Genomic DNA, 72,089 nt, shown 5'->3' with positions numbered 1-72,089 from the left:
GTCCATCGGGGACACTCGCTACTATTTGGCCTCAAAGCCCAACCCCCAGGTTTCTCTCAGAGTCAGTTCTAGGGAAACACTCAGGGATTACAAGCTAAGGGATTCTATTAGAACCCAGCCGCTTCTGTCACCTGAAATTGCCAGCCCACACTCAGGATAGCAGAAAACTTCTTCATGTGTGTTCTGGTGGTGGGGATACAGAGTCCACGCTTTTTTCAAGGAGCACAGGTATTCCCATGTTGTGGGCTTTTGGTTAATAACCTCCAAATCCCATGGAGAAGCACTCGCTAATACTTGGATTTAGAGCCCAACCCACCCTTTCCCCAGCACTCCGTATCAGGCAACCAAACAGGGTAGACAAGTTAAGCGATTTTATAAGAACCAAGGCCCTGCTCTCAGTTGGAGGAGGCTGCCCACTCTCAGGATAACTGTGCAAGTGTTCGTGTGTGTGCTGGAGGTGTGGAAACAGACTCCACGGATCTTTATGGGGGCACAGGTGTTCCCAGGTTAGGGATGTAGTTTAAACACCTCCACAAACCATAGAGAGGTCATCACAAATACTTTTTTTTGGAGCCCAAACCACACTTTCCCCCGCACTCCCGCCTAGGCTTTCCATCAGGGAAGACAAGCAAAGGGATTCAATTAGAACCCAGGCGCTGCTGTCAGTTGGAGGAACTTCCCTGCACTCAGAATTCCAGAACACATTCTTAGGTGTGGGAGAGATGTGCAGCCCCACTGCACCCAGATGAATGCAGGAAAAGGTGTTCCGTTTAGGCAGAAGTCCTCTAAGTACTTCCTCAATGGATCAGGGGGCACTCACTGCTACGTGGCCTCCAAGCCCAACCCCCAGCTTTCCCTCATGGCCTGGTCTAAGAGAACCCTCAGGGAACAGAAGCTAAGGGATACTAATAGAATCCAGGTGCTGCTGTCAGTTTGAGGAACTTCCCCACACTCAGAATACCAGAACACATCTTCGTGTGTGTGCTAGATGTAGGGAAACAGTCAAAGCATCTTTCAGGGGGCACATTTATTCCATGGTTGTGGGTTGTAGGTTAAAAACCCACATCCCATGGATAGGCTCTCGCTTATACTTGGTTTAGAGCCCAACCCCCACTTTCCCCCACTCTCCAGCCTAGGCATGCCATCAGGGAAGACAAGCTAAGGGATTCTTTTAGAACCCAGGCGCTGCTGTCATTTGGAGGAGCCTCCCCACAATCAGGATACCTGAGCACGTCTCCGTGTGTGTGCTGGAGGTGGGGAAACAGATTCCACGCATCTTTATGGGGCACAGGTTTTCCAAGGTTTGGGAAGTAGTTTAAAACCCTCCACTACCCACAGAGATGCACTCGCTAATACTTGGCTTTAGAGCCCATCCCCCACCATCGCTTACTGCTAGGCCTAGGAAAACACTTAGGGAAGTCAAGCTAAGGGATTCTATTACAACCCAGGTGCTGCTGTCTGTTGGAGGAACCTCCCCACACTCAGAACCCCAGAACACTTCTTCCTGTGTGTGCTGGACGTGGGGAAACATAGCACACGCATTTTTCAGGGGTCGCAGTAATTCCCAAGTTGTGGGTTGTAGTTTAAACATCTCCACTACCCATGGAGAGGCACACGCTAATACTTAGTTTTAGATCCCAAATCCCACTTTCAACCACACACTGGCCTAGGCAAACCATCAGGGAAGACAAGCAAAGGGATTCTATTCAAACCAAGACGCTGATGTCAGTTGGAGGAACTACCCCACCCTCAGGATACTGGAACCCAACCTTGTGTGGTGGGGAGATTTGAAGCCCCACTCCACGCAGATGAATGGGTGCTCAGGTGTTTCCCTTTATGGAGAATTCATCTAAATACTTCCTCAGTCCATCGGGGACACTCGCTACTATTTGGCCTCAAAGCCCAACCCCCAGGTTTCTCTCAGAGTCAGTCCTAGGGAAACACTCAGGGATTACAAGCTAAGGGATTCTATTAGAACCCAGCCGCTTCTGTCACCTGAAATTGCCAGCCCACACTCAGGATAGCAGAAAACTTCTTCATGTGTGTTCTGGTGGTGGGGATACAGAGTCCACGCTTTTTTCAAGGAGCACAGGTATTCCCATGTTGTGGGCTTTTGGTTAATAACCTCCAAATCCCATGGAGAAGCACTCGCTAATACTTGGATTTAGAGCCCAACCCACCCTTTCCCCAGCACTCCGTATCAGGCAACCAAACAGGGTAGACAAGTTAAGCGATTTTATAAGAACCAAGGCCCTGCTCTCAGTTGGAGGAGGCTGCCCACTCTCAGGATAACTGTGCAAGTGTTCGTGTGTGTGCTGGAGGTGTGGAAACAGGCTCCACGGATCTTTATGGGGGCACAGGTGTTCCCAGGTTAGGGATGTAGTTTAAACACCTCCACAAACCATAGAGAGGTCATCGCAAATACTTGGTTTTGGAGCCCAAACCACACTTTCCCCCGCACTCCCGCCTAGGCTTTCCATCAGGGAAGACAAGCAAAGGGATTCAATTAGAACTCAGGCGCTGCTGTCAGTTGGAGGAACTTCCCTGCACTCAGAATTCCAGAACACATTCTTAGGTGTGGGAGAGTTGTGCAGCCCCACTGCACCCAGATGAATGCAGGAAAAGGTGTTCCCTTTAGGGAGAAGTCCTCTAAGTACTTCCTCAATGAATCAGGGGGCACTCACTGCTACGTGGCCTCCAAGCCCAACCCCCAGCTTTCCCTCATGGCCTGGCCTAAAAGAACACTCAGGGAACAGAAGCTAAGGGATACTAATAGAATCCAGGTGCTGCTGTCAGTTTGAGGAACTTCCCCACACTCAGAATACAAGAACACATCTTCGTGTGTGTGCTGGATGTAGGGAAACAGTCAAAGCATCTTTCAGGGGGCACATTTATTCCATGGTTGTGGGTTGTAGGTTAAAAACCCACATCCCATGGATAGGCTCTCGCTTATACTTGGTTTAGAGCCCAACCCCCACTTTCCCCCACTCTCCAGCCTAGGCATGCCATCAGGGAAGACAAGCTAAGGGATTCTTTTAGAACCCAGGCGCTGCTGTCATTTGGAGGAGCCTCCCCACAATCAGGATACCTGAGCACGTCTCCGTGTGTGTGCTGGAGGTGGGGAAACAGATTCCACGCATCTTTATGGGGCACAGGTTTTCCAAGGTTTGGGAAGTAGTTTAAAACCCTCCACTACCCACAGAGATGCACTCGCTAATACTTGGCTTTAGAGCCCATCCCCCACCATCGCTTACTGCTAGGCCTAGGAAAACACTTAGGGAAGTCAAGATAAGGGATTCTATTACAACCCAGGTGCTGCTGTCTGTTGGAGGAACCTCCCCACACTCAGAACCCCAGAACAATTCTTCCTGTGTGTGCTGGACGTGGGGAAACATAGCACACGCATTTTTCAGGGGTCACAGTAATTCCCAAGTTGTGGGTTGTAGTTTAAACATCTCCACTACCCATGGAGAGGCACACGCTAATACTTAGTTTTAGATCCCAAATCCCACTTTCAACCACACACTGGCCTAGGCAAACCATCAGGGAAGACAAGCAAAGGGATTCTATTCAAACCAAGACGCTGATGTCAGTTGGAGGAACTACCCCACCCTCAGGATACTGGAACCCAACCTTGTGTGGTGGGGAGATTTGAAGCCCCACTCCACGCAGATGAATGGGTGCTCAGGTGTTTCCCTTTATGGAGAATTCATCTAAATACTTCCTCAGTCCATCGGGGACACTCGCTACTATTTGGCCTCAAAGCCCAACCCCCAGGTTTCTCTCAGATTCAGTCCTAGGGAAACACTCAGGGATTACAAGCTAAGGGATTCTATTAGAACCCAGCCGCTTCTGTCACCTGAAATTGCCAGCCCACACTCAGGATAGCAGAAAACTTCTTCATGTGTGTTCTGGTGGTGGGGATACAGAGTCCACGCTTTTTTCAAGGAGCACAGGTATTCCCATGTTGTGGGCTTTTGGTTAATAACCTCCAAATCCCATGGAGAAGCACTCGCTAATACTTGGATTTAGAGCCCAACCCACCCTTTCCCCAGCACTCCGTATCAGGCAACCAAACAGGGTAGACAAGTTAAGCGATTTTATAAGAACCAAGGCCCTGCTCTCAGTTGGAGGAGGCTGCCCACTCTCAGGATAACTGTGCAAGTGTTCGTGTGTGTGCTGGAGGTGTGGAAACAGACTCCACGGATCTTTATGGGGGCACAGGTGTTCCCAGGTTAGGGATGTAGTTTAAACACCTCCACAAACCATAGAGAGGTCATCGCAAATACTTGGTTTTGGAGCCCAAACCACACTTTCCCCCGCACTCCCACCTAGGCTTTCCATCAGGGAAGACAAGCAAAGGGATTCAATTAGAACCCAGGCGCTGCTGTCAGTTGGAGGAACTTCCCTACACTCAGAATTCCAGAACACATTCTTAGGTGTGGGAGAGATGTGCAGCCCCACTGCACCCAGATGAATGCAGGAAAAGGTGTTCCCTTTAGGGAGAAGTCCTCTAAGTACTTCCTCAATGGATGAGGGGGCACTCACTGCTACGTGGCCTCCAAGCCCAACCCCCAGCTTTCCCTCATGGCCTGGCCTAAAAGAACACTCAGGGAACAGAAGCTAAGGGATACTAATAGAATCCAGGTGCTGCTGTCAGTTTGAGGAACTTCCCCACACTCAGAATACCAGAACACATCTTCGTGTGTGTGCTGGATGTAGGGAAACAGTCAAAGCATCTTTCAGGGGGCACATTTATTCCATGGTTGTGGGTTGTAGGTTAAAAACCCACATCCCATGGATAGGCTCTCGCTTATACTTGGTTTAGAGCCCAACCCCCACTTTCCCCCACTCTCCAGCCTAGGCATGCCATCAGGGAAGACAAGCTAAGGGATTCTTTTAGAACCCAGGCGCTGCTGTCATTTGGAGGAGCCTCCCCACAATCAGGATACCTGAGCACGTCTCCGTGTGTGTGCTGGAGGTGGGGAAACAGATTCCACGCATCTTTATGGGGCACAGGTGTTCCAAGGTTGGGGAAGTAGTTTAAAACCCTCCACTACCCACAGAGATGCACTCGCTAATACTTGGCTTTAGAGCCCATCCCCCACCATCGCTTACTGCTAGGCCTAGGAAAACACTTAGGGAAGTCAAGCTAAGGGATTCTATTACAACCCAGGTGCTGCTGTCTGTTGGAGGAACCTCCCCACACTCAGAACCCCAGAACACTTCTTCCTGTGTGTGCTGGACGTGGGGAAACAAAGCACACGCATTTTTCAGGGGTCACAGTAATTCCCAAGTTGTGGGTTGTAGTTTAAACATCTCCACTACCCATGGAGAGGCACACGCTAATACTTAGTTTTAGATCCCAAATCCCACTTTCAACCACACACTGGCCTAGGCAAACCATCAGGGAAGACAAGCAAAGGGATTCTATTCAAACCAAGACGCTGATGTCAGTTGGAGGAACTACCCCACCCTCAGGATACTGGAACCCAACCTTGTGTGGTGGGGAGATTTGAAGCCCCACTCCATGCAGATGAATGGGTGCTCAGGTGTTTCCCTTTATGGAGAATTCATCTAAATACTTCCTCAGTCCATCGGGGACACTCGCTACTATTTGGCCTCAAAGCCCAACCCCCAGGTTTCTCTCAGAGTCAGTCCTAGGGAAACACTCAGGGATTACAAGCTAAGGGATTCTATTAGAACCCAGCCGCTTCTGTCACCTGAAATTGCCAGCCCACACTCAGGATAGCAGAAAACTTCTTCATGTGTGTTCTGGTGGTGGGGATACAGAGTCCACGCTTTTTTCAAGGAGCACAGGTATTCCCATGTTGTGGGCTTTTGGTTAATAACCTCCAAATCCCATGGAGAAGCACTCGCTAATACTTGGATTTAGAGCCCAACCCACCCTTTCCCCAGCACTCCGTATCAGGCAACCAAACAGGGTAGACAAGTTAAGCGATTTTATAAGAACCAAGGCCCTGCTCTCAGTTGGAGGAGGCTGCCCACTCTCAGGATAACTGTGCAAGTGTTCGTGTGTGTGCTGGAGGTGTGGAAACAGACTCCACGGATCTTTATGGGGGCACAGGTGTTCCCAGGTTAGGGATGTAGTTTAAACACTTCCACAAACCATAGAGAGGTCATCGCAAATACTTGGTTTTGGAGCCCAAACCACACTTTCCCCCGCACTCCCGCCTAGGCTTTCCATCAGGGAAGACAAGCAAAGGAATTCAATTAGAACCCAGGCGCTGCTGTCAGTTGGAGGAACTTCTCTGCACTCAGAATTCCAGAACACATTCTTAGGTGTGGGAGAGATGTGCAGCCCCACTGCACCCAGATGAATGCAGGAAAAGGTGTTCCGTTTAGGCAGAAGTCCTCTAAGTACTTCCTCAATGGATCAGGGGGCACTCACTGCTACGTGGCCTCCAAGCCCAACCCCCAGCTTTCCCTCATGGCCTGGTCTAAGAGAACCCTCAGGGAACAGAAGCTAAGGGATACTAATAGAATCCAGGTGCTGCTGTCAGTTTGAGGAACTTCCCCACACTGAGAATACCAGAAAACTTCTTCGTGTGTGTGCTGGATGTAGGGAAACAGTCAAAGCATCTTTCAGGGGGCACATTTATTCCATGGTTGTGGGTTGTAGGTTAAAAACCCACATCCCATGGATAGGCTCTCGCTTATACTTGGTTTAGAGCCCAACCCCCACTTTCCCCCACTCTCCAGCCTAGGCATGCCATCAGGGAAGACAAGCTAAGGGATTCTTTTAGAACCCAGGCGCTGCTGTCATTTGGAGGAGCCTCCCCACAATCAGGATACCTGAGCACGTCTCCGTGTGTGTGCTGGAGGTGGGGAAACAGATTCCACGCATCTTTATGGGGCACAGGTGTTCCAAGGTTGGGGAAGTAGTTTAAAACCCTCCACTGCCCACAGAAATGCACTCGCTAATACTTGGCTTTAGAGCCCATCCCCCACCATCGCTTACTGCTAGGCCTAGGAAAACACTTAGGGAAGTCATGCTAAGGGATTCTATTACAACCCAGGTGCTGCTGTCTGTTGGTGGAACCTCCCCACACTCAGAACCCCAGAATACTTCTTCCTGTGTGTGCTGGACGTGGGGAAACATAGCACACGCATTTTTCAGGGGTCACAGTAATTCCCAAGTTGTGGGTTGTAGTTTAAACATCTCCACTACCCATGGAGAGGCACACGCTAATACTTAGTTTTAGATCCCAAATCCCACTTTCAACCACACACTGGCCTAGGCAAACCATCAGGGAAGACAAGCAAAGGGATTCTATTCAAACCAAGACGCTGATGTCAGTTGGAGGAACTACCCCACCCTCAGGATACTGGAACCCAACCTTGTGTGGTGGGGAGATTTGAAGCCCCACTCCACGCAGATGAATGGGTGCTCAGGTGTTTCCCTTTATGGAGAATTCATCTAAATACTTCCTCAGTCCATCGGGGACACTCGCTACTATTTGGCCTCAAAGCCCAACCCCCAGGTTTCTCTCAGATTCAGTCCTAGGGAAACACTCAGGGATTACAAGCTAAGGGATTCTATTAGAACCCAGCCGCTTCTGTCACCTGAAATTGCCAGCCCACACTCAGGATAGCAGAAAACTTCTTCATGTGTGTTCTGGTGGTGGGGATACAGAGTCCACGCTTTTTTCAAGGAGCACAGGTATTCCCATGTTGTGGGCTTTTGGTTAATAACCTCCAAATCCCATGGAGAAGCACTCGCTAATACTTGGATTTAGAGCCCAACCCACCCTTTCCCCAGCACTCCGTATCAGGCAACCAAACAGGGTAGACAAGTTAAGCGATTTTATAAGAACCAAGGCCCTGCTCTCAGTTGGAGGAGGCTGCCCACTCTCAGGATAACTGTGCAAGTGTTCGTGTGTGTGCTGGAGGTGTGGAAACAGACTCCACGGATCTTTATGGGGGCACAGGTGTTCCCAGGTTAGGGATGTAGTTTAAACACCTCCACAAACCATAGAGAGGTCATCGCAAATACTTGGTTTTGGAGCCCAAACCACACTTTCCCCCGCACTCCCACCTAGGCTTTCCATCAGGGAAGACAAGCAAAGGGATTCAATTAGAACCCAGGCGCTGCTGTCAGTTGGAGGAACTTCCATACACTCAGAATTCCAGAACACATTCTTAGGTGTGGGAGAGATGTGCAGCCCCACTGCACCCAGATGAATGCAGGAAAAGGTGTTCCCTTTAGGGAGAAGTCCTCTAAGTACTTCCTCAATGGATGAGGGGGCACTCACTGCTACGTGGCCTCCAAGCCCAACCCCCAGCTTTCCCTCATGGCCTGGCCTAAAAGAACACTCAGGGAACAGAAGCTAAGGGATACTAATAGAATCCAGGTGCTGCTGTCAGTTTGAGGAACTTCCCCACACTCAGAATACCAGAACACATCTTCGTGTGTGTGCTGGATGTAGGGAAACAGTCAAAGCATCTTTCAGGGGGCACATTTATTCCATGGTTGTGGGTTGTAGGTTAAAAACCCACATCCCATGGATAGGCTCTCGCTTATACTTGGTTTAGAGCCCAACCCCCACTTTCCCCCACTCTCCAGCCTAGGCATGCCATCAGGGAAGACAAGCTAAGGGATTCTTTTAGAACCCAGGCGCTGCTGTCATTTGGAGGAGCCTCCCCACAATCAGGATACCTGAGCACGTCTCCGTGTGTGTGCTGGAGGTGGGGAAACAGATTCCACGCATCTTTATGGGGCACAGGTGTTCCAAGGTTGGGGAAGTAGTTTAAAACCCTCCACTACCCACAGAGATGCACTCGCTAATACTTGGCTTTAGAGCCCATCCCCCACCATCGCTTACTGCTAGGCCTAGGAAAACACTTAGGGAAGTCAAGCTAAGGGATTCTATTACAACCCAGGTGCTGCTGTCTGTTGGAGGAACCTCCCCACACTCAGAACCCCAGAACACTTCTTCCTGTGTGTGCTGGATGTGGGGAAACAAAGCACACGCATTTTTCAGGGGTCACAGTAATTCCCAAGTTGTGGGTTGTAGTTTAAACATCTCCACTACCCATGGAGAGGCACACGCTAATACTTAGTTTTAGATCCCAAATCCCACTTTCAACCACACACTGGCCTAGGCAAACCATCAGGGAAGACAAGCAAAGGGATTCTATTCAAACCAAGACGCTGATGTCAGTTGGAGGAACTACCCCACCCTCAGGATACTGGAACCCAACCTTGTGTGGTGGGGAGATTTGAAGCCCCACTCCACGCAGATGAATGGGTGCTCAGGTGTTTCCCTTTATGGAGAATTCATCTAAATACTTCCTCAGTCCATCGGGGACACTCGCTACTATTTGGCCTCAAAGCCCAACCCCCAGGTTTCTCTCAGATTCAGTCCTAGGGAAACACTCAGGGATTACAAGCTAAGGGATTCTATTAGAACCCAGCCGCTTCTGTCACCTGAAATTGCCAGCCCACACTCAGGATAGCAGAAAACTTCTTCATGTGTGTTCTGGTGGTGGGGATACAGAGTCCACGCTTTTTTCAAGGAGCACAGGTATTCCCATGTTGTGGGCTTTTGGTTAATAACCTCCAAATCCCATGGAGAAGCACTCGCTAATACTTGGATTTAGAGCCCAACCCACCCTTTCCCCAGCACTCCGTATCAGGCAACCAAACAGGGTAGACAAGTTAAGCGATTTTATAAGAACCAAGGCCCTGCTCTCAGTTGGAGGAGGCTGCCCACTCTCAGGATAACTGTGCAAGTGTTCGTGTGTGTGCTGGAGGTGTGGAAACAGACTCCACGGATCTTTATGGGGGCACAGGTGTTCCCAGGTTAGGGATGTAGTTTAAACACCTCCACAAACCATAGAGAGGTCATCGCAAATACTTGGTTTTGGAGCCCAAACCACACTTTCCCCCGCACTCCCACCTAGGCTTTCCATCAGGGAAGACAAGCAAAGGGATTCAATTAGAACCCAGGCGCTGCTGTCAGTTGGAGGAACTTCCCTGCACTCAGAATTCCAGAACACATTCTTAGGTGTGGGAGAGATGTGCAGCCCCACTGCACCCAGATGAATGCAGGAAAAGGTGTTCCCTTTAGGGAGAAGTCCTCTAAGTACTTCCTCAAAGGATGAGGGGGCACTCACTGCTACGTGGCCTCCAAGCCCATCCCCCAGCTTTCCCTCATGGTCTGGCCTAAAAGAACACTCAGGGAACAGAAGCTAAGGGATACTAATAGAATCCAGGTGCTGCTGTCAGTTTGAGGAACTTCCCCACACTCAGAATACCAGAACACATCTTCGTGTGTGTGCTGGATGTAGGGAAACAGTCAAAGCATCTTTCAGGGGGCACATTTATTCCATGGTTGTGGGTTGTAGGTTAAAAACCCACATCCCATGGATAGGCTCTCGCTTATACTTGGTTTAGAGCCCAACCCCCACTTTCCCCCACTCTCCAGCCTAGGCATGCCATCAGGGAAGACAAGCTAAGGGATTCTTTTAGAACCCAGGCGCTGCTGTCATTTGGAGGAGCCTCCCCACAATCAGGATACCTGAGCACGTCTCCGTGTGTGTGCTGGAGGTGGGGAAACAGATTCCACGCATCTTTATGGGGCACAGGTTTTCCAAGGTTTGGGAAGTAGTTTAAAACCCTCCACTACCCACAGAGATGCACTCGCTAATACTTGGCTTTAGAGCCCATCCCCCACCATCGCTTACTGCTAGGCCTAGGAAAACACTTAGGGAAGTCAAGCTAAGGGATTCTATTACAACCCAGGTGCTGCTGTCTGTTGGAGGAACCTCCCCACACTCAGAACCCCAGAACACTTCTTCCTGTGTGTGCTGGACGTGGGGAAACATAGCACACTCATTTTTCAGGGGTCACAGTAATTCCCAAGTTGTGGGTTGTAGTTTAAACATCTCCACTACCCATGGAGAGGCACACGCTAATACTTAGTTTTAGATCCCAAATCCCACTTTCAACCACACACTGGCCTAGGCAAACCATCAGGGAAGACAAGCAAAGGGATTCTATTCAAACCAAGACGCTGATGTCAGTTGGAGGAACTACCCCACCCTCAGGATACTGGAACCCAACCTTGTGTGGTGGGGAGATTTGAAGCCCCACTCCACGCAGATGAATGGGTGCTCAGGTGTTTCCCTTTATGGAGAATTCATCTAAATACTTCCTCAGTCCATCGGGGACACTCGCTACTATTTGGCCTCAAAGCCCAACCCCCAGGTTTCTCTCAGAGTCAGACCTAGGGAAACAGTCAGGGATTACAAGCTAAGGGATTCTATAGAACCCAGCCGCTTCTGTCACCTGAAATTGCCAGCCCACACTCAGGATAGCAGAAAACTTCTTCATGTGTGTTCTGGTGGTGGAGATACAGAGTCCACGCTTTTTCCAAGGAGCACAGGTATTCCCATGTTGTGGGCTTTTGGTTAATAACCTCCAAATCCCATGGAGAAGCACTCGCTAATACTTGGATTTAGAGCCCAACCCACCCTTTCCCCAGCACTCCGTATTAGGCAAGCAAACAGGGTAGACAAGTTAAGCAATTTTATAAGAACCAAGGCCCTGCTCTCAGTTGGAGGAGGCTGCCCACTCTCAGGATAACTGTGCAAGTGTTCGTGTGTGTGCTGGAGGTGTGGAAACAGACTCCACGGATCTTTATGGGGGCACAGGTGTTCCCAGGTTAGGGATGTAGTTTAAACACCTCCACAAACCATAGAGAGGTCATCGCAAATACTTGGTTTTGGAGCCCAAACCACACTTTCCCCCGCACTCCCACCTAGGCTTTCCATCAGGGAAGACAAGCAAAGGGATTCAATTAGAACCCAGGCGCTGCTGTCAGTTGGAGGAACTTCCCTGCACTCAGAATTCCAGAACACATTCTTAGGTGTGGGAGAGATGTGCAGCCCCACTGCACCCAGAGGAATGCAGGAAAAGGTGTTCCCTTTAGGGAGAAGTCCTCTAAGTAATTCCTCAATGGATCAGGGGGCACTCACTGCTACGTGGCCTCCAAGCCCAACCCCCAGCTTTCCCTCATGGCCTGGTCTAAGAGAACACTCAGGGAACAGAAGCTAAGGGATACTAATAGAATCCAGGTGCTGCTGTCAGTTTGAGGAACTTCCCCACACTCACAATACAAGAACACATCTTCGTGTGTGTGCTGGATGTAGGGAAACAGTCAAAGCATCTTTCAGGGGGCACATTTATTCCATGGTTGTGGGTTGTAGGTTAAAAACCCACATCTCATGGATAGGCTCTCGCTTATACTTGGTTTAGAGCCCAACCCCCACTTTCCCCCACTCCCCAGCCTAGGCATGCCATCAGGGAAGACAACTTAAGGGATTCTTTTAGAACCCAGGCGCTGCTGTCATTTGGAGGAGCCTCCCCACAATCAGGAAACCTGAGCACGTCTCCGTGTGTGTGCTGGAGGTGGGGAAACAGATTCCACGCATCTTTATGGGGCACAGGTGTTCCAAGTTTGGGGAAGTTGTTTAAAACCCTCCACTACCCACAGAGATGCACTCGCTAATACTTGGCTTTAGAGCCCATCCCCCACCATCGCTTACTGCTAGGCCTAGGAAAACACTTAGGGAAGTCAAGCTAAGGGATTCTATTACAACCCAGGTGCTGCTGTCTGTTGGAGGATCCTCCCCACACTCAGAACCCCAGAAAACTTCTTCCTGTGTGTGCTGGACATGGGGAAACATAGCACACGCATTTTTCAGGGGTCACAGTAATTCCCAAGTTGTGGGTTGTAGTTTAAACATCTCCACTACCCATGGAGAGGCACACGCTAATACTTAGTTTTAGATCCCAAATCCCACTTTCAACCACACACTGGCCTAGGCAAACCATCAGGGAAGACAAGCAAAGGGATTCTATTCAAACCAAGAAGCTGATGTCAGTTGGAGGAACTACCCCACCCTGAGGATACTGGAACCCAACCTTGTGTGGTGGGGAGATTTGAAGCCCCACTCCACGCAGATGAATGGGTTCTCAGGTGTTTCTCTTTATGGAGAATTCATCTAAATACTTCCTCAGTCCATCGGGGACACTCGCTACTATTTGGCCTCAAAGCCCAACCCCCAGGTTTCTCTCAGAGTCAGTCCTAGGGAAACACTCAGGGATTACAAGCTAAGGGATTCTATTAGAACCCAGCCGCTTCTGTCACCTGAAATTGCCAGCCCACACTCAGGACAGCAGAAAACTTCTTCATGTGTGTTCTGGTGGTGGGGATACAGAGTCCACGCTTTTTTCAAGGAGCACAGGTATTCCCATGTTGTGGGCTTTTGGTTAATAACCTCCAAATCCCATGGAGAAGCACTCGCTAATACTTGGATTTAGAGCCCAACCCACCCTTTCCCCAGCACTCCATATCAGGCAACCAAACAGGGTAGACAAGTTAAGCGATTTTATAAGAACCAAGGCCCTGCTCTCAGTTGGAGGAGGCTGCCCACTCTCAGGATAACTGTGCAAGTGTTCGTGTGTGTGCTGGAGGTGTGGAAACAGACTCCACGGATCTTTATGGGGGCACAGGTGTTCCCAGGTTAGGGATGTAGTTTAAACACCTCCACAAACCATAGAGAGGTCATCGCCAATACTTGGTTTTGGAGCCCAAACCACACTTTCCCCCGCACTCCCGCCTAGGCTTTCCATCAGGGAAGACAAGCAAAGGGATTCAATTAGAACCCAGGCGCTGCTGTCAGTTGGAGGAACTTCCCTGCACTCAGAATTCCAGAACACATTCTTAGGTGTGGGAGAGTTGTGCAGCCCCACTGCACCCAGAGGAATGCAGGAAAAGGTGTTCCTTTAGGGAGAAGTCCTCTAAGTACTTCCTCAATGGATCAGGTGGCACTCACTGCTATGTGGCCTCCAAGCCCAACCCCCAGCTTTCCCTCATGTCCTGGCCTAAAAGAACACTCAGGGAACAGAAGCTAAGGGATACTAATAGAATCCAGGTGCTGCTGTCAGTTTGAGGAACTTCCCCACACTCAGAATACCAGAACAAACCTTCGTGTGTGTGCTGGATGTAGGGAAACAGTCAAAGCATCTTTCAGGGGGCACATTTATTCCATGGTTGTGGGTTGTAGGTTAAAAACCCACATCCCATGGATAGGCTCTCGCTTATACTTGGTTTAGAGCCCAACCCCCACTTTCCCCCACTCTCCAGCCTAGGCATGCCATCAGGGAAGACAAGCTAAGGGATTCTTTTAGAACCCAGGCGCTGCTGTCATTTGGAGGAGCCTCCCCACAATCAGGATACCTGAGCACGTCTCCGTGTGTGTGCTGGAGGTGGGGAAACAGATTCCACGCATCTTTATGGGGCACAGGTGTTCCAAGGTCGGGGAAATAGTTTAAAACCCTCCACTACCCACAGAGATGCACTCTGTAATACTTGGCTTCAGAGCCTATCCCCCACCATCGCTTACTGTTAGGCCTAGGAAAACACTTAGGGAAGTCAAGCTAAGGGATTCTATTACAACCCAGGTGCTGCTGTCTGTTGGAGGATCCTCCCCACACTAAGAACCCCAGAAAACTTCTTTCTGTGTGTGCTGGACGTGGGGAAACATAGCACACGCATTTTTCAGGGGTCACAGTAATTCCCAAGTTGTGGGTTGTAGTTTAAACATCTCCACTACCCATGGAGAGGCACACGCTAATACTTAGTTTTAGATCCCAAATCCCACTTTCAACCACACACTGGCCTAGGCAAACCATCAGGGAAGACAAGCAAAGGGATTCTATTCAAACCAAGACGCTGATGTCAGTTGGAGGAACTACCCCACGCTCAGGATACTGGAACACAACATTGTGTGGTGGGGAGATTTGAAGCCCCACTCCACGCAGATGAATGGGTGCTCAGGTGTTTCCCTTTATGGAGAATTCATCTAAACACTTCCTCACACCATCGGGGACACTCGCTACTATTTGGCCTCAAAGCCCAACCCCCAGGTTTCTCTCAGAGTCAGACCTAGGGAAACAGTCAGGGATTACAAGCTAAGGGATTCTATTAGAACCCAGCCGCTTCTGTCACCTGAAATTGCCAGCCCACACTCAGGACAGCAGAAAACTTCTTCATGTGTGTTCTGGTGGTGGGGATACAGAGTCCACGCTTTTTTCAAGGAGCACAGGTATTCCCATGTTGTGGGCTTTTGGTTAATAACCTCCAAATCCCATGGAGAAGCACTCGCTAATACTTGGATTTAGAGCCCAACCCACCCTTTCCCCAGCACTCCGTATCAGGCAACCAAACAGGGTAGACAAGTTAAGCGATTTTATAAGAACCAAGGCCCTGCTCTCAGTTGGAGGAGGCTGCCCACTCTCAGGATAACTGTGCAAGTGTTCGTGTGTGTGCTGGAGGTGTGGAAACAGACTCCACGGTTCTTTATGGGGGCACAGGTGTTCCCAGGTTAGGGATGTAGTTTAAACACCTCCGCAAACCATAGAGATGTCATCGCAAATATTTGGTTTCGGAGCCCAAACCACACTGTCCCCCGCACTCCCGCCTAGGCTTTCCATCAGGGAAGACAAGCAAAGGGATTAAATTAGAACCCAGGCGCTGCTGTCAGTTGGAGGAACTTCCCTGCACTCAGAATTCCAGAACACATTCTTAGGTGTGGGAGAGATGTGCAGCCCCACTGCACACAGATGAATGCAGGAAAAGGTGTTCCCTTTAAGGAGAAGTCTTCTAAGTACTTCCTCAATGGATCAGGGGGCACTCACTGCTACGTGGCCTCCAAGCCCAACCCCCAGCTTTCCCTCATGGCCTGGCCTAAAAGAACACTCAGGGAACAGAAGCTAAGGGATACTAATAGAATCCAGGTGCTGCTGTCAGTTTGAGGAACTTCCCCACACTCAGAATACCAGAACACATCTTCGTGTGTGTGCTGGATGTAGGGAAACAGTCAAAGCATCTTTCAGGGGGCACATTTATTCCATGGTTGTGGGTTGTAGGTTAAAAACCCACATCCCATGGATAGGCTTTCGCTTATACTTGGTTTAGAGCCCAACCCCCACTTTACCCCACTCTCCAGCCTAGGCATGCCATCAGGGAAGACAAGCTAAGGGATTCTTTTAGAACCCAGGCGCTGCTGTCATTTGGAGGAGCCTCCCCACAATCAGGATACCTGAGCACGTCTCCGTGTGTGTGCTGGAGGTGGGGAAACAGATTCCACGCATCTTTATGGGGCCCAGGTGTTCCAAGGTTGGGGAAGTAGTTTAAAACCCTCCACTACCCACAGAGATGCACTCGCTAATACTTGGCTTTAGAGCCCATCCCCCACCATCGCTTACTGCTAGGCCTAGGAAAACACTTAGGGAAGTCATGTTAAGGGATTCTATTAAAACCCAGGTGCTGCTGTCTGTTGGAGGAACTTCCCCACACTGAGAACCCCAGAACAATTCTTCCTGTGTGTGCTGGACGTGGGGGAAACATAGCACACTCATTTTTCAGGGGTCACACTAATACCCAAGTTGTGGGTTGTAGTTTAAACATCTCCAATACCCATGGAGAGGCACACGCTAATACTTAGTTTTAGATCCCAAATCCCACCTTCAACCACACACTGGCCTAGGCAAACCATCAGGGAAGACAAGCAAAGGGATTCTATTAAAACCAGGACGCTGATGTCAGTTGGAGGAACTAGCCCACCCTCAGGATACTGGAACCCAACCTTGTGTGGTGGGGATATTTGAAGCCCCACTCCAGGCAGATGAATGGGTGCTCAGGTGTTTCCCTTTATGGAGAATTCATCTAAATACTTCCTCAGTCCATCGGGGACACTCGCTACTATTTGGCCTCAAAGCCCAACCCCCAGGTTTCTCTCAGAGTCAGTCCTAGGGAAACACTCAGGGATTACAAGCTAAGGGATTCTATTAGAACCCAGCCAATTCTGTCACCTGAAATTGCCAGCCCACACTCAGGATAGCAGAAAACTTCTTCATGTGTGTTCTGGTGGTGGGGATACAGAGTCCACGCTTTTTTCAAGGAGCACAGGTATTCCCATGTTGTGGGTTTTTGGTTAATAACCTCCAAATCACATGGAGAAGCACTCGCTAATACTTGGATTTAGAGCCCAACCCACCCTTTCCCCAGCACTCCGTATCAGGCAACCAAACAGTGTAGACAAGTTAAGCGATTTTATAAGAACCAAGGCCCTGCTCTCAGTTGGAGGAGGCTGCCGACTCTCAGGATAACTGTGCAAGTGTTCGTGTGTGTGCTGGAGGTGTGGAAACAGACTCCACGGATCTTTATGGGGGCACAGGTGTTCCCAGGTTAGGGATGTAGTTTAAACACCTCCACAAACCGTAGAGAGGTCATCGCAAATACTTGGTTTCGGAGCCCAAACCACACTTTCCCCCGCACTCCCGCCTAGGCTTTCCATCAGGGAAGACAAGCAAAGGGATTCAATTAGAACCCAGGCGCTGCTGTCAGTTGGAGGAACTTCCGTGCACTCAGAATTCCAGAACACATTCTTAGGTGTGGGAGAGATGTGCAGCCCCACTGCACCCAGATGAATGGAGGAAAAGGTGTTCCGTTTAGGGAGAAGTCCTCTAAGTACTTCCTCAATGGTTCAGGGGGCACTCACTGCTACGTGGCCTCCGAGCCCAACCCCCAGCTTTCCCTCATGGCCTGGCCTAAAAGAACACTCAGGGAACAGAAGCTAAGGGATACTAATAGAATCCAGGTGCTGCTGTCAGTTTGAGGAACTTCCCCACACTCAGAATACCAGAACACATCTTCGTGTGTGTGCTGGATGTAGGGAAACAGTCAAAGCTTCTTTCAGGGGGCACATTTATTCCATGGTTGTGGGTTGTAGGTTAAAAACCCACATCCCATGGATAGGCTCTCGCTAATACTTGGTTTAGAGCCCAACCCCCACTTTCCCCCACTCTCCAGCCTAGGCATGCCATCAGGGAAGACAAGCAAAGGGATTCAATTAGAACCCAGGCGCTGCTCTCATTTGGAGGATCCTCCCCACAATCAGGATACCTGAGCACGTCTCCGTGTGTGTGCTGAATGTGGGGAATCAGGGTCCACGCATCTTTATGGGGGCACAGGTGTTCCAAGTTTGGGGAAGATGTTTCAAATCCTCCGCTGCCCAAAGTGATGCACTCGCTTATTCTTGGCTTTGGAGCCCATTCCCCACCATCGCTCACTGCTAGGTCTAGGAAAAAACTTAGGGAAGTCAAGCTGAGTTATTCTATTAGAACGCAGGCTCTGCTGTCATTTAGAAAATGTTCCACACACTCAGGATTCCGGATCCCAGCCTTGTGTGTGGGGGAGGTGTGGATACCAAATCCACAAAGTTGAATGGGGCACAGGTGTTCCACATTAGCGTGAAATCCTCTAAGTACTTCTTCAATAAATCGGGGGGCACTCGTTGCTACTTGGACTTCAAACCCAGCCCCCACTTTCCCCCACTCTCCAGCCTAGGCATGCCATCATGTAAGACAAGCTAAGGGATTCTATTAGAACCCAGGCGCTGCTGTCAGTTGGAGAGGACTCCCCATACTCCGGATACCTGAACAAGCATTTGTGTGTGTGCTGTTGTTGGAGATACATAGTCCACGCAAATGTATGGGAGCACAGGTGTTCCCAGGGAGGGAACGTACTTTAAACACCTCCACTGCCCATAGAGAGGCACTCGCTATTACTAGACTTTAGTGCCCAACACCCAACTTCGCTCACAGCCTGGCCAATGGAAACACTCAGGGAAAGCAAGCCAAATGATATTATAAGTTCCCAGTTGCTGCTGTCATTTGGAGGTGCCTACCCACACTCAGTATACCAGAGCTATTCTTCGTGGGTGTGCTGGTGGTGGGGAAAGAGAGACCACGCATTTATATGGGGGGCAGGTGTTTAAAGGTTAGGGATGTAGTTTTAAAAACCTCCATGCCCATAGAGAGGCACTCGCTAAAACCTAGCTATAGAGACCGAACCCCACATTAGATCAAAGCCTGGCCTATGTAAACACTCAGGGAACACAAGCTAAGGGACTCTAATAGAACCCAGGTGCTGCTGTCATTTGGAGTAGCCTCCCCATGCTCAGGATTCCAGAAAACTTCTTCGTGTGTGTGCTGTTGGTGGAGAAACAATGTCCACGCATATTCCAGGGGGCAAAGGTATTCCCTTGTTGGGGGTTTTGGATAAACACCTCAACTTCCCATGGAGAGGCAATCACTAATACTTGGATTTAGAGCCCAAATCCCACTTTGAACCGCACTCCAGCTTATGCAATCCATCAGGGAAAAGAAGCTTAAGGATTCTACTAGAACACTGGCACTGCTCTCAGTTGGAGGAACTTTCCCACTCTCAGAATTCCGGAAGACAACCTTTTTTGGTGGGGAGATGGGAAGCCACAATTCAAAGGAATGAATGGGGTCATACTTGTTTCCCATTAGGGAGAAGTCCTCTAAATAATTCCATATTCCATCGGGGGGCAGTTGCTGCTACTTGGCCTCCAAGCCAAACTCCCAGATTTCCCTCTCAGCCCGGCATAGGGACACACTCAAGGAATACAAGCTAAGGGATCCTATTAGAACCCAGGCGCTGCTGTCATTTGGAGGAGCCTCCCCACAATCAGGATACGTGAGCACGTCTCCGTGTGTGTGCTGGAGGTGGGGAATCAGAGTCCAGGCATCTTTATGGGGCACAGGTGTTCCAAGGTAAGTTTCAAATCCTCCACTGCCCTCAGAGATGCACTCGCTAATACTTGGATTTAGAGCCCATCCCCCACCATCGCTTACTGCTAGGCCTAGGAAAACACTTAGGGAAGTCAAGCTAAGGGATTCTATTAAAAGCCAGGTGCTGCTGTCTGTTGGAGGAACCTCCCCACTCTCAGAACCACAGAACACTCCTTCCTGTGTGTGCTGGAGGTGGGGAAACATAGCACACGCATTTTTCAGGGGGCACAGTTATTCCACGGTTGTGGGTTGTAGGTCAAACACCCACATCCCATGGATAGGCTCTCGCTAATACTTGGTTTAGAGCCTAATCCCAACTTTCCCCCGCACACCGGCCTTTTCATACATCATGGAAGACTAGTTAAGGTATTGTATTAGAACCCAGGCGCTGCTGTTAGTGGGAAGAACCACCCCACACTCAAGACATCTGAACCCAATGCCGTGTGTGTGCTGGAGGAGGGAAACAGAGTCCACGCATCTTTCTGGGGGCACAGGTGTTCCCAGGTTGGGGATGTAGTTAAACACTTCCACTGCTCATAGAGAGGCACTCGCTATTACTTTGGTTTAGTGTCCAACCCCACCTTCGCTCACAGCCCGGCCTATGGAAACACTCAGGGAAGTCAAGCCAAGTGATTCTATTAGATCCCAGGTGCTGCCGTCAGTTTGAGGAGCCTCCCCACACTTAGGATAGCCGAAGAGTTCTTCGTGTGTGTGCTGGAGGTGGGGAAACAGATCTACACATCTTGCAAGGGGCACAGGTATTCACAGGTTGTGGATTGCAGTTTAAAGACCTCCACATCCCGTGGAGAGGCACTCGATTGTACTTGTTTGTCGAGGCTGAACCCCACATTCCCCCGCACTCTGGCATAGACAAGTCATCAGGGAAGGCAAACTTAGGGATTGTATTAGAACCCAGTCGCTGTTGTCAGTTGGAGAATCTTCCCCACACTCAGGATCCGGAATCCAGCCTTTAGTGTGGGGGATGTGTGGAGACACACCCCACGCAGAAGAATGGGGGCACAGGTGTTCCACGTTAGGGAGAATTCCTCAAAATATTTCCTCAGTCCATTGGAGGCCCTCGATGCTACTTGGCCTCCAATCCCAACCCCCAGCTTTCCCTCGCAGTCCGGCGTAGGGAAACACACAGGAAATACAAGCTAAGGGGTTTTATTGGAACCCAGGCACTGCTGTCATTTGGAAGATCTTCCCCACTCTCAGGATACCTGAACACATTTTCGTGTGTGTGCTGGAGGTGGTGAAAGAGTGTCCACGCATCTTCATGAGGGCACAGGTGTTCCCAGGTTTGGATGTAGTTTAAACACCTCCACTGAACATATAGAGGCACACGCTAATACTTGGCTTAAGAGCCCAACCCCCACCTAGGCTCAGAGCCTGGCCTAGGAAAACACTGAATGATGTCAAACATAGGGATTATATTAGATCCCAGGTGCTGCTGTCAGTTGGAGGAGTCTCCCCACACTCAGGATACCAGAACACCACATCGTGTGTGTGCTGAAGGTGGGGAAACAATGTCCTTGCAACTTTCAGAGGGCACAGGTATTCCCAAATATTTGGTTGTAGGTTAAACCACTTCAAATCCCGTGGAGAGGCACTCAATAATACTTGGTTTTAGAGCCCAACCCTCACATTCCCCCGCACTCCCGCCTAGGCTAGCCATCAGTGAAAACAAGTTAATGGATTGTATTAGAACCCAGGCCCTGCTGTCAGTTGTAGGTGCCTCCCCACACTCAGGAAACCTCAACCCGTCTTCGTGTGTGTGCTGGAGGTGGGGAAACTGGGTCGACGCATTTTTTGGGGGGCACAGTTGTTCCAAGTTTGGGGATGTATTTTAAACACCTCCACTGCCCATAGAGAGGCACTCGCTATTACTAGACTTTAGTGCCCAACACCCAACTTCGCTCACAGCCTGGCCAATGGAAACACTCAGGGAAAGCAAGCCAAATGATATTATAAGTTCCCAGTTGCTGCTGTCATTTGGAGGTGCCTACCCACACTCAGTATACCAGAACTATTCTTCGTGGGTGTGCTGGAGGTGGGGAAAGAGAGACCACGCATTTATATGGGGGGCAGGTGTTTAAAGGTTAGGGATGTATTTTTTAAAAACCTCCATGCCCATAGAGAGGCACTCGCTAAAACCTAGCTATAGAGACCGAACCCCACATTAGATCAAAGCCTGGCCTATGTAAACACTCAGGGAACACAAGCTAAGGGATCCTAATAGAACCCAGGTGCTGCTGTCATTTGGAGTAGCCTCCCCATGCTCAGGATTCCAGAAAACTTCTTCATGTGTGTGCTGTTGGTGGAGAAACAGTGTCCACGCATATTCCAGGGGCAAAGGTATTCCCTTGTTGGGGGTTGTTGTTTAAACACCTCAACTTCCCATGGAGAGGCACTCACTAATACTTGGATTTAGAGCCCAAATCCCACTTTGAACCACACTCCAGCTTATGCAATCCATCAGGGAAGAGAAGCTTAAGGATTCTAATAGAACACTGGCACTGCTTTCAGTTGGAGGAACTTTCCCACTCTCAGAATACCGGAAGACAACCTTGTGTGGCAGGGAGATGTGGAGTCACAATCCAAGTAGGTGAATGGGGTCACACTTGTTTCCCATTAGGGTGAAGTCCTCTAAATAATTCCATATTCCATCGGGGGGCAGTTGCTGCTACTTGGCCTCCAAGCCAAACTCCCAGATTTCCCTCTCAGCCCGGCATAGGGACACACTCAAGGAATACAAGCTAAGGGATCCTATTAGAACCCAGGCGCTGCTGTCATTTGGAGGAGCCTCCCCACAATCAGGATACGTGAGCACGTCTCCGTGTGTGTGCTGGGAGTGGGGAACCAGTGTCCACGCATCTTTATGGGGCACAGGTGTTCCAGGTTGGGGAAGAAGTTTCAAATCCTCCACTGCCCTCAGAGATGCACTCGCTAATACTTGGATTTAGAGCCCATCCCCCACCATCGCTTACTGCTAGGCCTAGGAAAACACTTAGGGAAGTCAAGCTAAGGGATTCTATTAAAAGCCAGGTGCTGCTGTCTGTTGGAGGAACCTCCCCACACTCAGAACCCCAGAACAATTCTTCTTGTGTGTGCTGGAGGTGGGGAAGCAGATCCCACGCATTTTTCAGGGGGCACAGGTATTCCCAAGTTGTGGGATTTTCGTGAATAATTTCCCCTTCCCATGGCGAAGCCCTCGCTAATACTTGGATTTGCAGCCCAACCCCCAATTTCCCCCACACTCCGCCCTTGACAAGCCATTATTGAACACAAGTAAATGTATTAGAACCCAGGCGCTGCTGTTAGTTGGAGGATCCTCCCCACACTCAAAACATCTGAGCCAGATATCGTGTGTGTGCTGGATTAGGGAAACTGAGTCCACACATCTTTATTGGGGCACAGGTGTTCCCAGCTTGGGGATATACTTTAACCACCTCCACTGCCAAAAGAAAGAAACTCGCTAATACTTGGTTTTAGAGCACAACCCATAACATCGCTCAAAACCCGGCCAAGGAAAATACTCAGGGAAGTCAATCTAATGGATCCAATTAGATCCCAGGTGCTATTGTCAGTTGCAGGAGCCTCCCCACACTCAGGATACCAGAACACCACATCGTGTGTGTGCTGAAGGTGGGGAAACAATGTCCTTGCAACTTTCAGAGGGCACAGGTATTCCCAAATATTTGGTTGTAGGTTAAACCACTTCAAATCCCGAGGAGAGGCACTGAATAATACTTGGTTTTAGAGCCCAACCCTCACATTCCCCCGCACTCCCGCCTAGGCTAGCCATCAGTGAATACAAGTTAATGGATTGTATTAGAACCCAGGCCCTGCTGTCTGTTGTAGGTGCCTCCCCACACTCAGGAAATCTCAACCCATTCTCGTGTGTGTGCTGGAGTTGGGGAAACAGAGTCCACGCATATTCCAGGGGGCAAAGGTATTCCCTTGTTGGGGGTTGTTGGTTAAACACCTCAACTTCCCATGGAGAGGCACTCACTAATACTTGGATTTAGAGCCCAAATCCCACTTTGAACCGCACTCCAGCTTATGCAATCCATCAGGGAAGAGAAGCTTAAGGATTCTACTAGAACACTGGCACTGCTCTCAGTTGGAGGAACTTTCCCACTCTCAGAATTCCGGAAGCCAACCTTGTGTGGCGGGGAGATGTGGAGCCACAATCCAAGTAGATGAATGGGGTCACACTTGTTTCCCATTAGGGAGAAGTCCTCTAAATAATTCCATATTCCATCGGGGGGGCAGTTGCTGCTACTTGGCCTCCAAGCCAAACTCCCAGATTTCTCTCTCAGTCCGGCATAGGGACACACTCAAGGAATACAAGCTAAGGGATTCTATTAGAACCCAGGCTCTGCTGTCATTTGGAGGAGCCTCCCCACAATCAGGATACCTGAGCACGTCTCCGTGTGTGTGCTGGAGGTGGGGAATCAGAGTCCAGGCATCTTTATGGGGGCACAGGTGTTCCAAGGTTGGGGAAGAAGTTTCAAATCCTCCACTGCCCACAGAGATGCACTCGCTTATTCTTGGCTTTAGAGCCCATTCCCCACCATCGCTCACTGCTAGGTCTAGGAAAAAACTTAGGGAAGTCAAGCTGAGTTATTCTATTAGAACGCAGGGGCTGCTGTCAGTTGGAGGAACTTCCACACACTCAGGATTCCGGATCCCAGCCTTGTGTGTGGGGGAGGTGTGGATACCCAGTCCACACAGATGAATGGGGGCACAGGTGTTCCACATTAGCGTGAAATCCTCTAAGTACTTCCTCAGTAAATCGGGGGCACTCGTTGCTACTTGGACTTCAAACCCAACCCCCACTTTCCCCCACTCTCCAGCCTAGGCATGCCATCAGGTAAGACAATCTAAGGGATTCTATTAGAACCCAGGTGCTGCTGTCATTTGGAAGAGACTCCCCACACTCAGGATACCTGAACAAGTCTTTGTGTGCTGGAATTGGGGAAACAGTGTCAACGCATATTTCAAGGAGCACAGGTATTCCCAGGTTGTGGGATTTTGGTTAATAATTTCCTCTTCCCATGGAGAAGCACTTGCTAATACTTGGATTTACAGCCCAATCCCCAAATTCCCCCGCACTCCACCCTTGGCAAGCCATCATTGAAGACAAGTAAATGCATTGTATTAGAACCTAGGCACTGCTCTCAGTTGGAAAAACTTCCCCACCCTCAGGATATCGGAACCCCGTCTTGTGAGGGGGAATTTGTGAAGCCCCACTCAACGGATATGAATGGGGGCACAGGTGTTCCCAGTTTGGGTGAGGTCCTCTAAGTACTTCCTCATTGCATCGGGGAGCACTCGATGCTACTTGGCCACCTAGCCAAAACCCCAGCTTTCCCTCAAAGCCCGGCCTCGGAATCACTCAGGGAATACAAGCTAAGGGATTCTATTAGAACCCAGGCGCTGCTGTCTGTTGGAGGAGCCTCCCTACTCTCTGGATAACTGAACATGACATATTTTCTGTGCTGGAGGTGTGGAAAATTGTCCAAGCGTCTTTATGAGGGCACAGGTGTTCCCAGTTTGGGTATGTTGTTTAAATAGCTCCACTGCCCATAGAGAGGCACTCGCTAACACTTGGATTTAGAGCACAACCCCAACATTCGCTAACCCTGCGGCCTAGGAAAACACACAGGGAAATCAACCTAAGAGATACAGTTAGATCCCTGGTCTTGGTGTCATTTGGAGGAGCCTCAACAAAATCAGGACACCAGAACACTTCTTCGTGTGTTTACAGAAGACAGGGAAACAAATCTCACAAATCTTTAGCGGGATACAGGTATTCTCAGGATGAGGGTTGTAGGTTAAACACCTCCACATCGCATGGAAAGGCTCTCGCTAGTACTTGGATTTAGAGCCCACAGTCCACTTTTCCTCGCACTCCGGTCTAGGCAAACCATCAGGGAAGAAAAGCTAAGGGATTCTATTAAAACACAGGCGCTGCTGTCAGTTGGAGGAATTTCCCCACACTCAGGATTCTGGAACCCCCCCTTGTGTGGGGGTGTGTGGAGACACAGTCCTCGCCCATGAATGGAGGCACAGGTTTTCTCCGATAGGGAGAAGTCTTCTAAGTACTTAATCAGTCCTTCCGGTGGCACTAGCTGCTACTTGGCCTCCAAGCCCAACCCCCAGCTTTCCCTCATGGCCCGGCCTAAGGAAACACTCAGGGAACACAAGCTCAGGGATTCTAATAGAACCCAGGTGCTGCTGTCATTGGAGTAGCCTCCCCATGCTCAGGATTCCAGAAAACTTCTTCGTGTGTGTGCTGTTGGTGGAGAAACAGAGTCCACGCATATTTCAGGGGGCACAGGTAGTCCCTTGTTGGGGGTTGTTGGTTAAACGCCTCCAATTCCCATGGAGAGGCACTCACTAATACTTGGATTTAGAGCCCAAATCCCACTTTGAACCGCACTCCAGCTTATGCAATCCATCAGGGAAGAGAAGCTTAAGGATTCTACTAGAACACTGGCACTGTTGTCAGTTGGAGGAACTTTCCCACACTCAGGATTCCGGAAGCCAGGCTTGTGGGAGGAGGGGTTTTGTGTATACCCACCCCACGTAGTTTGACGTGGGCACAGGTGTTCCCCTTTAGGGAGAATTCATCTAAATACTTCCACAGTCCATCGGGGGGCACTCGCTACTATTTGGCCTCAAAGCCCAATCCCCAGCTTTCCCTCAGAGCCAGGCCTCGGGAAACACTCAGGGACTACAAGCTAAGGGATTCTATTAGAACCCAGGCGCTGTTGTCACATGAAAGTTCCGGCCCACACTCAGGATACCTGAGCACGTCTTCGTGTGTGTGTTGGAAGTGGGGAAACAGAGTCCATGCATCTTTATGGGGGCACAGTTTTTCCCAGGTAGATGATGTAGTTTAAACACCTTCACTGCCCATAGAGAGGCACTGGCTATTACTTGGATTTAGAGACCAACCCCCACCTTCGCTCAAAGCCCGGCCTAGGAGAACACTCAAGGAAGTCAAGCTAAGGAATTCTATTAAATCCCTGGTGCTGCTGTTAGTTGGAGGAGCCTCCCCACACTCAGGAAAGCAGAACACTTCTTCGCACGTGTGCTGGAGGTGTGGAAACAGAGTCCACGCATTTTCCTTGGGGCACAGATATTCCTAGGTTAGAGGATGTAGGTTAAACACCTCCACATCCCATGGATAGGCACTCGCTAATTCTTCGCTTTAGAGCCCAACCTCCAATTTCCCCCGCACTCCTGGCAGGGCAAGCCATCAGGGAAGACAAGCTAAGGGATTGTATTGAACCCAGGTGCTGCTGTCACTTGGAGGAACTTCCCAACACTCAGGACTCCGGAGACAGTCTTGTGTGTGGGGGAGGTGTGCAGCTCCAATCCACGCAGATGAATGGTGACACAGGTGTTCCCCGGTAGGGGTGTCCCCTAAATACTATCTCAGTCAAACTGTTGGCACAAGCTGCTACTTGGCCTCCAAGCCCAAACCCCAGATTTCACTCGCAGCCCGGCCTAGGGAAACACTCAGGGAATACAAGCTGAGTTATTCTATTAGAACGAAGGCGCTGCTGTCAGTTGGAGGAACATCCACACACTCAGGATTGCGGAGTCCAGCCTTGTGTGTGGGGGAGTTGTGGAGACCCAGTCCACGCAGATGAATGGGGGCACAAGTGTTCCACTTTAGGAGTAAATCCTCTAAGATCTTCCTCAGTAAATCGGGGGCACTCGTTGCTACTTGGACTTCAAGCCCAACCCCCACTTTCCCCCACTCTCCAGCCTAGGCATGCCATCACGGAAGACAAGCTAAGGGATTCTATTAGAACCCAGGCGCTGCTGTCAGTTGGAGAAGTCTCCCCACACTCAGGATACCTGAACAATTCTTTGTGTGTGTGATGGTGTTGGGGATACATAGTCCATGCAAGTTTATGGGGGCACAGGTGTTCCCAAGGAGGGAATGTACTTTACAAACCTCCACTGCCCACAGAGAGTCACTGGTTAATACTTGGCTTTAGAGCCCAACCCCCACATTCGCTCCCAGCCTGTCCTTGGAAAACACTCAGGGAAGTCAACCTAAGGGATCCTATTAGATCCCAGATGCTGCTGTCAGTGGGAGGTGCCTCCCCACACTCAGGATACCAGAACACTTCTTCATGTGTGTGCTGGAAGTGGGGAAACAGAGTCCACGCATCTTTAAAGGAGCACAGGTATTCCCAGTTTGTGGGTTTTTGGTTAATAACCTCCACTTCCCATGGAGAAGCACTCGCTAATACTTGGTTTTAGAGCCCAACCCCAACCTCCTCCCGCACACCGTATCAGGCAACCAAACAGGGAAGACAAGGTAAGCGATTTTATTAGAACCCAGGCCCTGCTGTCAGTTGGAGGAGGCTGCCCACTGTCAGGATATCTGTGCAATTGTTCGTGTGTGTGCTGGAGGTCTGGAAACAGACTCCACAGATCTTTATGGGGACACAGGTGTTCCCAGGTTAGGGATGTAGTTTAAACACCTCCACTAAACATAGGGAGGTACTAGCAAATACTTGGTTTTGGAGCCCAAATCACACTTTCCCCCGCACTCCCGCCTAGGCATACCATCAGGGAGGACAAGCAAAGGGATTCAGTTAGAACCCAGGCGCTGCTGTCAGTTGGAGGAACTTCCCTGCACTCAGGATTCCGGAACCCATTCTTGTGTGGGGGGGGGAGTTGTGCAGCGCCACTCCACCCAGATGAATGGGTACAAAGTTGTTCCCTTTAGGGAGAAGTCCTCTAAGTACTTCCTCAATCAATCATGGGGGATTCACTGCTACTTGACCTCGAAGCCCAACCTCCAGCTTTCCCTCACATCCCGGAACAGGGAAACACTCATATTACAAGCTAAATGATTCTATTATAACCCAGGCGCTGCTGTCAGTTGGAGGAGGCTGCCAAGTCTCAGGATAACTGTGCAAGTGTTAATGTGTGTGCTGGAGGTATTGAAACAGACTCCACGGATCTTTATGGGGGCACAGGTGTTCCCAGGTTATGGATGTATTTAAAACACCTCCACTAACCACAGAGAGGTACTCGCAAATACTTGGTTTTGAAGCCCAAACCACATGTTCCCCTGCACTCCCGCCTAGGAATACCATCAGGGAAGACAAGCAAAGGGATTCAATTAGATCCCAGGCTCTAATATCAGTTGCAGGATCTTTCCTGCACTCAGGATTCCAGAACACATTCTTCTGTGTGTGGGAGTTGTACAGCCCCACTCCACCCAGATGAATGGCGGCTAATGTGTTCCCTTATGGGAGAAGTCCTCTAAGTACTTCCTCAATTGATCAGTTGGCACCCACTGCTACTTGGACTCGAAGCACAACCCCACGAATTCCGTCACATCCCGGACCACGGAAACACTCTTATTACAAACTAAGGGATTCTATTAGAACCCAGGCGCTGCTGTCATTTGGAGGAGCCTCCCCACAATTAGGATGCCTGAACACGTCTCCGTGTGTGTGCTGGAGTTGGGGAAACATATTCCACAAATCTTTATGGTGGCACAGGTGCACCAAGATTGGAGAAGCAGTTTGAAACACTCCACTGCCCACAGAGATGCACGCGCTAATGCTTGTCAAACCCTAACCCGAACCCGAACCCTAACCTGAACACTAACCCTAACCCTAAACCTAACCGAAAACCGAACCCGAACCCTGACCGTAACCCTAACCCGAAGCCTAAACCGTAACCTAAACACTAAACCTAACCCTATCCCGAACCTGAACACTAACCATAACCCTAACCCTAAAACTAAACCATAACCCTAACACTTAAACTAACCCAAAAACTATCACAAACTCCTAAACCTAACCGTAAACCTAACACTAATTCTAACACTAAACCCTAACCCAAACCCTAATCCTAACCCTAAAGTTAAACACTAAGCCTAACCCCAACCCTAACTCTAACCCTAACTCAAATTCCGATTTGGAGTCAATGGATTCCTAGTCTGTGATATAGACTTGCAAGTTTTCCAACAGGATGAATGAATGCCATATTCTACCCTACGTCAAAGAGAAATGGCGTAAGACTATAACAAAATGTAGCTCTGTAAAAGTGTACTAAGAGCAAAAGAGACAGAATATAAAGTGCACATTGGGGTTGGTTTCATTTCTAGGAATTTCAGCCCCCATGAAACCAATGGATCCATGTCCTGAGAGTGCGGGTGTTTCAGCAGAAATCAGGCGACGCATATGTATTCCGGGTGTACGGATATTATAGGAACATAAGTCTCCTTTAGTGGGTCTCTGTGTACTGTGAAATGTTAGAAAGTTGAAAGACGTGTGAAACCATCAACTGAAAATGGACACACTTCCCTCCGTTGGTACTGTGCATACAGATCTGAAGAAAAGGAAAGAGGGAAGAACAAAGGCACATGGGACGCTAGTGTGTAGAATCACATTTAGCTAAGGAACCTCTCGTCGGATGCAGCCCCTCCCCCAACACTGACAAGATGCGGCAGCCATTGGGGATGGCAGTTACCGGTTGGATTCCAGGTGGAATGTTGGTGTGTAACGCGAGGCTTGTTGTGGCCGGTGGATCCTAGGTAACCGGGCAGAGTTCAGCGGGTGGATCAGTGTGATGGAGGGGCTGCCACCCTCTGTGGAGCTTGGCTTAGGTGTTTGGTCCGGGAAGCTGTGTAAGTTCGAGATACTGCTGCTGCCCAAAGACCTGAGTTCACGGGTCAGTTTCCAGAACCTGAAAGGGCAGACAGTGAAAGATCTGCCTGTCATCAGCTTACTGGTGAGACTCCGAGGTAATTTCAGACTTGCCCCGTCCTGTTGAAGTCAACTTTATGGGAGACACGAAGAGAAGCTGGCCGAAAAGCTGGCTGCACGGATTGAGGAGAGATGCGAACACATTGATGAGATGTTCTGCTACAAAGGAGAATACTGGCCTGGAGACAGCTGTAGAGTATACCAGGCTCAAAAGACATTCATGAGACATATTGAACCTCGCTGATACTGGCAGAAACATACGGAGTGCCAACGTGGACTTGAGGAAGTTCCTCAATTCCCTGCTCCAAGAACGGGTCCAAGATCCCTGACATCTAAAAGAGAAGAGATGGCAGAGGTGATCAAAATGCTCATGTTCTTGGAAGAGTTCTTGAGAATCCACACGTCCCAAGGGGCATTTCCAAGCCATTCAGACCAAAGTGCACCAAGCCCAGGTAAGCCTTTTCCCTGGTATGCGCCAAGCAATCAAGTAAAGCTCTTCCCTCACCTCCACTCAGGCATCCATTTTGAAGGATCAGTACCTGAGCTGCAATGAAGCCAGTACGAGAAGGGCATGCCCCTCCTCGAATCAGAGTTCCTCCAGCTTCACACTGTGAACAACAGTGAACTCTTTAAAGTTCAAATAGTCTCGACTGAAATAGATAGGAATTGAATACTTAGCTCACACAAAGAAACGATGGACTTCCGCTAGATTCAGCAAATGCTGGGTTTGTGTCTTCTCTGGGGTGAAGGGAGTGTGGTAAGTGAGGGGAATCTTTGACTGAACTTGAATATGTATCAGGCCTCAGTCTTTCAAGACAGTATAGGTAAATACTATAAGTCAGATAGTGAACTGAACTGTAAAAGTCGCCAATGACATTAAAGACACAGCTTATGTGGACCGTCTTTCACTTGAGTCAAGCCCCCGGGGGCACTATATCATGGGGGTGCAGACTCGGCTGCGTTAAATTGCTTTACCCAACATGATCGGATGATTAAGCGTTCTCATCACTGATAGAAGAACACCTGGTTCTCAATAGCCTAGCATAGTTGCAGCACGGTTCTCAAAGCTATAATGCCTCTAGGTGCTTTTGGATTCAAGCCTAAATGTATATATTTGGTTTGTTTTCTCTTGTATTTTCCTAGAGAGGGATGTTACCCCTTGAAATGCCAACATTGGCCAGTAGGTGTCATTGGGAGTAAAGGGCACCACATGCACAAGTGAATCCAAGGTTGGGGGTTACTTCCTGTTTCCAATAGATATTTCATGATTCCTGTTGGTTTCGGAGGCTTCAACAGGAAAGAGTTGACATGACCCCTTTTACAGTTTGGACTGCTACTTTGCATTCTATCTGTCTATGTTTTCCTTAGAGCTGACAAAATGTTACCGAAATTGACAAGTCTGGCTTCTAGGTCGATTTAGTATGTTTCAAAAACTAACTTCATTTTCGTATAGCTCCCAAAACATGGAAATCAATTCTATTAAACTTTTTAAAGACTGCAAATGAGATATCAACACAATGTCAAAACTGGAGTCTTTGGACAATCCGTCCCACCACGGCTGTATAGAAACAAAGAGGTAAACAAAAATCACATATCTGGGAAGTGTATCTGGAAAGTGTTGATTCATCGATGCCCAGTTGGCAGAGAAGCAGTGCAAACTGCGCTCACTCGCTCCCATGTACACAGCAATGGAAACATCCACTCACCCAGCCCTTGGCATAGGACACTTGCCGAAGAGAGTTCTGTTACTTCCAAAGACAGGATGAGGCCTCAGAACACCTGGAAGCAGGAGAAGGAAAAGCAGGGAATGGATACCAGTGCATGGTCTGAGCCCTGTTGATGGAACAGTAAAGGTGAAACTCTCTTTAACTTGGACGCACACTCTCAAGCGGACAGGAGACATGGGATTGAAGGTGATGCGCTGAGTGTTAGAAGAGTGCACAGCAGATGCTTGGCTGACAGAACTCAAAGAAACCAGCGCAAAATATCCCCACACTTGATTCTGAGACCAAGATCTGAGCTTCCAAATTTGAGGTAGCAGAGTCAGCGGTCAGGGAGGGATAGGGCTACGGATGATGGCACACGCTGTGTCTCAGGGACCTGGAGTGCGTTGTGGGATGTGGTGGGTCCTATCAAGAGAGCAAACCGACCTGTGACCCCAATGAGAAAGCAACCACACTGGCGCGCGAGGTTGAGATTATCGATATGTCCCATGGCCACACCCAGTGCATCTGCAAGACCAGGGAACAATTTGGCATTTTGCCAATAGAGCACGTGTGGGGCTGAATCAGAGATATCGTGCATTTGGTCTGAAGGATCCAGGGGGCCTTGGTTTTGATATCAGAATGAAAAGCCTTAGGATCTGCTACATTCATAACCTGGGCTGGGATTATGGTTTGGTTTGAGGCACAGGATGCACAACAGCTCTGTGGTTGTCTTCGTGCACCTGTGCCACAAGAATGAGAGGACAAGGAAGAGTGGTCCAAGTCCACAGCATGAGAAGTTGAAGCATTTCCTTCAGCATTATCTCCAGAATGAAGCTGCTACATTTTGGATGGCACGGTACGGCACCGAGGACACCAAGGTCGGTCTGCGGGATCATTCCAGCAGGCCCTGATGTGTGACATCCATGGATGTGCTTCCACTGGTGTTTCAGTAGACAGAGAAGCTCTGGGAAGCACTGGTTTCATTGGGACATTCCCGTGGCACTACAAAGCACAAGCGCACTCTCAGTTTGCTGTTTAGGAAACACTCCAAAGTGACATAGAGAAGAATGCAGAGCTGAGAACTTTTTGAAGCTTCATTTCCACAAGAGAAAGTGTCCTGCGCACGTTCAGAATTGTGAGATAAGCGTAATCAAAATGAGGTTATGCTAATCGAAATAGTACGGGTTGTTCATCACAGCAAAGGCAACACCAGCAATTGGAGATATACCAGACAACACACACAGGAACAGGACATGGCATCAGTGTCTAGGAGAAATTGTCCTCACAGTAATCCCATGGAATTGCATAGAGCCAAGGATCTAAACTTTTCACTTAATAAAGCCCTTGAAGTCTACATTAGATGCCTGATATTACTTGACCAGTTGAAATGTAGAAGTACAGTAAAAGAAACAGGAAGTACCATTTTCAGTTCCATAGGGATTGAAGGCCCAAAAGATAAGCTTTCAAACAACTAGACTGCAAAATGCTACCAGGGCTAGTATTGAAAACGGAGATGAGGGAAACACTGAAGCACAACCGTGTCTCAGAATCACAAAATCAGAATACCAGAAATGTGGAAGATAAAGTCTAAAGACGAGCCAAATTATATCAGAAATCTCAATGGATGGGATAATATCAGGGTTAAATTCAGTCCTAAGTTGACTAGATAATGCAGAGGGACACGTGAATGAATGTGAATACAGGGGAACAGAAATCCCTAAGTCAGAAGCAGACATAGATAAGCAAGTTGAATACAATGAAAACATTGCTGTTGAGTCCTGGGTTAAGTAAAGCATGTAAGACTAGGATTCATAAGAGTCCCAGATGGAAAAGCAAGAGGTAAAAAAAAAAATTCTGAAAAGATATCTGTAGATAAATTTGACTGAACCTTCCTGAAAACCAAGATAGAATCATGTATATGAATTCAGGAAGTACACAGCATCCAACGGAATTGAAATCCCAATAGACTTACCAGCAGCCAGATGATTCTAATCAACAAAGTTCATGAGCATCCATGTGATTTAAAATGCACCTGGAGGAAAAAAAATGAAAAAAATGCACTTTGAGGAAAGCAACATAATCACAAGGGAACCTCCAGAGCGCTTTCAGCTTGTATCTCAGCAGTAATATTTCAGGAAAGGGAGAAGTGCCAGGATTTAGACCATATCCTGAATGGGGAAATGCTGCCATCTAGGGTAGCCTATGCCACATGACCGCCATTTTTAATAACGGCAAAGCTAGAGAATTCCACAGACCGGCACATCTTAAAAGAATTCAGCAGTTCAAAACTTATCCTAAAAGAATGATTGAGAATTCTTCGCTGATTAGAAAAGCAGCAAGATGAAATGGAAAGAAGAAGACTATTATTGGAAATGCAAGAGGAGCATGAGTTGCAGAGAATAAACAAGAAGAAAGCAAGAGGACATCAAAACCCTATATATGGGAGAGTGAAGCAGGAAATCATAGATGATTGTAAGCACTATCTTAAGTGAATCTGCTTATATGACTCTCTTAAGTGAACGGAGTGATGCATGGCCTAATGTGTTTGCAAAACAAACAAGAAGCAAACAAACAAACAATCAAACAAACAAACAAGCACCAAAAGGGCACGGTTGGCTGACATAAAACAATGGAACCATGAATATTCTCAAGAAAGTACTCAAGGTGATGTCAAGAATCATTCAGCACTCATCGACCCAATATCACAGCTTGCATGTACTCAACACACTTGTATTCAGAAAACAGATGCGTGCATTAATATTCATAAATATTGATTCATAAGAGCATATCGTGACCTAATTCAAATGCCTATTTGGAATAAAATGGATTTATAGTCCGTGATATAAATTTGCATGTCTCCCAACAGATTGAATGTATGCCATATTATACCCTACGTAGAGAAGAAATGGCATAAGCCTATAACAAAGACAAGTAGCTCTGCAAAAGTGTTCTAAGGGCAAAAGAGACAGACAGTAAATTGCACATTGGGATTGGTTTCATTTGTAGGAATTTCAGCCCCCATGAAATAAATGGATCCATGTCCTGAGAGTGCGGGTGTTTCAGCAGAAATCAGGCGACGCATATGTGTTCCGGGTGTACGGATATTATAGGAACATAAGTCTCCTTTAGTGGGTCTCTGTGTACTGTGAACTGTTAGAAAGTTTAAAGACGTGTGAAATCATCAACTATAATTGGACACACTTCCCTCCGTTTGTACTGTGCGTACAGATCTGAATAAAAGGAAAGAGGGAAGAGAAAAGCCCATGGGACGCTAGTGGATAGAATCACATTTACCTTTAGAACCTCTTGTCTCATACAGCCCCTCCCCCAACACTGACAAGTTGCAGCCACCTTTGGGGATGGCAGTTGCCGGTTTAATTCCAGGTGGAATGTTCGTTTGTTCCATGAGGTTTGTTGTGGCCTGTGGATCCATGGAAACTGGGCAGAGCCCTGTGGGTGGATCAGTGTGATGGATGGGCTGTCGCCCTCTTTGGAGCTTGGCTTAGGTCTCTTTTTTGGGAAGCTGTGTAAGTTCGAGATCCTGCTGCTGCCCAATGGCCTGTGTTCACGGGTCAGTTTCCAGAACCTTAAAGAGCAGACAGTGGAAGAAATGCGTGTCATCAGCTCACTGGTTAGTCTCGGAGGTACTTTCAGATTTGCCCAATCATTTAGAATTTGACTTTATAGGAGACACGAAGAGAATCTGTCAGAAAAGCTGGCTGCATGGATTGAGGAGAGATGCGAACACATTGATGAGAGTTGTTCTGCTACAATGAAGAATACTGGCATGGAGACAGCTGTAGAGAATACCAAGCTTGGAAGACATTCATCGACATATTGAGCCTCGTTGATACTGTCAATTACATGTGGAATCTGAACGTGCACTTGAGGAAGTTACTGAATTCTCTGCTCCAAGTACGGGTCCAAGATTTCTTCCGTCCAAAACAGAAGAGAAGGTAGAAATGATAGAAGCTCTCATGTTCTTGGAAGATGTCTTGAAATTCCAAACTTCCCACGGGGCATTTATAAACCACTCAGACGACCAAGCACCAAGCCCTGGTAAGCCTTTTCCCAGGGTTGGGCCTTGCTCTGAAGCACTTGCTTTTCCTTCCCCTTCACTCAGTTATCCATTTCAGAGAATCAGCCCTTGAACTGCATTGAAGCCAGTAGGAGCACAGGAAGACCCTCCTAGATTCAGAGTTCCTCCACCTTCACATTTTGTGCACAACAGTGAACTCCTCCATGGTCAACTACTCTGGACTAAAATAGGTTGGTTTGAATTCTTAGTTCACACTGTGAAATGATGACCTTCCCCCAGATTCAGATCATGCTGGGGTTATATCTACTTTGGTGTGAAGGGTGTTTTGTAAGTGAGTGGATTCTTTGCCTGAATTTGAATATTTATTTATCCTCAGTTTTTCAAAACAGTATTTGTAACTATTATAATTCTGTTATTGAAATGAAGTATAATTGTTGACATAGATATGTAGTGACACATTTTTTGTGGACCATCTTTTCCCTTCAGTCAAGTACCGGGTGCAGGATATAATGTGGTTGCCATATTTGTCGGGTTTAATTGTGTTTCTCAACATAATTGGACGATTAAACATTCTCATCTTTCATAGAAGAGCACATGATTCTCAATAGCCTAGCAGAAGTGCAGCAGTGTTCTCATATCTATAATGTCTCTAAGTGCTATTGAAACCAAGCCTATATAAAAATACATTGTTTGGGTTTCTTTGTGCTTTCCTAAATAGTAATGTTGCCCCTTGAATCGCCAACATTGACCAGTATGTGCCATTATTAGGAAAGGGCACCACATGAACAATGGAAACCCATGGTTGTGGTTGTTAATGATTCTAAGAATTATTTCATTGTTTTTCTTAGTGTTGGAAGCACCAAGAGAAAAGTGTTGACCTGCCTCCTTCATGACTTTTGGCTGCTAATTTATATTTTCTGTGTATTTTTCTTATTTGGGTATTTCAAGCTGATACCTAAATATGGCAACTCTGTCTTGTAGTTAGATTTAGTATATTTCTAAAACTATCTTTATTTTGATACACTTCCCATAGTATGTAATTCAATTCTGTTAACTATTTGAAAGTCTGCAATGGAGGTATGTACACATTGTCAGACCTGGAGTCTTCGAACACATCCTTCCACCATTGATATAGAGAAAAATAGCTAAACAAGGATCAAGTGTCTGTGAGTTATGTCTAAATTGTGTTAATTTATCTATGCCAAACTGGCAGAGTACCAGTGCAAACTTCGCTCACTCTCTCCCATGTATACAGCAAGATAAACATCCACTCTCCCGGCACTTGGCTCAGGATCCCTGCTGAATAATGGCCAAACATCTCTTACTTCAAAAGTCAGAAAGAATTCTCACATAACCTGGAAAGAGTAGAAGGCAAAGTAGAGAATGGAAATCAGTACAGGTCCTGACCTTTGGTGAAGGAGCAGTAAAGGGGAAACTGTTTTACTGGGATGCACACTCTAAAGTGGACAGGTCATTTAAGATGGAAGACGATGCGCTGAGGGTTAAAAGAGTGCATAGTGGACGTTTGATTGACATAACTGAAAGCAATAATCACAAAATTTCTCTGCAATTGATTCCCAGACCAATACTCCATCTGCCAATTTTGAGCTAGGGGTGCCTGTGGAATCTGTGTGTTAGGGGTGTGGCTGATGGCACAAATTTATTCCCAGGGGTTTGGAGATTGTTTTGGGCTGTGGTTGGTACTATCTAGAGAACAGATCTGCCTGGGTCCTCTCTTAATATTAAATCTGCTGGCATATGTGTTGTGGATTAGCTTAGTAACCCAGGGCCTTAGTCACAGCCTTTTCACATCCACAGTATAATTGCTCATTTTCTCCATAAAGGAGAAATGGTCTCAATCAGAGCCATCTTTATCTGGTTTCTAGAATCCAGGGCAATTTCGTGTTGAAATAAGATTCTATAGCCAAAAGATCTGCAACTATCATAGGCAGGATTGAAATTTCTTATTGTCCAAAGCAGAGGTTTTTGAAATGCTCCATGCTTGCCTTTGAGTTCCCATGCCTTATTGACAAGAGTTCTTGGAGCAGAGATCTGCTGAAAAATAGGAGAATTTGAAGCTTTTCCATCAACCTTGCCTACCACATGCTAATGCAACTAAAGTTGTGGTGCTGACCCAGTACTACACTTAGGACCCAATTGTGGCACTGCAGGATTGTTTCAGCAGTTTCTAATGTGTGACATCATTAGATTTGTTTCCACTTTTGTCTTTGTTTGCAGAGAACCTGAGGGAACCCATTATAAAATTTTGACTTTTCCGTGGCAACAGTAAGGACGAATGCACTTTCATGAGTGTATATTGGAACAATTCCCTTTCCACATATCCAGCCTGCAGCCCAGAAATCATTTGGAAACCTCTATTCCAGCAAAAATTAGTAGTCCCAGCACTGTCAGAGCTATGATAAACATTTAACCAAAATGACACTCTGCTAACTTTACTAGAATAGGTTATATTCACCACAACAAAAACCACGGTAGCAATCATAGATATAACAGGCAACGGACACAGAAGGAATGCATGGCATCATTACATACCAAAAACAATCCTCACAGCATTAAAACTAAATGTGCACAGAAATGATTTCACTTACAAAAGCCGTTCAAGTCTATAATAGATAACTGATAATCCTTAACCCATAGTGATAGAGAGATATAATAAAGTTAAAAGAACTATTCCAAATTTTCAAAAGACAGGAGTCTCCTGAAAGAACATCCAATGTATTAGACCCCCAAAATTTACTAGAACATGACTTGAAAAGGGAGGACATAAAAACACTGAAGGAAATCTTGAGTCTATGAATACAAATGCAGGCTAGTATAAATGGAAAGAGAAACACTTGAGATGAGCCAAATATAATCAGAAAACTCAATGGTGAGAATAGCTAAGCTAAAGACAGTCCAAATCGGACTAGATAATGCACAGGAACAAATAAATGACTTAGAAAACAGGATAATCACAATCACTCAGTCAGAACACGACATAGAAAAGCTAGTGAAAAGCAATGCAAGCAATGCAACTGAAACCTGGGATAAGAGAAAACATACCAGTGTATGACTCATAGGGATCCCACATGGAAAAGAATAAAGACAAATGATTTGAAAAGGTATTTGAAGAAATCAGACTGAAATTTTCTTAAACCAAAGATAGAACCGGCTATCTCAACACAGCAAGCACAGAGCGTCCAAGCATAATGAACCCCAGTAGGCCTAGAACAATATGTATTCTAATTTAAATGGCCAAAATTGATAATAAGGAAATGATTCTAAATGCACCAAAATAGAAACAAGTGCATTGCAAGAGAACTTTTTAATGTCTTCAGCTGATTTCTCAACAGATAGATTGGTATTTTTTTCTTCCCTCTTTCCTTTTGTGTTGATCACTATTCCAAGAACTGATGAAAGGCAGATTCCTTCAGTCTAAACAAGATGAATGGGCAGAGATTCTAAAAGTGTTCAAGTTCTTGGAAGAGGTCATCAGAATCAACACATCTCAAGGGTCTTTTTCAGAGAATACAAGAGACCATGCACCAAGCCCTGTTTATCCTTTTCCCAGGAGTGGGCCAATGTATTAAGACTTGCTGTTCCTTCACACTCAACCAGCCATGCAGGTATAACCTGAGCCTGCTACTGCAGGAGAGACAGCACTGTGTCCCATTTCACCAATCTTTCAAGGAGACCCTAAGCCTACTCCTGCTGGAGACTCAGAGCCGAATCACATTCCACCAGCTGTGTAGGAAGACCATCATGCCTTCACTTGCAATGGATCCAGGAATGTGTCCAATTACACTAGCCTTGTAGGGAGACCTTGAGCCTGTTCCTGCAGGAGAAACAGATCTCTGTCGTATTCCACCATCCCTCCAGGAAGATGCAGGGCCTCCTCCTGCAGGAGACTCAGGAATTGGTCCAATTTCACCAGTCCTGCAGGAAGACTCTGAGCCAATTCCTGCAGGAGACCCAGGACTGGGTCCCATTCCATCAATCATGCACTAAGACCTTGAAGTGGGTCCAATTCCACTAGCCTTGCTGGGTGACCCACAAGCCTGATCCTGCAGGAAAATTAGAGATATGTCATATTCCAGAAGCCCTGCAGGAAGACTGAAAGCCTGCTTCTGCAGGAGACCCAGGAATAGGTCCAAATACGCCAGCCTTGCTGGGAGAGCACAAACCTGATCCTGCAGGTGATACACAGTGAGGTACAATTCCAACAGCCCTGCAGGGATATCCTGAGGCCACTTCGGCAGGAAACACATGACTAGGTCACATTCCAATACCCCAGAAGGGAGACCGTGAGCCTGCTACTCCAGGAAACCCAGAACTTCGTCCCATTCCACCAAACCTGCAGTCAAACACTAAGACTGCATCTGCAGAAAACACAGTGCGGGTCACATAACACCAGCCCTGTAGTGAGACTACAAACCTGCTCCTGGGGGAGACCAAGCCATTCACAGAGAATATGAGCCAGCTCCTGCAGAAGAACAAGAGTTGTGTGACATTCTACCAGCTCTGCAGGTAATCCAAAGGCTTGCTCCTGCAGGAGACAGACATCCCAGTCCAATTCCATCAGCCTCTCCAGGGAGAACCCCAGCCTCCTCCTGCAGGAGAGCCAGAACTAGATCCCATTCCACCAACCCTGCATGGAAACACTGAGCTTGCTCCTGCAGCATACCCACAGCCAAGTCATATTCAACAAACCCTCCAGGGAGACACTGAGCCTGCAATTGTAAGAGACCCAGGACTGGGACCAATTCCAATAGCTCTCCAGGGAATCCCTCACCTGCTCCCATAGGAGACTAAGAGCCATCAGTTCTGGTGGGGTCCCTGAGCCTGCATCAGCAAAAGAACCACAGGGTGGAGTCACATTCCACCAGCCCTGCAAAGAGAACAGAACCTGCTACTGCAGGAGACACAGGACTAGGTCCCATCCCACCAACCTTGCAGGGATACCCTGAGCCTTGGACCAAGGAATGGGACAAATTCTGCTAACCTTCTAGGGAGACCATGAGCTTCTCCTGCAAGAGAACCAGAGATGGGTCATATTACAGTATTCTTCCAGGAAGAACCAAGGCCTGCTCCTGCAGGAGGTGCAAGAACAGGCCCAATTCCACCAGCCTGAAGGCAGAGTCCAAATCTGTTCTGGCAGGTGACCTAGAGAAGGGGCCCATTCCACCAGCCCTGCAGGGAGACTCTGAGCCTACTACTACAGGAGACCCAGGAATGGGTCCCACTAAACCAACCCTGAAGGGAGACACAGAATCTACACTTGCAGGAACCACAGAGCCAGGACACATTTCATCAGCCCTGTAGTGACCCCTGAGCTGGGTCCAATTACACTATCCTTGCAAGGAGACTCTGTGCCTACTCCTGAAGCAGAACCAGTGATGGGTCATGTTCCAACAGCCCTGCAGGAAGACCTGGAGCTGCTTCTGCAGAAGACTCAGGACAGGGTCTGATTCCACCATCCCAGCAGTGAGAAAACTAGCCTGCTCCTGCAAGTGACCAAGGTCTGAGTCATATTCAACTAGCCATGCAGGAAGGACATAAGCCTGCTGTTGCAGGAAACTCAGAACCATGTGCCATTCCAGCAACACTGCAAGGAGACTCTGAGCCTGCCCCTGCAGGAAACAGAAACCCAGTCACATTCCACAAGCCCTGCAGGGATACCAGAGCCTGCACATGCAGGAGACCCAGGCCTGGGCCAATTCTACCAACCCTGTGGAAAGGCCCTGAATCAGCTCTAGCATTAGACTAAGAGCCATGTCACATTCCACCAGCCCTACAGGTAATTTATCAGCCTGCAACCTACACCTTCAAAAGACCCAAGAATTGGACCAATTCCAATGGCACTGCAGGGAGACCATGAGCCATGTCCAATTCCACTAGCCCTGCAGGAAGGCCCCGAGCCTACTCCTGTAGGAGAACCTGAGATTGGTCATGTTGCAAGATGAGCCTGCTCCTGCAGGAGACCCAGCACTATGTCCCATCCACCAGCCCTGCAGGGAAACCCTGAGACTGTCCCTTCAGGAGAACCACAACAGAGTCACATTTCACTAGCAATGCAGGGAGACTTAGAGCCTACACCTTCAAGACACCCAAGAATTGGAACAACTCCAGCAGCACTGCAGGGACACCATTAGCCAGGTCCAATTCCTCTAGCCCTGCATGTAGACCCTAAGCATGCTCCTGTAGGAGACCCAGCACTGGGTCTCATTCCACAAGGCTTGCAGGGAGAAACTCTGCCTGTTTCTGCAAGAGACCAACAGCTGAGTCACATTTCACCAGCCCTGAAGGGAGACCCCAGTCCTGCACCTGCAAAGGACCTAAGACTGGAACAAAATCGACTAGCCCTGTAGGGGGACCCTGAGCCTGCTTCTGAAAGAGAATCAGAGATGGGTCATATTCCAACAACCCAGCAGGGACAGTCCAAGCCTGCTCCTGCAGGAGATATAGAGCAGGGTGAAATTGAAAAACCTTGCAGGGACACCCTGAATCTGCTGCTGCAGGAGAAAAATGATGGGGTCTCATTCCACAAGCCTTACAAGGATACCCTGAGCCTGGTCTTGCATGAGATCCTGATCTGGCTCCTGCAGGAGACCCAGGACTGGGTCCCATTCCAACAACCCTGCTGGGGAACCCGAGCCTGCACCTGCAAAACACACAGAACCGTGTCACATCCCACCAGCTCTGCAGACTGTAAGAATAGCCCTACAGGAGACCTAGAGCCAAGTTACATTACCAGTCCTGCAGGGAGACCCTGAGCCTGATCTTGTAGCTCCCCCTGAACCTACACACATACTTCTATGAGACCCAGAGCCATTTCAGGCATCACCACCCTTACGGGCTGAGATGTCTCTGCAACCACCAACACTGTCATCTAATTCTAAGTATCAACCCACTCCCAGACCCGAACTTTACTTCCCTTCTCCTGGCATCATTTTTGTTTGTTTTTTCTGTCATTTCCTTGTTTTCTTTCATGTCATTTAGAGTACCATCTATTTTTATGTTTTAAGTTTACCATAATAAAATTTAGATGTTTTTCCATTTTAAATTGTGCAATTCAGGAGCATTAAGTGCATTCACAATGCTGTGTAACCATCGTCACTGTCTAGTTTCAGACTGTTTCTTTCCTCAAAATAAAACCCCGTATCCAAAGCACACATTCTCTTTTATCCCTCCCCCAACCCCTGACAAGCCCTAATCCTCTTTCTCTCTGTGTGTCTTTCCCTACACTGGATGTTCCCTATCAATGAAATCATACAAAAGGTGGCTGTTTGTGTCTGCTCTCATATTTTAACAAGGGATTGGTGTTTTTTTTTTTTACTTGAAGTAGCATTATGGTTATTTCAAAGGGAAATCCAGGTGGATTAAATATGAGATATACAAAATGAATATTTTTAGTAACTATGTGCATAATCTCGAGATAGGCACTGCTATTCTATGTGTGAAACCAGAGCCAGGAGGGAGATGCTTAGCTCTTCCTGTGGCAAAACATAACCTAACAAAATAAAAAAAAATAATAATCAAAATCCATGAAAGACAAACCATAACATGGAAAAATCATTTTTCATAACCTAAAGTCAGAGAAAGGTTTCACATCCCTGTGGTCCAAAAATATCTTGAAACACTGTGTTCTAAACAGAAACAGAACAAACACATGCAATTCCAACAAGTGGCAATGCAGGTGGCCAGTGTATATTAGAGATGCTCGACCTCTCAAGTGAGGATGCACGAAGATGTCCACACTTCGGAGACAGCATTGGTCAACATCACACTGGCAGGCCTTTAGCCTGGAGACAACCAGCTCTAGTGACAACATGAGGAGGCAGAGGCCACAGTAGATCCCCTGGAGGGAAGAGTGAGCAGACTCTCCTCTCTGGGAGAACAGTATGCAGAATGCATCACAGTTCCACAAGTGCACCACTTTTCGAGCAGTGCTGATGCTTAGTGTTGATCATACTAAAATTCTTGCACAATTTTTCAAAGATGTCTTTTCAAGGATGTTCATCACAATCCTGGTTAAACTACTAGGGAAATGGAAGCAACACTAATGTTCATGGAGAGGGGGTGGGATTCATCAGTTCTGATTCACATGGAGGAATGATTGTTGTGCAGCTGGAAAAATGAGTGCTTGGTCTTTACCTGATGTCAAGGAAGCCCTCAGTTTGGATGCCTGTTAATCCATCATCTACATCCCAGATGCCATCTCTATAACCACATATGTGTCAAATCATCATAGATGTAAATGAATCTTGTGGTGTGTGAGACACAGAGGCAGAGAGAATGAGAGAGATAGAGACTGAGAGATGTTCACCAAACCATTAATGATGGTCACTTCTGGGAGTGGGATTTGCAAATCTCTGCACTTTTCCTTTAGGCAACATTTCAAGCATTTATAATGTATCTATATTGCTTTACTAATTCTAAGGTATTAAAAGCATATGTTACTTGAGATTCATTCATATTTCATCTATAGAATAAAGTTTATTATTTTTATTTTAAAATATATGTTACAAGTACTATCAGCATTTATGAGAGTAAAATGATAAATTCTAAAGAATTAAGAATCAGATAAAGAACAAAACCTTTTGGTGATTCAGACACAGGCCAGCTAGTTGGCAGTAAATGGCAGGGTGGGACAGGTTTCTCTAGAAGGTTGTGTATGTTCTGAATCAGCATCCAATAGAGGCAAGGAAAAATTACAAGACATGTACGCTGAAAACTACAACAGCTTTTTGAGAGTAATTAAGAAAGAACTAGCCCTATTTTAAAATTTGAAGGAGCCAAAATGGCAGAGTAGACAGACTCACAGCTTGACCTCTCCCACAAATACTCAAAGAATTACATCTACAAAAACATTGATTTGCACAGAAACCTCCTGAACTCTGGTAGAGTGTCTCTTATTTTGAAATACAGGAAGATTCTCACAAAATATGGTAAGGAATAAAAAGAGAAAAGAAAAATTAAGTGCAGGACTGATCCTGCAGGGAAAGAGTAGCATAGGAATAAAGGCACCCTCACACTGGGACACAACCTCTCTAGCTGGGAGATCAGCTAGGAAAGAAGCAGAGCTTCCAAGGTTTGGAGGAGACAGTGGCAACTGCATGGCAGGCAGAACTGGGGAAAACTGACACAGAGGGTCCCTGTGATGACCAGCCCTATACATGAGCTAGAAGGGATGAGCCAGAACAGGCTACTGGAGTCAGTGAAGAGCCCAGGCAGAGGGCTGGGTCACACTGCAGAGAGGCAGCCTCAGGAAACTAGAGGGCAGTGTGAGCTCTGGCTGTGTGTGTGTGTGTGGAACAGAAAAGACTGAAACTCTCATAAAAAAGCACAAATTTTGATATAATGGGGGAGGAATGAAACACAGTTGTGCCAAAGTCACTTACTCCACTTGGCTCCATTGCTGGTGTGTTCTCGTGAGAAGAGAAATGGGGCTTGGTGAGAGCCAACACTGCTGAACAAAGGCAGAGCTGAATGTTGACTCCATACCCTGTGCCATTGCAACTTCACAGGCGGGACTGAGATTTGTTTACAGCCCCAGGCAGAGAGGGTGGATTTGCTGTATCTGGTCACTTTGTGGATCCACACCTCTGAGACTTACAGGTAGTGAGTGGAGTTCTTACTCAAGAAGGGTGGCCAGTGAGGGTATTTACAACAGGGTGGTGTATGGTTCCATATGTGAGTGCGGGATTGGGGTTTGAGCTGAACCTGTAGTGGACCACAAATTCATATGTGTGACTGCACACTTGCTAAGGCAGGTCCAAGGGACTGACACTGCTGGATCTGCACTGATGTTTCCTGGGGCTCAGAACCTGAGTGGCACCAGAGTAGGTGGCTGACATTCCCATAGCTAAGGCAGGGATAAAGCCAAAATCAACAAATAGGACTTTGTAAGTCTGCATAACAAGTGACAGGCAACACCACAGAGAGAACTCCCCAGTGAACATCTTCTGCCTATTTTTCTTCACAACTGAAGTGCTCCAACCCTGCCTACTACATGTAAAAGCTCAGAAACGGGTCTAGAAGAAATACATAGAGCCAGAGAAATATAAGTAAAATAAAGAAGCCGAGGAACCACTTTCAATTAAAAGAACAAGACAAATCCCCTGAAAGAACAAGCAGTAAAATAGACTTTGATAGTCTACTAGACTTGAAAAAGGGAATGATCAACTCACTGAAAGAACTAAAAGAGACTATCAATAGAGACAGAAAACTTTAAAATAAAATTTAAACTATAAAGAAGAGCTAGTTAAAAATAGAAAATTCAAATACAGGCAATCAAAAGAAGACTAGATAATGCAGAGGAATGAATAAATGACTTAGGAGACAAGATAAAAGAAATAACCCAAAAAGAACAGCAGACAGAAAAGTCAATAAAAACCAATTAAAGCAAGATAATATAATGTGTGCCAGCCTATGCATAATGGTGAGTCCCAGAAGGAGAAGAAAGAGAAAGGGGGATTGAAAAGTTAGTTAAAGAAATCATGACTGAAAACTTTCCAAACCTTAAGAAGGAAAGAACTATCCAAGTACAGGAGGCACAGAGGGTCCCAAACAAGGAGAAACCAAACACACCTACACCAAGACATATTATAGTTAAAACGGCTAAAGTTAAATAAAATATTCTAAAGGCAGTGAGAGAAAAACAAAGTGTTTGTTACAAGGGAGTCCCATAAGCATTCAGCAGATTTCACTACCTAAAAACTTCTGGCCAGAAGGGAGTGGCAAGATATATTCAAAGTCCTGAATAAGAAAAGGCTGCAAACTAGGATATTCTATCTAGAAAGACTATCCTTTAGAACAGAAAGAGAGAAAGAATTTCACAGACAAGCAAAAACTAAATGAATTCAGCAGTACTAAATCTATGCTAAAAAAAATTTGAAAGTTCTAATCTAAATAAAAAATAAACAGGAAGCTATAGAAATTAAGAAACCATAATTGGAAATGTGATAAATACAGTGAGTTGCAAGGGAAAACATGAGGATATAAATAAGTCAGTAAGTCAATAAAGAAAACAAGAAAGCAAACAAGAAAGAGAGAATAGCAAAATCATAAAAGGTGGAAGAGGAGAGCAAGAGAATATATATTTTTTCTCTTTTTTTTTTCTTTTTTCTCTTTGTCTTCTTTCTTTTTAGGATGCACTTGAGCCCACATGACTATCAACTAAAACCAAACAGATGAAGTAAGGGGTTACCATACTTGAATGACAAGATAACCACAAATCAGAAGTATATAATAGAGTCATAAAACCCAAAAAGAAACCAAGCTAATAGAAAAGGAATTTATCAAACCACAAAAATAAAAATAATTAAAAGAAAGAAACAAATAAATACCAAAATCAACTGGAAAACAAATTTCAAAATGGCAATAAACCCACATCTATAAAATAACTACTATAAATGTCAATGGACTAAATGTTCCAATCAAAAGAAAAAGAGTGAAGGAGGAGGAAAGATGGTGGAGTAAAAAAGATGCTCAGAGCTCACCCTCTCCCACAAATTCACACAAATTCACCAAGAGTGACATCCACAGACACACCCACCACCCAGAACACCTGCTGAACTTTGACAGAATATTGGCTTCTTCAAAATATAAAATTTTCCACAAATCTGTTGGGAGAACAGAAGAAAAGAAGAAAAAGGAAAATAGTTCTGGACCATTCCAATGGGGAGGGAGCTGCAAAGGACGAATAGCATTAATACACTGGGTCTCCCCAACTCCAATGGCGAGTTCAGCAGGATGGAGATGGAACATCAGAGGTTCAGATCTGTATAGAATAGACTTTGACTGACAGAACTAAGTTAATTGGGCACAAAGGGTCCCAACGATCCCCAGCCCTAGACACGAACCAGCAGGGGTGGGATGGGACAGGCTGTCTGAGTTGAGCAGAGGACTCGGGCTGACTCTACAAAGGAAACCTTGGGGGACTGCAATGTTCTGTGTGCCATGGCTGGGAGAGTATACAGAACAGCCTTGGTCCCCCATAAAATACAAAAAAAAGGCAAAAAACACTGCTGGTGTGCCCTGGGGGGAAGGGGAGCCATAGCCTTTGTGTCCGCAGACCCACAGTACCATTATTGGAGACTTCTTGGGAGAAGAGAGTCAAGGCTCAGCCATAGCCACCATATTTTCTGGTGCATGGTTCCCAGGTAGAGGAGGGGTTAAAACCCGAATCTCTACCTAGGGGCTCCACAACCTCATAGGTGGGACTGAGATTTGTTTACAGTCCCAAGAAGAAGGGACCATTACACACCTATGCCTCTCTGAGTTGGTTCTTCTAAGAAAAATGCACAAGAATCAGTGTTCTGGAACACAGCAGGGGTGAGGGCTAGTGCAGCTGTTTCCTCTGAGTCCACCTACAAAGCATGGACCTAATGCGGCAGGGGAGCTACCTGCCAACTACCTTGCACAAGTGTGGTCCTGGGACCAGGCATCTGGTGGGGGGTGCAGACCACCCATTTACTGATGCTGGGACACAGACCAGGGGCACGACTAGATGGCCTCTGGAACCAGCAAGTGGAGTTTTCACAGCAGGATATGGGCAGGAGTGTGACAACCACAGGAAAAAAAGTAGCTCCTGCTCAATAGCCAGGGCAGATTCAGGCCACCAGAACACCAGCCACACCACCAAAAAAGGGGATAACAGGCAAAAGGCGTAGAAGGAAGACTTGGCAACCACCCATAGTTAAAAATAACCTTATGACAAAATTATTACGAGTGTATATTCTTGGAGAAAGGCCAAGATATTGGAGTAGAAGGATGCTTGTATCTTATCCTCTCCAATAAATTCACCAAGACTGACATTCACAGACACACCCATCCACTCAGGGCATCTGCTGAACTTTGATAAAACATTGCCATCTTCAAAAGACAAAATGTGCCACCAATCTGCTAGGAGAAAAGGAAAAAAGAAGGAAGAAAATGCAAAATGGCTTGGGGTTGGTCCTTTGAAGAGGGAGCAGCAAAGGAGGGATAGTGCTGGTTGACTGGGTCTCCCTCTTTCCAACGGAGAGGTCAGCAGGATGGACAGGGAACCTCTGAGGCTCAGATGTGTACAGAACCACCCTTGACTGACAGAATTAAGTTAAATGGGCACAAAGTGTGTCAACAACCCCCAAACCTAGAAGTGAATCAGGGATGGGAAGGGACAGGCTGCTGGATCCAGGCAGACTCTGGTTGACTGTACATAGTTAACCCTGGGGGACTGCAGTGTGCTGTGGAAAACTGCTTGGATTGTATACAGATCAGAACAGCCTGGGCCTCCCATAAAATAAGAAAAAAATAAAGCAAAGCAATATTGCTGGCTTGCCTGGGGGAAGGGGTGTTTCGTCCTTTGTTTCTGCTGACTCACGGCAACATAACTGGTGATTTTTCAGAATAAGAGAGATGAGGCTCAGCCACAGCCATCATACCCACCCAGGCAGACATGGGGTTGAAACCTGAATATGTACCTGGCAGTTCTGCAACCTCATAGGTGGGACTGAGACTTGTTTACATCCCCAGACATATAGGACGTTTCTGTCCTGGTGCCTCTATGAACTCACACCTCTAAGACAAATGAACAAGGAGCAAAGTTCTGGCAAAGAGCAGGGATTAGGGCTGGTGTGGCCATTTGCCTCAAGCCCACCCACAGAGTGTGGAACAGATGTGGTGTGGGGAGTAGCACTGAATATGGGAGCAACCGACCCAACTACTGTGGAGGACTGCTGCACCTGGACACGGCATTGGGAAGGGACACAACCTGTCCACCTACCATGCAGGAGTGCAGCACCAAGATGCAGCACTGGGAGGAGAAGTGACATGTCTACCTACAGGCACTGGGAGCAGCACAGACCAAGGGTGTGACCAGAGGGTCTCTGGAAACAACGAGCTGAGTTCATGAAGCAAGGCAAGGGCAGGAGCTTTGACAACAACAAAACAAAGAGGAGTCCCCATTCAATAGCCAGGGTAGGCTCTGGTTAACAGGTTAATGGCCACATCATTAACCAAAGGGATAACAGACAAAAGGCACAGAAGTAAGACTTGGTAACCACACATGTTTAAGAAGGACCTCTTGATAAAATTACTAAGGGCACACAATCTCCAAGGGAACATACTCTTTTCTTTTTCTGTTCCATTTTCTTTTACTTTTTAAATGTTACTTCTTAAATAATTTTTATATTTCTATTTTTAATCCCTTTTAAAATTTTCTTTTAAAATACTTTTATTATTATCTTACAATTTGTCCAATTTCAGTTTTATCCTTGTTTTGTTCTTCTGTTGTGATTATACTCTGTTCTCAAATATTTTTTCTTCCTTTAATATTTTAAAAATTCATCCCAACTCAATTGTTATCTTGTTTCAATATTTTCTTCTGTTATTGATTATACTGCTTTTAAAACTAATTTCTTTGTGCTTAGTTTTATTTCTGCATCCACTTTATATAAATAAATAAACTCTTAAAAGACCACAGTAGATAATTGATACTCCATAAGCCATAGTGCCAGAGAGATATAAGCAAGATAAAAAAGCAGAGCAACCTGTCTCAATTAAAAGAACAAGATAAACCCCCTGAAAGAACAATCAATGAAATAGACATTGATAGTCTACTAGATGATTTCAAAAAAGGAGTGATCAAAGTACTGAAGAAACTAAAAGAGATTGTGTATAGAGACAGAGAATATGTCAAATAATGAAACTGAAACTCTAAAGAAGAGCCAGTGAAAATTGGAAAACTCATTTGCTGAGAGGAGAGTTGAGGTAAAGGCTATAAAATGTAGGCTGGATAATTGAGAGGAATGAATATGTGACTTAGAAGACAGGACAACAAAACAGCTGAAAGACAACAAATAAAAACCAATGAAAGCAATATACGGGACCTTTGGAATAACATAAAGCATGCCAACCTACTCATAATGGGGGTCCCAGAAGGAGAAGAAAGAACAAAGGAGATTGAAGAGATATTTGAAGAAATCATGACTGAAAACTTCCCAAACCTAAAGAAGGAATCAGATATCCAAGTACAGGAAACACAGAGCGTCCCAAACAAGGAGGACCCAAACAGACCCACACCAAGACATATTACAATCAGGATGACCAGGGTTGAGAATGGGAAATGATTCTAAAGGGAGAAAGAGAAAAACAAAGAATGAGATACAAGGGAACCCCCATAAGATTTTCAGCTGATTTCTCTACAAAAACAGTACAGGCCAGAAGGGAGAAGCAAGGTGTATTCAAAGTCCTGAATGAAAAAATGATGCAGCCTAGGATACTTTATCCAGCAAGGGTATCCTTTAGAATAGAAGGAGAGATAAAGAACTTCACAGAGAAGCAAAAACTAAAAGAAGTTAGCAACACTAAACCTATGCTAAAATAAATATTGAAAGACCTACTCTAAATAGAAAAGAAGCAGGATGCTACAAAAAGGAGAAAACCATAATTGGAAAGGTGATTGCTACAATGAATTACAACAGAATAAACATGAAATCATAAAAGAGGGCATCTAAATCATTAAGGGTGGGAGAGGCGAGCAAGAAAATATACAGGTTTCTCTCTCTCTCTCTTTCTCTCTGTCTCTCTCTCTTTTTTGTTCTTGGTAGGATGGGTTTGAGCTTATATTATTATCTGTTTAAAACAAACAGATATAGTAATGGGTTAATATATGTACAAAGTAGGGTAGCCACAAGCCAAAAAGTTACAATAGAGTCACAAAACTAAAAAGACACCAAGATAATAAAAAGGAAAATTATCAAACCACAAAAAGAAAAAGTAAGGAACAAAGAGGAAATACAAAATGAACTGCAAAACAAAGTTCAAATTGTGATAAACACATTTCTATTAATAATTACTATAAATGTCAATGGACTAAATGCTTTAATCAAAGGACATAGAGTGCAGAGTGGATAATAAAGCAAGTATCTACAATATGCTGTATACAAGTGACCCACGTTAGGGAGAAGGAAACACATAGATTGAAAGTGAGAGGATTGAAAAAGATATTCCACACAAATGGAAATCACAAGAAAGCAGGAATATCAACAGTGATTTCAAATAAAATAGACTTTAAAACAAAGATTATAAAGAAAGATTAAGAAGGCCATTTTATAATGATTAAAGGAGTCATAGATGAAGATATTACACTCATTAACATATATGAACACAACATAGGAGCACCTAAATATATAACAGACAAAAAGGGAATACTAACAGATAAAAAGGGAAAATTTGATCGGAATACAATCACGGTAGAAGACTTAAACAATCCATTAACATCACTGGACAGATCTTCCATACATAAAATTAATAAGACAACATAGAAATTAAATGATACAATAGAACAATTTGTTTTGGGTAATATTTTCAGAACTTTATATTTCCCTAAAATAGAACATACATTCTTCTCAAGTGCACATACCACATTTTCTAGGATAGGTCATATACTTTGGCACAAAAGAAGCATTAACAATTTGAAGAAGATAGAAAATATTTGAAGCAACTTTTTCTGACCACAATACCATGAAACTAGAAATTAACTACAGAAAAATAAAGGAGAAATAAATGACAGTATGGAGGTTAAACAACATACTACTTTAAAAAAAAATGGGTGGATGATGAAATCAAAGAAGCAATAAAAAACACATTGGGACAAATGATGATGAAAACACAATCACACAGAACCTATGGGATCCAGAAAAGTCAGTGCTTAGAGGGAAGTTTATAGCGAGAGAATCAGGTCTACCTCAAAAACGAGGAACAACTGCAATAAACAATCAAACTTACCACCTAAAAGAATTAGAAAAAGAAGAGCAAAAATAACAAAAGTAAGCAGAAGGAAGGAAATAATAAAGATCAGGGAGGAAAAAAATAAAATAGAGATATAAGGAACATTTGAAAAAATCAAGCCAAGAGATGGTTTCTTGAAAGAGTAAACACAATTGACAAAATTATGTTCTATGCTGGAAATTGACACAACAATGCAAACTGACTATAACTCAATAAAATAAAAATTAAAAAATAAATATATTAACAAAAGAAAAAAGAAAAGGTAGTTTCTACTCACCAGACTGGAGGAGGGGACTGCAACCTATGCGGGGTCACACCACATGGGAAAGCCTGGGGTCAGGATCGGAGGAGCAGGGTGCTGTGGACATGATCTGTCACAGGGTTTCTGCAGGAGGGGAGTGTGAGGCATGTGAGCAGGCTGAGGACTGGCCATTTGAGTAAGTTCATGGGCTCTGGAGTGGAGGGGCTCCCCCAAGTGTCTGGACTTGACTCTGGGTGAGTTGGGCAGGTGGACAGTGGCTCAGTGTGAGTCCAAGTCCAGTGGAGGAGGTAGTGAGTTAGATCTAGAAGGACTCCTTCTGGGGTGGGAGGGCCCAAAAGGCAGGCAGGAGGCCAAGTCCAGGTGACTGAGAACAGGGTGTGTCCTGCATAGGGCTGCAGGGCAGATGAAAGCATCCAGTCTACAGAAGGTGGAAACACGGTCCATACAAGGGCTCAGCTCAGATGTCACCTCCTCAGAGGAGCCTTCTCTGCCTGCACAGTCTACAGGGACAGCCTCCTCCACGCACATCTCCCCAGCAGACACCTGCTCCATTTCCTGCATAGCACTCAGGAACTGGGCCCCTGCTCCGTACCCAGCCATGGTTCCGCTGCCCTGAGGAAAAGCTCTCACAGGAGCCATAAAGCCCTGCACGACCTGGGCCCCACCTCTCTGTCTCCTCTGGCACCACTGTCTCCACCTGGCCCTCTTCTCCTCCACTCCTGCACTCCTGACTTCCCCCAGCCCTGTGTGGTCTCCAGAGCACATGTCCCTCCTAACATGCTGTGTGTGCTCACTGTGTCTAATCCACTGCATGCCTCCCACCCAGGTCAGTATCCAGCACACAGTAGGGCTCAGTAAGTAGAGAATGAATGACTCTTACCATGACTGCTGGGAAGACTTTTGTCTGTGGCCTACAGTGATCACACACCCGTCACACAATTTCTGAGGTCCTACTGTGTGTTGGGTGGGTTCCAGATACCGGGCACAGCAGGTAGTGAAGCAGTCAGTTCTCCATCCTCATGCAGCAGACAGCCTGGTGTGGGACACAGAGAAAATTAAGTAAAATATACACAATGTCCGGAGGTGATATGTTCCATGGAGAAAAATAAGGTCAGGGAGGACATTTGAGCAGATTCCTGGAGGTGTTTAAGAAGCAGGCGGAGAGAGATCCTGGCTGGAAGAGCAGCCATCGCAAAGGCCCTAAGGGCAAAGTGGGATGTATGTGGAGGGTCTTAGTTATCCATGTGAGTTCTTAGTCCTGCCTTGAGTATGTATGTTGCTTTTATTTGTAAACCTTGATTTCAGCTTTATAGCAAATTAACCTGCATCATCAATCTGCATAATTTAGCCAACTCTGTTTCAGGTGTTGTGGGCACAATGGCAGGCTAATTACTTGGGTTGGTAAAGAAATACCAGCGTCTGAGAAGGGTTTAGGAAAGTTCAATAGGGACACTGCTATAGACAACATCAGGCCACACAGGTAAGAGGTGCCTACACGAGCGCAAAGGTTGAGTGTGTGGGGTCTGTTATTGGGGGGGTGCTGTGCACACAAGGAGGAGGGGGCTGCATGATCAATTCATGCACAGGTACCTGGTTGGTTATGAGATCTGACAGGGGCTTCTCTGAACAAAAGGCTTTACCACTTTAATAAGGGAAGGATGTGAGGCCTCTCTTCCTGGGGCAATGAGGTTTCATAGGGTAAACACACAGCAAGAGAAGATGTTTTATAGCTTGTGGAAATGCAGGTGTGCAAAGGGTCCTGCAGTGGGGAGTGGGAGGTAAGGGGCCACTGGGCTCTAGGCACACAGAGAGCCCAGGGGTGAGCGTGTATGACTCTGAAGAGTGCCTGCTGGCTTCACACCAGGGACTTTATGTGGAAAGAGGAGAATCTAGGTTATCGGCACGTGTCTACTCAGTGACCTCCCTAAGCCTAACTCTGTCAGGCACCAGGTGGCTGTGAAATGAACATGAAGGTCCCCACCCTGAGGACCCCAATGAATGAACATCTTGATATCCTCAAGCCCCTTCCCCTGCACCACCGCCCCACCTCATCTGGGTCTCAGGATTTGACCCTGACATCAGTGGCATCTTCGTTCCCTACATCCAGCTCCTCTGGACGTCTCTGTGATGAGCTGTTCCATGTCAGCAAGCCCCAAACTGAGCTCTGCCTTTTCCCCATGATTGCTTCCTCCCTGTGAAGCCCCTCGTGAAGGAGCCACCACTAGCAGGATCCTACAGCTCTGAGGCTCTGCCTTCCCCACCCCTCCGATGACTCCCAGCCCATGATCCCCTCTGGAGGTCCCTATTATCCTCTCCCTCCCAATTCAGTCTTGGGCTGCACACCAAATCCCTCTTCAAAATCTCCCACAAGACAGGTCCAGGTCCACTTGGGGACACTGAGGTGACACAGGCGGGTGTTCCTCGGAATGAAGAGCAGGATACTGAAGCAGAGGAGAGAAAAGGGCTCCCAATCCACCAGAACACACGCTAAAGTGGTGGCAAGACACCCATAAAGGGTGAGGCAGGCATCACACTGCAGCCACGCCCTCTGTTCCCCCAGGGTGCCCTGTGTTTCCTGCTTTGGCCTAGGGGACTCCCCCCTCACTCTCTGTCAGAGGGGTGCCCATTCATTCATTCACACCCTCATTAACCATGTACATGGGTCCTGCTCAGTGTCAGGCCTCAGCTAGATGACAGCTCATCCTTGGGGACACAGCTCAGATCTCACCTCCTCCATGAAGCAGTTCTGGATTCCCACCCCCCCTGAAGCTCCTCTGGCCTCAATTGGGACCACTAGGGCTGTGACCACACTCTGATTACATCCCAAGTCTGTGATCTCTGTGAAAGCCCTGGGCCCAATGTAGAAAGAGACTCAGAAAAATGGGGCCAAAACGGGTTAAGAGAAATGTTACTATTCTCTATTACAGAGAATGGCACTGAGCAGAGGGAGGGCAGTGTCCAACCAAAGCCACAGAGGAGGGTCTCAGTGAGCCCTCCCATGGCCCTGTTACTAGTTCTCTGTTACAGATGAGGACACTGAGCCACAGAGAGGGAGCAGAGCCCTGTTATAGCCTTGGCCCCACGGCCTGTGTCCTTTATGACTAGCTCCATGCTGCCAGCAGGGATGTAGGCCTGGAATGGACGTTGAAAGCAGCCTGACCCCCAGGCCCCCTTCATACACAAAGTCAGTCTCAGGAAACACCCCTCAAGACCTACCTTATACCCCTGGGATTGGGACCTGATTGCTGTTCCTGGAAGCTGGCTGGGCTTCCCTGTGAATTGCCCCAGGAGATGCTTGGGACAGCCACAGGGCCCCTGAGGCTTCCTGTCCCCAGCTGAGCATCTCTGGTCCCCGTGACTGTCCCTGGCCCAGGCCTGATTACACGGGGTTTTGGCCGGGTAGCCAGCTGTGGAGATGAGGAAATGGGGGCAACATGCAGGTACATGCAGAGGTTCAGGTATTCACTCAACAATCACTGATTCAGGCTTTGCAGTGTGGCTGGCCTGGGCCCAGGCCTGGGTGTCCAGTAGTGAATACAGTCAACCCCTTGAGCCTTCTGGGAAAGCAGTCCTCAGAGAAACGGGCCCTCAGTGCACCCATCCTGCTCCCCATGAACAATCACACTGAGATGAGGCTGCGGCCATGGGTCCCAGTGGTGGATGAAGGGAGGAGGAAAACCCAGAGTGGGCACTGACCATGAGCCTGGACACTGGAACCAGATGACCTGGGCTCTGTAATCTGGGGTCGTCACCTCAGCTGTTCTCTCTGTGCCTCAGTTACTTCTGCAGAAATGGGTGATAATGCCTGTCCCTGCCCCACAGATTTTCGTGAGGAGTCAGTGAGCTTCTCTAAGGCGTGTAGGACAGTTCCTGGCTATGGGTCAGGATCCTGCTCACCTCACAAGAGTCTGTCCCACTTTAAAGATGATAAAACCAAAGCTAAGGGGGTTATGAGACCAGCCTGGGCTAGCCCCCTTCTCGTGGTCTGCTGTCCAGGTCTCCTGCTTTTACATCATACCTCTGCCCCCATATCCACCCAGCAAAGTAGGTGCTGAGAATCTGAGCAAATCAGAGTATGAATGGAGGCACACCCTCTCCCCATCTTGGGCTCTTGGGGTGGTGGGCAGGTTGGGGATATCGGTCTCCTCCAGACTGTCCAGGAGGCCCAGCATGTCGGTCACCTCATTTCCACTCAACACGGAGTAGGTGTGTGTCCAAGGGCCAGAGGGCGCTGGAGTAACCCAGGGTGGGTGGATGCTAGGTAGGTGTGGGAGGCACAGAGTGGCCCCTGGAAGACAGTGTCTAGGCAGCCAAGGTGCGATGAATGAGGGTCCCCAAAAGGGGCAGAGGACAGAGTCCAGCCTGGACACCACCCCCTGCTGGACCCTGATCTGGGGTGAGAATTGGGACAAGCCAGGGCCCCGCTGGGACTCTACATCCAGCAAAGAGGTGAGGAAAAGTTAAGGAGACCGTGCTCCCTGTGTGAGGGTGCTGCTTCCAGGATCCTGGAGGTTCCTTAGACCCTTGTGAAGTGGCTGCTGTTTGCAGCCCCATGTGGGCAGAAGAACTGAGGCAGGGAGGACAGAGTGACTCAGGACAAAGCTAGGATTCATCCAAGAGTGTGTGCTGAGCCTCTTGCTAAGAGCAGCCTCTGGGCATCATGGACTCAGGAAGTGCCTTGTTGTCCCTCTTAAGGCTCCTTGCATGTTAGGCAGGAAAGGTCCCAGTGCCCATACCTGGGCCTCTCTGGGTGATTCTGACATGTGGGATCATGATGGTCCTGGGAAAGGAGAGAGAATGTGGGCTGGGCGCCAGGTCTGCATCAGACCCTAATGATGCGCCTAATGTTGTGTGACCTGGAAACTCCCTGACCTCTCTGTGCCTGGCTTTCCAGCCCTGACTCAGAGGACTGCTGTGCTTGGCACACAGTAGGACCTCAATCAAAGGAAAAAGCCAGCCCTTCCCCAGTAACCTCTCCTCTTACATTCCCAAAGCTAAGCCCATGTTCCACAAATCACCAGAGCTGAAACTTGACACACAGGGCAAGTGAAATCCAGCAACTCCTCCCTCCTGCCTGAGGCCCTTCGCTCCTCAGTGACAGTGGCTCAGAGCAGGTCTCTGCACCCCAGAAGTCTGAACTGAGCCTTGTGACCTGGAGGATTCCCTGTTCCACACAACTTTGTTTCCAGGTCCTTCCAACAAGACACAAGAGCACCTGGTCTGTGTCTTAGCTGCAAGGTCCTCCCTTTGCAAATTGCCCCATCACATCCGGGCTAGTTGGTGTGAGTTCCAGAGCACATGACCATCCAAATGATGACTTCTGGGAAACATCCCTGCCCACACTGCACTCTTCAGAGCCCACCTTCTAAAATAAGGGGTAGTGACACACGGTTGTGCACACTTTTATCAGAACACAGCCCTCACCCAACCAACATTGGAAACACGTGAGAAGCAGAGATTCCTAAGTGCCTGGACCCCTGTCATCCAGAAAGCAGAGGGTAGGGTAACAGACAGAAGGGGAGAAAGTACTTTCAGACTATATATCTGATAAGGGGTTAACACTCAAAACATATAAAGAACTCTTACAATTCAACAGCAAAAAAAAAAAGCAATGTGATTTAAAAAGTGGGCAGAGGAACTGAATAGACATTTTTCCAAAGAAGGCACACAGATGTCTAACAGGTACATGAAAAGGTGCTCAACATCACTCACCATCAGGGAAATGCAAATCAAAACCACAATGAGATACCCCCTCTCACCTGTCAGGGTGGGTGTCATCAAAATATAAGAGACAACAAGTGATGGTGGTGGTGTGAAGAAAAGGGAAACTTGTGCAATGTTGGTGGGAATGTAAATTGGTGCCATCACTCGGGAAAAGAGTAAGAAGGCTCCCCCAAAATTTAAAATTAGAACTTCCATATGATCCAGCAAGTCCACTGCAGGGAATATATCCAAAGGAAATGAAATCACTATGTCAATGAGACAACTGCACCCTCATGTTCACTGTATCATTATCTACAATAACCAAGATATGTAAACAACCTAAGTGTCCATCAGCAGATGAATGGGTACAGAAAACATGATGCATATATATGTATATAAAATGGAATCTTATTCAGACATTAAAAAAGTGAAATCCTGCCATTTGTGACAACTTGGGAGGACCTTCAGGGTATTATGCTAAGTGAAATAAATAAGACAGAAAGACAAATACCTATGATCTCATTTATATGTGGAATCTACAAAATAAACCGAAACACATAGAAACAGATATCAGGTTGGTGGTTGCCAGAGGTGAGTCAGGGGATGATTGAAATTCGGAAAGATAATCAAAATGTACAAACTTCCAGTTAGAAGATAAACAAGTCCTGGGGACATAATGTACTGCAAGGTGACTGTAGTTAACAGCACTGCGTTGTGCATTTGATAGTTAAGAGAGTACCTCTTAAAATTTCTCATCACAAGGAAAATAGTGTGTGACTTTGGGTGATGACAGACGTCAGGTAAACTTAATGCACTGATCATTTCACAATATGCACATGTAACAAGTCATTATGCTGCACACCTAAAGCCAACAAAGTTATGTGAAAATTGTATCTCAGGAATACTTATGTCAGGAAGCAGGGGTGCGAGACTGGACTACCTACTGCAGGAGCTGTCTTTGCCCTCCAACAGCAGAGGGTGGTAGTTGTGACAGGGACTGTAGGTCCCTCAAAGCCTAGAATGTTTACTGTCTGGACCTTCACAGGGAGAGAGTGCAGACCCTGCCCTGGAAGACAGTGGTCATGGCAGCAACAACGGCCTGCCTGTATGCAGGCTCAGCCCAGACAGCTCCTGTGCTCTGCTGTCACCGCATTTACTTCCCTCCACACCCTCAGAGGGAGAGGCTTCAAAGTTCTCATTTTACACATGAGAAAACTGAGGCTCATTTGCTTTGAATTATTGACTAAGTGGTGGGGGAAGCTTTGAACTCCAGTGTTCTGACTTCAGAGCCACATCTCAGTCCTGATTTTTAGAAGGTGGAGGTCCAGGCACTGGGGACCCTCCACCTTCCTCACTTGTAGTCGTACTCCAGGGCTGCCACCCCCAAGGCGTCTGGGTGAACACAGTTAATCCACTTATTCTGCACCAGCTGAGCCCTTGGCTGCCAGTCTGTTGTCACTGCCTGAAACCAGCTGAGGTTTTGCAAGTGAACCATCACCCCCTGCCAGCCCACCTGCCCTGCCATGTGGGGCAGACCCCTCCTAGCCTGGACATTCTAAACCCTTAGCTCACACATTTGCACAACTGCATCAAAAGGGCCCTACTCCCTGAGTGGAGATATCGACAAGGGGAAGGGAGGGGAGTTTGGGGTGGCCGCTTACTGTGAAGGTGACACATGAAAGGGACATGTTCATGTCCATAATGACACTCAATTTGAAGTTAAGAACATGGTCACAGCGAGGGGTAAAAGCTGAGTGACTACAAGGCTGCCTAGAAAGGGGCTTGACTATTGAATTGTAAATGTGTAATTTAATTTAAAAATTAGCCCCCTGGGTGATAAGAATTTGCCCCTAAGGCCAGAATTGGCCACCTGACCCCTGGGAACCCCTCAATTCCAGGATGTAATCATCTGAGCAAGGAGGGGCTTAAATTGGAGTGTTGTCCTCTCAGTCATGGTGCACCTGCCCACGTGTGCACCCATGATCTGCAGTGCTCACACAACAAGGAGGTCCAGGTCATAAGGAAGGGATGACAGACTGTGAGGTCACACGTGTGCCCCTGCAGGGGTGAATGTTGTATAGAGAAGAGCCCCCCACTCTCACCTCCAGGAGGGGTGCTGGAGGAAGCAGGACTCCTGAGCCCCTAGGCTTAGCAAGCATCCTGGCTGAGGGTGGGGAGGCTGTCCACTCTGAAGTCATAGGTCAGAAGGTAGATTGGGGTCCCACCCCCACATCTCACCAGTAAGACCGTCTAGTCTGTTTTCTCTGTAAACTGGAACCCAGTCACCCTCACCCTCAGAACTGGGGGCAGCCTGTGTAAATTACTACACAAAGCCCTGGGCTGTTTCAGGTGCCCGGGGGTGTCCAGCCCCCCTAGGCCCGGCAGGTGGGAGAGGAGAGGTGTGGGTTAGCAGGTGTGACAGCAGAGCTGAGACTTGGCTGAGTGCATGCACTCTAATATCCAGGAACTGGGAGCTACCAGTAGCAAATCTGTTCACTGAGGCCATGTGTACTCTCCCTTGTCATTTACAATCCCCTGTTTGAACAGACGCCTCTGGACTCTATTAGCCACATTGTTGCCTGTCACCTCACTGTTGCAGTTCCAGGGTCTCCATTTAGCCAGCTTGAAGGAATAGTCAAACTTTTTCTTAAAACCAGTGACAGAAAACCAAAGTGGCTTAATGAAGCAAACAGGGCAGGAGAGAATGACTAACTGAGACGTCCACAGGGAGATAGCTTCAGGCAGGTCTGTACCTGGTGCTCAGTGACATCAACAGAAGTCATCCTTCCCCACCTCTGGGCTCTGCCACTGGTGTCATCTTCACATGGCTCTGCCTTTATGTAAGCAAGATGGTCACCAACTGCCACAGGCTGACATCACCACCCCTCAACTCCCAACTGAAATAGAACTTCTCTGCTCCCAGGATTCCAGCAACTAGGCCTGACCTCCGTGGAGCCTGATTGGGCTGGTGCCCAGCCCTGAGCCAATCACAGTGGCCAGGGAGGATGGAAAATGCTGATCGGCCAGATCAAGGCCATGTGACCATCCTCTCCAGGAAACCTGTGAGCTGTTCACCTGTTTCCAGCTTGGGAGAGTGTGATGTCTCCCAGAGGATCCTGCTTCTAGCACAACCTGCTGGTGGCACAATGAGCTGGAATGAGCCTGTCTGCTTGGTGACAAGTGACAGGTCACTTAGTGGTTCCTTGCTCCAGGGAGGGAGGCATGTCCACACAGTATTCGGGCTTCAGAGCCAGAATGTAGTAGAAAAGCCTCCTGGTCTCCCAAAAGGTGGGAAAGTGAGCAGTGACACTGGAAAGGCACTCCTCTCTGTGGCCCTTGGCTTTCTCCTTGTTACAGTGGAGAGTGCAGTGCTGCCCCTGACAGCCCACTTCCCTGCTGGGAGGCCTTTGCAACAGGTGGAGAGTGCTTGGAAAAGCCCATTTATTCTGAGGAACTGTTATTGCTCCTGGTGGGATCATTATTTTCATGTCACTTGTGAGGTGGGCCCTGAGGGGTCCCTGATCTGGGGGCACAGACACCCACAGAAACTTGGCCCAGTATTGCTGTTCATTCAACAATGAGTTACCAAGCACCTACTGTGTGCCAGATTCCCAGGGTAGAGCAGTGATGTTGACAGCACAGGTCCCTGCCTCACCTCATCTCTGCATCCCAGGTGGGGTCACCAGAGTGGGAGTTCAGGAAGCAGAGGACGTGGCCGAAGCCTTGTGGGAACCCCTGGGTTTTTCTCTGTGCTGAGGGCACTAGCAGCACACCGATTGTGGGACTCAGTACCCGCAGGACCCAGCACTGATGGGTAAAGGAGAGGGGCATTTCTACAAGCCCATCCTCACTAACCCCAGTCTCTGAAGAGCAGCTCCAGTCTGCTCAAACCCAGGGGGCATCTGCCGCCATCCTGATCACCCTCTGGTATTACTCCCCGCTAAGATGCAATTTTCCCTGTGGCAGCTACACTCAGAATATGTGTTTGTTTCTCTCCCATGTGGTTAAGTGGACTTCAGATGCATGATAGCGATGGAGTGGCTAAGCCTCTGGGCAGATTGCTGGGTGACCCGCGGAACTTGCTGCACATGGTGAGCTCCCTTCTGCCAACCAATGGGCCAGGCCCCACCACTGTTCTGTCTGTTCTACCTCACTTAATCTGCACAGACACTCTGTGCGGGACATCCTGTTATCCCCCATCTCTGCTGACCTTGGGTGGACAAAGCTTGGGTTTGAGAAAGTTGCCCAGGTCACATGATTGACAAGTGGGGAGCTGGGGATTTGCACCCTGGTCCCAGGGGTCTGGATCATGGAAAGGCCTGGGTGGGGCAGCTTATTGCAAAGGGAAGTCCTGCCCAAGCCCCTCCCATGAGAGCCCACCCAACAGCATATCTAGCAGAGTCAGCATTTCCTGGACAAGATGGACAGAACCTCAAAACTTCTTTGCAGATTGTTTCCATGTTCTTTTGCAAGCACAGAAAGGCCGCAGGCCAGGGAAGAATAAGGCCAAGAGTGTTTTCATTGGGAAGAGTGAAGGACAAGTGTGAAGACACACAGCACTCCCAGCAGCCCTCTCGGCAGAGAATGCCACTGGGTGAGCAGCTACCGTGACTACCTACCATAACCCTGTGAGGTTCATGCCTGTACAACTCTGCCTGTGAGAAGAGCAAAGTGAAGCTCAGAGAGGTGTGGGGACATTCCAAAAACAAACAGATAAGGTGGGATCATCACCACCATGCCATGCTGGGACAGACAGTCACCTGTCACACTGCTCAGGCATGGCCTGCTGGGAGTAGTGAAGGCCTGATAGGAGCACAGGAACACTGTGGTGAAGGTGACGTTTCTACCTGGGACAGCTGGTACCGGGGACTCTAGCTGGTTCTTCATTGTGCCTGCTTTGAGTGTCAGCATGTTGCAGCCTCATGTAGGGGAAGGGCTGTCTCCTTTCCACACCGGTGCAAAAGGAAGAGCATGTACACAATGGCATCACCATAGACCACCGGCAGGATCAGGATCTGGAGCTCAGAGCAGAAACTGCCAACACCTCAGGAACTGGTGCAAGAGGAGGACCTGAGTGCCCCCTGAAACATTTCTAGATTTAAAAACATACTTCATTAGGGGGAAGTGATAAACTGTTGATCCCTTCAAAATATTCTGTTATCCAAGGAACAATAGCACATCAGCATTGTAAGAGGATTAACTCAGTCGTCAATAACCATCACTATAGGTATGAGAAAACAGAGTGTTAGGAGTTACAAAAGGGTCTCAAGATCATGCAGGTCAGAACTGAGAACCATTCAAAGCATGTGCTGCATGATAGCCTCTCTAAGCTACCTGAGGCTTGGTCTGCTCCTGACACAGGGCAGATGGTTCTGAGAAAACCACACTCCTCAGGGGACCCCAGGGAGTTGACAGAGTTGAGTTTGGGTTCCTGGTCATCTTCTAAGTCTGGAATTTTGAGATTCTTCTGCACCTGTCCTTCCTCCAGAACAGAATCTGATTCAGGCAGGATTCCAAGGACTGAGGCATGTGCCAGGCAAGAGAGCAGGCATAGCTGGATGAGAGCATCACTAGTGCCATTAAAAAAGAGGCCAGGGCACTGAGATTTCCAGTGATTTAGCATCATGGCTGGGAGGGGTCATGTGTTCTACAATGAGTTCCGAGTATCCTGCACCGTCCTCGAGGACCTGCAGGGGGTGCACGAAGCCAGCGTGTCTTAGGTGGCGGTGCGCATGCGCAGTCCGCGTCAGCAGCCAGCGTCTTCCCTGGGGGCGGAGCTTGCTTTCCTCAGGGCTGAGAGGGCGGCGCCAAGGAGGCTCCAGGACATCGCTGCCTGCGTGTCTGCGGGAGGATGCTCCCCGCTCTCTGTCTGAAGTTACGCTGGTTTCCCACGGCCTAAGCCCGCTTCCCGCCGGGGTGTGTGTGGACCTGACCGAGCTGGGGCCCCGGCCAGCAGGGCAGGAGGAGACGGGTGCGCTGGCAGACCCGCTTCGACTATTCTCCTCGCCCGCCGGGAGCGGGTGAGTGTCCGTGTCCATCGGGGCCGCTGGGGTGTCCGCGCCCCTGGTCCTCACCGCCCGGGTCCCCCCTTCCTCCGTGTGAACGGAGGTGTGTACACCAAGGGTCAGGAGCGGGGACGCGGGTGTAATGGGAAAGGGGCTGAGAAAGTACTGAGAGTTAAAGAGAAGTGTGTAAAATTACATTATGTTAATTTTTATATTTTAAGTGTGTCAAAGTCAGAGTTTATCATGCTTTTACTTTCTTGTCTTTAAAGGAGTGCTATCATTTAGTTTATACTTAAAATATGCTTCTCAGCTTATCTCATTTTCAAGTCAAAATACTGCCACGGTTGACATTTTCTCATAATACAGTGACAATCTTAAACATTTGTGAATATAAACTCATTGAAAAAATCTTGCAGTATTCCATGATGAGTTGTCTTGTTAAAAATAATATCCAGGCCATTACTAAATTATTACAAAAATATAAATTTTTTGAAGCACTTTTAGAAGTTCCACACACAGTGGTATTTTTAAAACGCCAACCACTGCATAGTGCTTAAGATCATTTAAGATGAAATATATTCAAACCTAAAACTTTAGAATACTCAAAAGGCAGGGTAATGGCTGCTTTTTCATTGCAAATACATTTTTTTCTTCATAAGTGCAAAATACGAAGGTATTCAGCTAAATTTTGTATATCTTTATTCAAAAGGTGAAATTAGAATATAATCTCCTTATTTTTGATTTTAAGGCTATTTCCCATAAAAATTAGTATTTTTATCTGTAGGACCTTAATTGTCTATTCATTTGTTTTTTTCTTTTCGTTTATTTTCTTTAACAGAGAGTGCATTCTTGTGTCTTGTTAGAGTTTTTAATTCTCCTAACTTATTCCAAGACTTTCTGACACTGATAGTAAATAATGGGAGAGGCCTTATAGTAACTGTGCATCTTTTCATGTAGTCAGGATTTTTTTTTTTTTGGATAACTTTTTTTTTTTACAATTTCCACTTGGTTCACAATATTATCCCATTATGACAACTCAATAAAAAATTGTAATCTGTTTACACCAAGACACTTATGTCAGCAAAGTGCTTTTGCTGATATGATTTTACGTTAGATTATAATATTTGATTTGATTTACATATAGACTAATACCTATTTTATATATTTACACACATATATGAATATCTGCTAAATGCCATTAATTTGCATGGGGTGGTAGCTGATAACATGTGATCTGTCTGACCATTGGCTATTCTTATGTGTGTCTAACGTACTTCTTAAAACAGATACTAGAACATCACACCTCTCATTATACAGTATTTTAAAGGTTATATTTTATTTTACTTATTTTTAAACATTTTTTATTGAGTAATAGTCATTTTACAATGTTATGACAAATTCCAGTGTAGAGCACAATTTTTCAGTTATACATGAACGTACATATATTCATTGTCACTTTTTTTTTTTTTGCTGTGAGTTACCACAAGATCTTGCATATATTTAAGATTCCACACATGAGTGATCTCACATGTGTGGTGTGATCTCTTTCTGTTCTGCTCCATGTGTGGAGTGATCTCTTTCTGTTCTGCTCCACCTAGAATAACATTCTTCAGGAGCATCCATATCTCTGCAAATGGCGTTATGTAGTCAGTTTTTGTGGCTGAATAGTATCCCATCATATAAATATCCCACATCTTTATCCAGTCATCTGTTGATGGACATTTTAGGCTGTTTCCATGTCTTAGCTGTTGTAAATAGTGTAGAAAAATCAGCTGAAAACCTTATGGGGGTTCCCTTGTAACTCACTCTTTGTTTTTCTCTTGCTACCTTTAGGATCATTTCTTTATCCTTGAATCTGGCTATCTTGATTAGGATATGCCTTGGTGTGGGTCTGTTTCGGTTCTTCCTGCTTGGGACCCTCTGAGCCTCCTGTGCTTGGATATGATTCCTTCTTTAGGTTTGGGAAGTTTTCAGTCATGAGTCCTTCCCATACCTTTTCAACCCGCTTTGTTCTTTTTCCCCTTCTGGAACTCCTATTATGCATACATTGGCACAGTTTATATTACCCCATAGGTCCCATATATTGTTTTGTTTTTCATTTGTTTTTCTCTCAGCTGTTCTGATTGGGTGCTTTCTGTTGTCCTGTCTTCTAGGTCACTTATTTATTCTTCTGTATTTTCTTGTCTGCTTTGCACAGCCTTTAGGTCAGCTCTCATCTCAGCCAATGAGTTTACTAATTCTACCTAGTTCTTCTTTATAGTTTCTATTTCATTTTTGATACATTTTATATACCTAAACACTATTTCTTTTAGTTCCTTCAGTACTTTGATCACTCTTTTTTAAAATCTTGATCTAATAGACCATCAATGTCTATTTCTTTGTTCATGCTTTCAGGGGATTTCTCTTGAATTTTTCATTGGGAATGGTTTCTCTTCTTCACATTGCTCATATCTCTCTGGCACCGTGGCTTAAGGAGTAGCAGTTACCTACTTATCCTGGAGATGGTGTGCCCTTAATGATTTTATCGAGAGGTCTTTGTGTCTTTGCTCTGCTTCACGAACTCAGCTTGCTGTTTCATAGGCCTTCTGTTGGCACCCTCATCTGTGCTGCTCTCAGTGGCTGTTGGCCAGCAGATTGTGTCCCCTCCTAACACTAGGTCAGGAACTGAGCTCTTATCCAGTGGGTGGGCAGGTCACTCCCCCTCCTGATGCCACAGTCAGATGCTGTGCTTGGGGGAAAGCAGGTGGGCAGATCACACCCCGCCCCAGCACCGTGGTCAGGTGCTGTGTTCCTGCCAGGAAGGTGGGTGGCTGCCCACCTGCCCTCTCCTGGTGCTGGTCGCTCTGCTGCTCTGTGCAGCAGCCTGCTCTGCCTCGGGTAGGCGGTCTGTAGGTGGGCTCAGGGAAGACCACGGAACAGCCCCGCCTACGCTCTGTGCCAAATCTGAGCTCCTTGTTTCCCTTGGCAGCACAAGTTCTCTGAGGTGTCAGGGTAGAAAAATCCTCTCTGCCTCAGGCTATAAACAAGTCTCAGTCCTGCCTGAAAGGTTGTGGAGCCCCCATGTGCAGATTCAGGTCTCAGCCCTGCCCCCACCCGGGCACTATGCACAGGAGGAGATGGTAGCTGTGGCTGAGCCCTGCCTCTCTTCTTGCGAGATGTGCCAGTAATGGCACAGGTCTGAGGAGACAAAGGCTTCAGCACCCCTCCCCCCAGGGCACATGCCTGTTTATAGTTTTGTTTACCTTCTGAGTTAAAATTTACCTGACAATGAAATGTATAAATTAGGCTTTTGAGGTTCATCCTTGTATCAGTAGTTGATTCTTTTTTATTGTTGAATTGTATTCCATTGTTTGAATATACTATCATTTGTTTTATCCATTCTCCTACTGATAAATACTTAGGCTTTGGATATCTTTTTTTGCAAGCATACATTTTTTTTTTAAAATGCAAATATAATATACATGCTTACATGTGAACATATCTTAAGTATACAGCTCAGTGATTTTTCACAAAGTAAACACATCTATGTAACCTTCATCCAGTCAAGAAACAGAACATTGCTGTTCCACTTTAGGTTTCTTCCCAGATACTATGGCACCCCTTTGATGGATTCACCATCCTAAATTCAGCCACCATGGATTTTTTTTTTTGCTTTTGAAAGTTTTAGTCCCTTACATTCCACTCAACATTATGTAAGATTCATCCACTAGTGTTTTCTGTAAACTGGTATATTTATTTTTATTGCTTTAAAGTATACAATTTGTATGCATGTGCCACCACTTATGGTTATGTATTTATTGTTGACAGGTGTTTGGGTCATTTTCTATTTGGGGCTATAACAAATAGTGATTATGAGAATTTTCTGGATGTCCTTTTGTGCTCTGATGTAGAAGCTTCTGAAGGGTACACAGGGAGTGTGTGTGTGTGTATGTATGTATGTGTGTGTGTGTGTACATATATACACACACACATATACATATATAACTTTCATTCAAAAAGCCTACTTTCAAAGTATTTGAAAGAATTTATATTCCCACTGGCCATGTGTAAGAGTCCCCATTGCATGTTACCCTCACCAATGCTTCATATCACTTAACAACTAACTATTCTAGTGGATGTCTAATGGTGTTCCAAGTGTGGTTTTAGTACGTATTTTTATTATTACTAAAGAGGTCAGCCACTTTTCATAGCTTATTTGGAATTTTCTTTTTGTGTGTGAAGCACTTGTTCAATTTTTTTGCACATTTTAATATTGAGGTTTTGCCTTTTTCTCCACTGGTTTTTGTTCTCTATATGCCCTAGATACAAGTCTTTTGTTGGATATAGGTATAGCAAATATATTTTCCCACCGTGTGGCTTTTCACTTTCTTAATGGTATCTCTTGATAAAAATAATTCTTAATTTTACTGAAGTCTAACTTAAAACTCTTCTTTTATGTTTAGTGCTGTCTCCTGTTTAAGAACTCTTTGCCACTTCAAAGTCATTAAAATATCTCCTACACTATTTCCTAGATGCTTTATTTTGGTGGGGGATTAGGTTATTTATTTTAATGGAGGTACTGGGAGTTGAACCCAAGACCTTATGCATGCTAAGCACACATTCCACCTGAGCTTTACTCTCCCCCAGATGCTTTGCTTTTTGTTTCAAATTTATTAGATTTATAATCTATCTAAAATTACTGTTCATGTATGGTACAGGGTTTAATTCAATACTGTTCCATTGGTCTATATGTCTAACTTTAGGTAGTTATCACATAGAGTTAATATTGTTTTATAATAAGTTCTTTAACATTGTTCTTTAATATCATCTTGGCTATTGTTGGCTCTTCAAGCTTCTCTATGTATTTAGAATCAGCTTGTCAATTTCTACAAATAAACAGTAACAACAATTAAGTTTTGGGGATTTTGATGTGCACATATAAATCTTTGAATCAGTTGAAGGGGAACTGACATCTTTAAAATGTTGAGCCCTCCAATCCATAAATTTGGATTACCTCCCCTATATTTATTTTTATCACTGCTGTAACAAATTATCACAAATTTTGCAGCTTAAAGCAACACAAACTTATTATTTTATGGTTCTGTAGGTCAAGTGAGGAACAGGTATCACTTGGCTAAAAATCAAGATGTCAGTAGGGCTGTATGCCCTTCTGTAAGTCAAAGGAAGAATATATTTCCTTGTCTTTTCCGGCTTCTAGTGTTCACCCACATTTCTTTACCCATGGCCCTTCCTCTATCTTCAAAGCTAACAGCTTTACAGCTTTCTAATCCTTCTTCCAAAGTCATATCTTTCTGACCACATCTGGGAAAGATTTTCAATTTTTAAGGACTCCTGTTGTTAGACTAGGCCCATGTAGATAATCCAGGCTAATCTCCCTGTCTCAGAGTTCTTAACCTGATACATCTGCAAAATCCCCTTTGCCATGTAAAATAACATATTCACAGATTTCAGGATTAGAACATGGATATAGGTAGGGGTCAGTGTGGTGAACTATTCTGTTTATCAAACTGTTTAACATTTCACGCTTTCTGACAAACGTACAAGACAGAAGATCCTGATCATGTTTAGAATACTTCCTCTGCAAAATATTGGGCACTGAGTTTATTTGAAAGGACTGAAAATAATATTACCACAGGAATGGTTTCCTAATTCTACTGACATTTACTTACTTTATACTTAAATACCCAAAATGGTCAGCCAGGAGTGGGATCTTGGCAAATAAAATAAAAGAATAATTCAAGCTTTTATCACTGAATTTATTAGCTAATTCTATTTTAGAAACAGACAGAAAATAAAACAATTTAGAGTAAGTCTGCTTACTTATATATTAAGTGAACATAAAGTTTTAAAAGCATGTCTGAATATGGGATAAAGTGAGCATCATAAAATGTAATGTTAATATTTAGTACCTCCAAATCTCAAACTCCCAAGTCATAAACAAGTTCATACTGTATAGCACAGGGAACTATATCCAATACTGTTTTGTAGTAACTTATGGTGAAAAAGAGTATGAAAATGAATATATGTATGTTCATGTATGACTGAAGCATTGTGCTGCACACCAGAAATTGACACAACATTGTAAACTGACTACATATATATATATATATATATATTTGAAAGGACTGAAAGGAGTATATATACAAAGAAACAAATGAGATTGGTAACCAACAAGAAATCTGTCAGTAATATAATGCTAGAAACCCTGAGACACAAAAGAAAATTTCAGGCATAAATCTGTTTATAGAGTCATAGAAAAAATAGTGCCTATGCAAGTCCCTGATAAGCATGAGAAAATAGGAAAGGCAATATAAAAGTTCAAAATGCTTTGCTATGTAAGAGCTGCCAGATGACTCAGACACAAACTTAAGTGGTCAAAATATCTATATAATTAATGATAACAAAGTAATTGAGGGCATCGTTTTAAATGAGATAAAAATAGCTGCTCAATTTTCATATTACTAAGCAAGTCATTCCTGTTTATAGTAGGTTTATATTATTTTTACATGTATTTATATTCTATAAAGACATCAACTTAGATCCTGGCAGATAACTGACAGTGGAGCAACTGATTGATTTAAATGGGCATCACAGGCTTATCAGATTTCATATGCTTTAAATATACATTAGTTATTAGCTGTCAGGAAGAGTTCAATTTTCATTTATTCTAACATAGCTGTGCCACAGGCAGGTTACTCTGTATTCACAATGGAGGATCATGATAGATATGAAGATATCAAGCCTTATTGATCTTCATAGGGGTGCTTTTATAAGAAAAGGAGAATAAAATAAGAAAAATGTAAAATACTACCTTTTTTATAGTGTTCTAACAGTTTTATCTTTTATTTTTTAACTGAGTTATAGTCCATTTACAATGTTGTGTCAATTTCTGGTGTACAGCACAATTTTTCAGTCCTTTATGAATATACGTATATTTGTTTTCATATTTTTTCACCATGAGCTACTACAAATTCTTGAATATATTTCCCTGTGCTATGCAGTATAAGCTTGTTTATCTATTCTATATATACCTGTCAGTATTTACAAATCTTGAACTTCCAGTCTGTCCCTACTCACAGCCCTCCCCCCTGTAAAATACTATTAAATCAACATATATTTTTGAAGAATTATGAAAAATGGGAAAC

The 72,089-nt window shown here is 46.4% G+C and overlaps 1 long non-coding RNA gene across 1 annotated transcript; it reads right to left on the bottom strand.

Annotated features, from left to right (window-relative positions):
- Positions 1-32,895: 32,895 nt before the first annotated feature.
- Positions 32,896-61,817, bottom strand: LOC140693260 (uncharacterized). The gene is made up of 5 exons (XR_012068984.1): positions 61,693-61,817; positions 54,117-54,269; positions 53,252-53,359; positions 34,132-34,191; positions 32,896-33,161 (listed from the first exon to the last, which is right to left on the bottom strand). It is a non-coding gene; the product is annotated as an uncharacterized lncRNA (long non-coding RNA).
- Positions 61,818-72,089: the final 10,272 nt, after the last annotated feature.

The sequence above is a fragment of the Vicugna pacos genome, unplaced genomic scaffold (genome assembly GCF_048564905.1).
Source record: "Vicugna pacos unplaced genomic scaffold, VicPac4 scaffold_19, whole genome shotgun sequence".
Taxonomy (NCBI): domain Eukaryota; kingdom Metazoa; phylum Chordata; class Mammalia; order Artiodactyla; family Camelidae; genus Vicugna; species Vicugna pacos.
The sequence above is the reverse complement of the archived record's forward strand: the minus strand, read 5'-3'. Positions and strand labels throughout refer to the sequence as shown.